Source organism: Furipterus horrens, unplaced genomic scaffold, assembly GCF_987537825.1.
Source record: "Furipterus horrens unplaced genomic scaffold, mFurHor1.1.pri manual_scaffold_10, whole genome shotgun sequence".
NCBI classification, from domain to species: domain Eukaryota; kingdom Metazoa; phylum Chordata; class Mammalia; order Chiroptera; family Furipteridae; genus Furipterus; species Furipterus horrens.
This window is the reverse complement of record NW_028327180.1, coordinates 956,760-1,028,848: the sequence shown is the minus strand read 5'-3', so window position 1 is coordinate 1,028,848 and position 72,089 is coordinate 956,760.

Here is a 72,089-nt window from a genome sequence, read left to right as displayed (position 1 = left end):
AAGCCCTTCTACCATCTCCCCTCCACAGCCTGGCATTCTTAGGGAAGGAGGAACAGGGTACAAATACCTCATTTGTCAGCAAGTCATTTTAACCAGCTTTCCTACTAATGGTCATGAAAAAAAAATCACAGTGGCCAGGAAAGGAAGGCAGAGGACAGATTCTTTTATATAAATAATCATGCAAGCAAAATGAAATTAAGAAATATATATATAATTTAAAAAATCTTACAGTATGAGAACTAAGGGTAGAGGTTTCATGTTTGTATTATGTGAATGCATTTTTTGAGAAAAAAGTACATAAATACAAAATGAAAAACGTCCCCGCAAAGCGTGCGCTCCAGGGGTCACAGAACGCGGTGCCCGTGCTGTGGCTTCTGACACGGAGCCGTTTCTCTGCAGTGACGGTCGCCGACTCAGCTGCCGGCAGCCAGGGCCCACTGGGCTGCAGACAGGACCCAGACCTGCAAGTTCAAATGAGCTGGACTCTGTGCACTGACTTTCTGTGGGGACCCAGCTGCCAGCGTGGTGTCCTGGGGCTCCCCGTGCTATTGGGGGCTCCCCAAGTTAATATCCGTGTGCGTGGCGACCTGAGCTGAGACTTCCTTACCTAACCGACAGGCAGCATGAATGTACGAATGTGAAGCTTCTTAACATGTTTCTGATCAGCAATACCTGCCACAGTTTTCTAGAATGGGAACCAACAGCATTTTTTTTAAGGAAATAACGTTCAATCACTGCCCACACAAAATGACTTTTACAAACAGACCAGCAACGTGGAATTAATTCTGCTAACACTTACCCATCTTCTGCAGACAGTGCGGCCCTCGTTCCTGCCCGGCCGAGCCAGGCTCACCGCCGCCGCCCCCTGCGGAGGAAGACGGGTGAGTCCTCACGCAGAGCGTGGCGCGACCTTGGTCTCACTACACTTAAATGACACCGATGTTGGGTAGGACCCTCTAAATGGTTTGGCAGAAAGTCAGTGCAACTTACTATGAGCAGCAATTTTTTATTCATGCACTGGGTAGCTCGGAGAAGTGGAGTAAAACTTCCCAGATCAAGAGGCTCAGGTAAGCCAGGCTCTGGAACAAGGCATCGGGGTATTTCTGTGGCTCTCCTTTCCGGGACGGTCTTAGGGTCGTACCAAAGACAGAGACACGGAAATACTTTTGGATGTGTGTGACAATCTGAAAAAATAAACTTTATGTCCAAAATATAAATGCAATAAAAGTCACATAACCAACTAAGGATGATAATTTCAGTATATAAAAATTTAAAGAGGCAGAATAACTAATATTTAAAAACAATTCCAAATTAAATTTTGAAAACCAAAAATCCAGTAATTTGAGCAGTTCTACCAAATATTCAAGCTCACTTTTAGTTATTATTTACCCTAAATCTATGTTCCAACCTAACTTTTAATTCTTTGGTATCCTTAATTTTAGGTATGTCATTTGAAATAACCTATTATGGTACTTTTGCCCAGCTTTTTGGTGCTGGGTCTAAGTGTTTATTTTCCAGGTCAAACTATTCTTTGCAAGTTGTAACAATTTACATCATGAACATTTACATTGAGTGTGATTATTGGTGGGACAAGGTTTATAGCTATCACCAGCGGCCCTTCTTGCTTAACAAACAGGTGGCTTCAACCAGAGACAGTAAAATGTTGCTAAGAAGGCAGTAAAGTGTCCCCAAGCTCCTGCCTGACACCTAACATCAGGCCCTCAATAGCACATAAGATAGGCCCTACTTACTCTCCGAGAACTTTAAATTCAAACGGATAGGAATTCCAACTCCCTGCCAATAATAATAGAGTTTTAAAGATATACAGAATAGAGTCACGTCAGGATGTCAGGGTGCCGACGCGCATCAGTAGGATGCAGGTAAACCTTCGAGCACCATTGGTCAGGGTCTCATTAGCCGTCAAAGTACATAACTGACCACCTTCATGAGCACTAAAGTCCTGCACCTGACATCCTGTCACTCATGACGATGGACAGAAAATGCTACCACATCGCCAATCAACAATGAGAAATAATATGTAAAGGCTATTTAAGAAGAGAAAACTATGCACTCATAGCTCGTGTAAATGGGAGACAAACATAGAACCACCAAGCCATGTATAGAATTTGAAGTATTTAAATATACCTTTCATCTTTCAAAAGTATACATTATGCGTCTGTCACTGGTGGGTGATAATAATGTAACATAAAGTGTATCAGTTCTTACTCTGGCCCTGAATTATTCTAAATGCTTTGTGCATCTTGTGTTACATGTGACTCCCTATGAGGTCATACTATTGTCCCCACTTTATTTCTGAGGCCCCAAAGCGTTAGGTCGTTTGCACGGTGTCACACAGCGTGTGAGGGGTGGAACCCTAACCCGCCAAGGCGTCTGGGTCCGCGGGCCGCGCGCTCGGGAACCAGGCTGGCCAGGCCCTGTGCTCACATGGCCGTGCTGCGGCGGAGGGGACGGGAGGGGACCTCGGGAGGACGCCACACGTCCACAGACAAGCAGCCTCAAAGCGCAGGCGCCAGGAAACATGAACCGGAGCCTCGGGAATGCAGGTTCGAGTTCGAATCCTCATTCGAGACAAGAGGAAGCACAATGGGAGCCGTAGGGACCGGATTCAGATCTGGTTCATCGGGGTGGGACCAGGTGGGGTCAACAGCACGCCCCACATTTTAGTTCCTACCGAAAGGTTTCCTTACATTTGTGTGAATCGGGTGCAGGAGCAAAGCCCGTAACTGTTCGCACGTGGGCTGACAGAAGGGGAACATGTCCCCGGAAAAGGGACTCCGTGGGTACTGGAAACCTTTGCTCTCAAGGAACGGCAGAGCGTGCTGCCCTCGGGGCTGGATTTTATGTGCGTCTAAAAAATGAAAAGGAAGGAAGGAAACAGGCACTCCTAGAAAGAAAGGAGAGGTAGAGAGCCAGCCCCGGGGACCAGGACCCTCCTTCCGTCTCGGGGCACCATGTAGGCCACCTTGCTGACAGAGGAGACTCTTGGCCTGCCCTCTTACTCATGCCTGCTCCTTTCTGCATGAGGTCGCTGGCGTCCGAGCTGCTGTCTTTTAGCTCCAACACAAACAGCGTATGTCCTTAAGGCCACGGCTAGTCCGCTCTTACATGAAACCTTGACTCGCTCTGGGCCACATATCAGAAACACAGTGAGTCCCCACATCACCCTTTTCCACGCCGGTTTGGGGACTTCAATGGTCTGGGCCGTGTGTTAGGGTTCACAGACACAAGTGAAGATGGCATTCCTGCAGCTCCGACGTATTCAGGACACTCATGAGTCCGACTGTAAAATAATCAGAGAAATCGCCTCCCAGGCAGAGCGCAGTGGTTTACGGATGCACCGCACGCAGAGAGAAGCGGGCCAGAGATCTCCCCGGTTCGCCACGCGGGGCTCAGGGAGAGCTCTCTAACCTGCCGGTGCGGCGCCCAGAAAGCTGGATGAGCCAGCACGCAGAAGAGCGAACGGCCCTCTCTGGTCTGCACACGACGTGTAAGGCGGCATATGAGGTCGTTCTGAGCAGAAAATCAATCGAGAGAGGAAGTGAGATGAACCCCCGTACTCTAAGCTGTTTGGACCTTATACTGAAAGCCTTTGGAAGATGGGGAGTGTCCTGATCATGCGCTTTTCAGAAAGGTCACTCGAGAATTAGCGTGGGAAATGTCCCCCTGGGGCCACCTGGGGGGGGGAGTCTGAGCGTCTCTTGACATGTCCGCACGTGAGGTGGTGAGCAGGCACTCCAGCGGGGGGCGTGGCAGAGATTTGCACGTGACCGAGCCTCCGGCATCCACGGACATGAGAGACTGTGTCAAGCCAGTGAGACAGGGACTGGCTCCGATATTCTAACTAAGCAATGTGAGAGGGTGGCAGGTTAGTCACTGAGAAAAGCATGTCTCCAAGGATGTGGCAGAGTCTGCTCTGGGGCACAGTGACGCTGAAATATCAACCAGGCACCCAGACTTCTAGAGGGAGGGTGCATGACTCTGTGTCCCCAGGGCCAACTACCCTGCTTGCCGCGTGACAGCGCCTCTTTGAAAATGTATTGCGTCTGATTACCCAGTGGCAGAGGGACTGGCCCGAGGGTCAGGCTCCAAGGATAATGTAACAGAGGTAAGCAGCCGTGGGAAGGCGGCGGCCGAGCAGCCGGAAGCCCCGTCCGCCTGCTCCTGCCCCTGCTCAGGTTCTCAGCCAAAGTGAAGTAACAGGGACCAAATGGGAGAGTCTCCCTGGAAAGAGGAGGAAACACGCACACAGTGGTGTCCCGGGGACTGAGGGAGAAGAGGCGCAGGAAGGGGGGAGTTGCAGTAGCAAGTTTCAGACTGGTTATTTCATGTCGGGACGGAAGGACAAAGCCAAGCAGAGGGGCCTTTTTAGCTGCTGATATGGATGAAACTGGGAATTCAGCAAGACCAGGGCCAGGGATTTGGATGGTTTCTTTTGTGGTTGTTTGTATTACACAATTCAGCATAGTATTATAATGTACGCAGCTTAAGATACAGACTTGGTCTTTAAAGTAATGCTGGGAGGTCCTGCTGGGGAGGGGCAGTACTTGAAGCTGTTCCCCGATTCTCTGCGAGCGTGTGTGTGAGCAGAAGTGACTTTGGAGTTAGAGCAGCCTCAGTTCCAGTCCAGCTGTGTAAACTTGGATAGCTCTGAGCAACGATCCTACTTAATAAAACTGGCAAAATGATACCTGCCAGGGAAGTTTTAAACATTAAATGAAAGAAAAAGCAAATACAAGGCATTCAGAACAGTGTTTAAAATTAAGGGGCGGCTGAGTTTTCGCCAGGGTTTAGTCTGCTCAGTTAAATATATTCAGTGAGAATTAAATCTGAACACAAATCCACACTTTCACAGATTCCAATGACCTGGTTTAATATTCTGAGAAAGAGGAAGGGGAGGAGGAACATGAGCAGCACTAGTTTGTACTGTGAATTCTTTAAAATATGGTGCTGCCTGGGTACCCACAACATGAGCAAAGATCTCATTACGAGAAAGAACACGAGTTTTGCGACAGGCAATTTTGAACTCAGAGTATCAGGTCCAGGCATGACTGGGCCGGTGGGCGCCCCTTCTCCTCTCCTCCAGTCTGTCTCCTTCCTCCTTCAACCCTTCGTTCTCCCCGCCCGAATCGGGGCTCGGAGTCCAGCATCACCTGCCCAACTTGTTACGTCCTCTGCCTTCTCCACAGGGAGGGCGGTGATAGACCCGGCAGGGCTCCATGTAAATCCGGCCGGGCTCCCTCTTTTCTTCAGAATGCGCCTCCTGCCAGACAAAAGCACAATTCTTTGGTCCTTTTATATCTTCAAAAGGTCATTATGTCAAAAGACCCCGCCACAAAGAGAGTCGGGTAAAATCAGCACCACGGACAGAGACATCGACTGGCCCACCTCAGGACAGGGGAGAAACCGGTCTTGCAGAGAACACCGGAAATGTTACTTCGGATATCTCAGTTCTTACTACTCGACAAAACGCAGTCAGTCACATCACACAGTTCATTTAACTGTGATTGTGCCTAACCAGTTAGGATCATCTTTTGCTGACCTTCAACTGAGATCGAACATTAAATATTAAGTCAAAATCCTTATTTCTGTTGGTAAGACTAATCTCTTTATTTGTTGTGCTGTAGATCAAAGTTAATTTTAAGTAGTCTTTTCCAGGTGCCTTCCTAAAACGTTTCGTTTTTCGGACCCATCGTACCCGGGACCGGCTCCCTCCTAGGCCGCGCGGCAGCTCCGCTCTGTGTTCTTCCCTGCGGGCGCTTCGTTGCTTAGCGTATGCCTTCCTCACTGGGAGGGAAGCTAAACGTGGGCTTGGCGTGGGGGCAGGTGTCTACCACACGGCGTTTCCCCACGCGCCTCGGGTCCCCGGGGGAGCGCGCTCCTACTGCGCCATCTGTCACACGGCCCAGAACTGATGTAAAATGGGTAAAGCGTAGAAAATAACCTAAAATTTTAGAGGTACAGAATGTATGTTAAGTGTTTTATGGCTGAAAAAGTGAGGGTTTTTTTTCTTACTGTTGCTTTAAAAGATGTTTCAAAAATGACTTGGACCCTAAGTCACCATCCAACCCAGAATGCATCACTTGGCCCTGTGAAAATCACCGCAAGGACGCATTTGGTGCCAATGCGTCAGCACCAAGAGGGGGACATGCCCAGCCGGTGCCACACCACGGTGTCCCTCTCCGGAGCGTCCTGCCAACCCAGTGTGAGGGTTCCACACTGACCTTGGAGAGTCTCATTCCCTACATCTGTTTTCCCGCTCCGTGACAGTGGCTATATCCTCTGCTTCCGCTTGCTGTCCTGAGCGTTTTAATTGTACACTTTGGCTTTTTCGCAGTTTACAGGTTATTTGGGATAAAACCCAACTTTATCATAATGAACCTGCTAAAACTAGGTGTGTGTAGGTGACGTGAAATCCGACTCTGAACAAAGCAAGGGCATCGCCCGTCACGGCATCCGGGCCCCCGTGATGTCTGCGGGTCGCGCGTCCGACTCAGTGGGAACTCAGCCTAGTGTCTCAGATGTGACCATGACTCGCGTGTTCATGTATGTAGCCGCGTGCAGTCTCCCCGCCTGTGTCACCCACAGGCGCAAACATTCACAAAAATCCTGCCGTGACCCAGAATTGTGAGAAAATCCTGTGTAAAATCACATGTCGTACACGCTGCCTCATTCAGAGCAACAAGTTATAAAAAAATAGATGACGTGATGGGATCTGAGGCATGAGGATAATTTATACTAACATTAGAATGCAGTTTTAAATTCTCCTCAGTGTTGCAAGTGAGGGAAAAACCCGGCCGCCCAGCCTCTCGGTGCTTCGTACGCAAAGTCTCCGTGGGGCAGGTGACAAGCAGAGTTAGAGTCCCAGGTCACTGTGACTTTGAAGCCGACTAAGCAACTCAGCGGCATAAATGAAATCATGAGTTCTGGCAACTGTTGAATGAAGTATCTTCCCTCTAAAATGACGAAGGGAGAAAGGGTGAGGCCCACGCGCGGGTCAGGGCAGCGGCGGGGTGGGGCAGGGGCCAGGAGAAGCCAGCATGTGGCTTCACCAAGGACCGGATGGCAGAGTTGACCAAACGAGGGATGGCGAGATGCTGCGTGGCCGGAGTGGGGACGTGCTGGGGGCCCTGGGCCAGAACCCCAACAACGCTGAGGTGCTCAGCCTCCTGGGGACCCTGGGAGAAGTGAGAGGAACATGAAGCTGCGGCACTTGGAGCCCTTCCTGCCCATGCAGCCGAAGTGGCCCGGGGCCCCTGTGAGGACTGTGTCCGAGGCCCTAGGGAGCCCGACAAGGAAGGGAAGGCCTCCCTCGTGGGCGCGGAGGCCCCGCAGGCTCTGGCCACACGGGGTGAGGACCTGGCAGAGGAAGAAGGGGAGAGGCTGGTGGCGGGTGCGCGGGCGGCAGCGGCCGCATCAGCTCTGCGGGGCCCTGCCACACGGTGCCGCGCGGGGGGAGGCGCAGGGAGCCCCGTCCCCTGCATCTCCCCTGGTAAAATGAATGTAGTAACGGACACATCAAAATTTGAAAACATACATTTTTTTCTACTATCCTAAAAATTTGGGTTCTAAGAGTTTGAGATTTTTAAGAAGGGTGGCACAGAACAAAATGTGTCCTTCAAATGTAATTTGACTTGGAGGAACAAAAATCAGAAGATTCCTGCTTAATAATGTCACCACTCATTGGAATATATTTCAATGAATAAAATTCTCAGCAAAGCAATTATAGCCCTAACACCAAAATTACATTAGACGAAGCGTGTAAATCACCCGGGCTGGGGGCGCTGCTCTGCCCTCTGAGCGGCGCTGCGTCTTCTCTCACGCACGGGCCATGCCCAGTTCCCCATAAAAGCCCGAAACTGACTTGTGGAAATTGCTCAGTAATAAACGCAAGGGGGTGGCTTTCCTTCATAGCAAAGGAGCGCTGAACTATGAATAAGAAATGCCTGCACTAAATTTTTAATTCTGCCACTTACCCATCATGACTGAGATAAGTCATTTAATTTTTTAACTTCTCATTTCCTTTTCTGTCAAGTATAGATAAAGCCAATTTTCAAAAATATTTATCCATGACTTTTAAATTAACATTCCATCTAAAGTGGCTATAAAGTTCCCGTGTAAACCGTGAGCTGCCAGACACAAGGACAGCCCCTGGCTGGGCGCTCATCATTGTCACCTGCCCTCTGGATGGCGGCACATGACTCAGCGATTTCCCCCCTTTCTGCACATATGCTAATTACTAAAATTTTGTGGCACCAAAAAATGTTATGATTTTTGCTGAGCTGACAGGAAAATAGGTGCCATTTTAATTCATTCACACTAGATGGCTATTGTGTTGGCTGCTGTCATGTTTTAAATGTGAATTTAAGGGAAGAGAGGTCAGTGCCTGAATAGTCAGCGCATATTCTGAAAATTCTTGCAGCTCAGCAGTTGAAAATCGCTGCCTCGGCTGGAAGAGCAGAGCTTTTATTCTCAGGTTTTCTTGTTTTTATATGCCGGGCACTTAATATGCATTCTATTTTTTGATCTTTATGTCATTTAAAATCACATTGTGAGCCGTATGTTTTCGGTCCCCACCTCACGCAGGAAGGAAGGAAATGGCTGGAACTCAGGAACGTTAAGCTGCATGTCCAAGCCCAACGGCTGGAGAGAGCCAGTCAGACACAGGCTCGCGTGTGTCTCCCCCGAACCAGGGACGTCGTCACTGACAGGTGGGAACGAATGCCTTGTTTACCCTGCAGTGCGGGGAGTGTCCCTGGGTCTCTGTGGTCATACGTGTGGTCAGGCGTGTCCCTGGTCATGGCGGAAACGACCCTGTGATGACAGTGTATCCTGTTGCTGCCAGTGGTTCTGGGCGCCAAGATCTGAGAAACGCCCGTTCTGGAGGAAACTCTCTTGATGGGACCTTGACATAGTCAGAACTCGCTGGAACAAAGAAAACCCTCTCCGCTGTCCTCGCTCGGCCACTCGGGGAGGAGAGGAAGGGAGGACGGGTGGCAGAGTCCCTGTCCTTTGGACTTCAGAGACCCCTGAGCTCACACGTGAGGGACCTGCTTGTGTGAACTCCGGGACCATGGAAGAGTTTATTTAGCAAGACTCCCCGGGCCAAGGTCAGGGCAAGGCCAGGGTCGGAACGCCAGAGGGAAGCGTGTGCAGGCGTGGGGAGCGGTCCTCTCCAGCCCCCGCTGCCCGGCACCCTGAGCCGGGAGGCACGCCGCAGGAGAGGAAGCATGGAGACACTGGCGAAGACCTTGGCCTCTGCCCTCGAACAAGGTGCCCAGCACCCACCCTGCAGGAACCGGTGCGTGGCAGCTTCCTTCCTCAGCATGGTTCTGTCTGATAAAGCTCATTGCGTGGAACGTAGAGCGAATGCACGTGAATTCATTCCGGGCGGTCTGCTCTCTGCCTGGGCCCCTTCCCGCCTTTCCGGCCCCCACCCTCCGGCTGAAGTTCAGTGAGTGTCCATTATTTGTCCTTGTTTTTTAAGCAACCCACCTGTTTCCTGTCACCTGCCCTAAATCAAAAGCCTGGATGTTTATTTACAGGGAATATACTCAAGACAGTGGGAAGCTAACAGTAAACAACATCCTAACTTTAAACAGTAAACACATGGGCTGTTGTTGAGGGGGGCTGTGGGATGGGAATGATATTGCAGGTAGATACACCCAGATCCTGATTCCAAGTCCTGGGGAGGGAGGGGTCTCCCCGCCGCCAAAAGACAATTCTCAGGCGCCGGCGGGGTGTCCAAGATTCAGCTCAGTTCTGACTATTTCTACCTACAGACAGCATCAGACCCACAGGCTCAGAGCAGCATCATAAAAAAGTATGTGTGATGAAATTTACCTGTGATTGTGTTTCTGTGTGTGTGTGTGTGTGTGTTTATGAGCTAAATCTACCTCCATCAGACTGGGAATCCTAATGTGGATAAATCATATATATCCCCTCTGCAAATAGTAATATATAATTACTTTTTACCCTACAATCAAAATTAATTCTCTCTTAAAAATAGTATCTGATTTTCTTTTAAAGAGTTTCCCTGAGGTTAGCTTATGATAGTTCTTTTCAATCCTTCTGTTTACTTACGGTTTTTTTTAATGCTTTCATCTTTGGCAATATTTTCTTTGAAGTTCTAGTTTTCTAATATTGTTATAATTTTCTCTTTCCCACTTTAAGTTTTAAGTTACAAGCACGCTCGCTGTTACTGACCTGAGGGACGGTGAGGGGTCTCTGTGGACATAGGGCCGGGCCTCGCAGGGTAAGAGCTTCTGATTTTGCTTTACGTCGCTGGGCATCAGAAGCTCACGTAGAAGAAGGCCTGACATTTTGCGACTCCTCCCCGTGGGCGTCCCCACGCGCTGGGGTGGGCTCCTGTCAGTTACTCACTGTGTTCTCTGTCTCGTCTCACTCAACGGTCACTGTCACTCTTTCTCATTGTGTCGTGGCTGCTTTTCTGGGATCTGCAGATGCAATCGTGACGCCTCTTCCTCTTCCTCGACGGAGGGGTGAGGGATGGAGGGAAGGCTGAAAACCTCAGATGGGCCTGGTTCTGTTTATCCGTCGATGACGCGGCCTCGGTGAGGGCGCTCGGCTGTCAGGCGCATGTCCCCACACTCCCGCCCTTGACAGCTGGGGCGGAGGACCCTGCAATGCGGGCCGCCTGGCCTCCTCAGGGCTCACTCGGAATTTGACGGGACAGCCGTCAACCATCGGGTGTGACGTTTATACCCGTTTTACACTATCCGAAGGCCTGACTCACCTGTCGTCAGGCAGTGGCCGCAGCAGAGGCGGAAGGCGTCAGAAATGATGCTGCGCTCTCACGGTTCGAGGCCCCCTCCTGCGGGCAGTCCCTTGTTGCCCGGGTTGTGGGTGTTATTTAGGCCTCTCTTCTAGAACTCTCCATTGCTTTCTCTGCTCCATGTATGGGTTGATTCAATAGGTTGAAATCCATTAAAAGTATGTAATTTTTTTTGAGTTATGTAAACCTGCTTCACTGCAGAGACGCAGTGTGACTCCTCAGGATGCCTGCTTCCTGCTCTCAACTGCTGTCCCCTCCCCGTGAGCACAGGCAGAGTCGGTGACTCAGACCAAACGGACGGGAAGCCATTCCCACAGTTGCGCTTCAGTCTGCAGAACTCCACCCGGCCAGTGGGGTCTCTCTAGCACTCACTTCTGCCTCTGTGATGACGTTTGTGACCATGGCAGGAGCTGTGGTGGCCCCTCTGAGCTGAGGGACCTCCAGCCACCAGCGAGCAAAGAGCCAGGGCCCTCAGTCCTAGCACTGCTAGGATGCCCATCACCAGCCTTCGCCCATGGTCATATTCCGTTTTGTTTCCACACTGAAATTAAGATTATGTGTCTGGTCCAAAGAATGTTTTAACAAGCACTAGCCTTGTTCCTTTGTTTAATTTAATGACGATCCTTCACTAATGAAAATATACATTACACACTAAGTATTAAAACAGGAGCCACATGACTTGACATGAGCTCAGCTAACTGCCCCGCCCCAGCCAAGGTGTCAGGCAGCCCCTCTGGGCTGTACCCCCCGACTGACAGCGTAGCAAGGCTCTGTGCAGTTGGGAACTGTTTGGATGAATGCCAGAGATCACTGCAGAGATTAATCACTTACAGTTTCTGGCACAAGCCTGTCATCAGCACTGAGCGTCCTGCACAGCCATCGTTACAGGGACTGCTTGCCTGACAGGTCTGCAATTAGACAGGACTGGGGCCATCCCTGGGTCCCCGCAGGGAGGGCCTCTGGGTCAAGTTACATGCACAGGCAACCTGACCAGAGGGCTTTAAGAAGAACTGTTTAATATCCTCTCATTTAACTTCTCTATCATTCATTTTATTTCTCCCGTGAGGGACAGGCTGGCAAATAACGAGACATAAATATTTCTGAGCTTAGCTTTCTTTGTGTGCATCTTCACAATATTGTACATGTAATTTAATCATTCCTGGAGTTATGCAAAATTGATTTTTATGAAAATAAGCATCTACTGACATGAATAATGTTTAAAAAACAGAATAATTGATTAACACCTAAGACATTGCGCGTGGAGAACTTTAACTCAAAGAGATCATGGCACATGTCACTCACCCTCCCAAGGTTTCAGGAAAATGCAGATGGATGGCTTGTGTATGGTAACTTAGATTTAAGTCTATGAAATATTAACTTGACTACCTCATTATCCCACATGAACCTTCAATTTATTAACCACCAATCCTGATTATAGAACCAAAAAATAATTGTGCTATGTAAATGTTTTTCAAATAGTAGTATTTACTTAATGTGCGTTCCCACACCCGCCGACACACACACACACACACACACTCTCTCTAATGTTCTGTCTTTGCGCTGATACGCATCGTTGTCCGTCTTTATTTCTCTGTCGTTCAGGCTGGTTTTGTTTGGATTACCTTCCTGTCAACGCAGGAGAAAGTTCATCTTCGTTAACGTGCCACGTGTCTCCTCTGTCCAGGGCTGAGTGGGAATCCTGGGGGACATGACGCGGCCAGTAGTGGGGAGCGCGCAGTCCCCGCGGCACCGCGGCATCGCCCGCCGCCCCCGCCCCCCGTCCACCTTCCGCCTGCAGGTTTGGGGGCCGCTCTCCACCTCCGCGCCTCCCACGGGAGGTTCCAGCCCCTCCGCTCCTTCCCCACCACGCGGGGTGACGAGATCCGAGGGTCTCCTTTCCGCCCAGAGTGACGAGGTTCACGTGGGCGTCCGCTGACGTCTTGCCGACCGCCTGTGGGAAGGCACGCGGGCTTCTCTGCGCTCCCAGTGGCGCAGGCCCGGCTCCTGCTCCGGGACAGTCGCCTCTGCCACTTGCCCTTCCAGGCGACCCTCGGGGACTGCAGGCTGGCCTGGGCCAGGTCTGTCACCTGCGCGAGCCCCCTCTTCACCTCGCCACGTCCATCAAATGCTCTGTCCATGAGCAGAGGCTTTAGAATCGCTTGAGCTCTTGGAAACAGGAACGTTGGTTAAATACTTTTCATTTCTTAAGGCTGGTTTTTGGTTGCCATCCGTCCCCTGGGCAGATGAGCCGTCTGGGGAGAGAACCGCAGAGGAAGGTGTGAAAACAAGGGAAACCACCCATGACCGTGGAAACAAGGAGGAAAAACCGCCCATAGGGGGTTCATGTTCATCAATAACTGTTGACCTGGAAGGTTTGAGTACGTCTCTCTCCACGTGTGATTGTCCTCAATCCATGTCTCGATTGGATCGCCGTCAGCTTCAGCTGGTCCGCCCGACTGTGGAGCATCGTCCGGTGAGAAACCTCCAGCAGGAAACTTCACAAACCATCCGTGACACGTTTGATCAGTCACGGCACCTTTCCCACACACGGCACAGGTCTTTTTTAATGTTTCCGTGTGGCTTTACCTTCCTAGAAGTAATAAAGCTACTATGCGAAAACATTGCGTATCTTCTCCCATCTTTGGTATTAAAATGGCTGCACAAAAATTCACTAATTTTGATGTTTTGTTAATGCACGCTGATGTGACAGCGGTCCCCACGCAATCTAGCAACACTGTTTCTAAGGAAGTCAAGGGCCACTAAACGCTATTAGAGCCATCGTAGGGAAAGAACGAGGGGGCTTTCCTGGCCAACCCAAACACTGGTTTTATTTGCTCATTTTATCTTTGCCCCCGTGCTTCCGGCTGAGGCACTGAAAGGCAAGGCTGTCCCTCGAGGGCGTCCGCGGGCTAACGACACGAGGAAGCCCTCGCCGTCACCTGCCTGCGCGGTGGCGCTGGGCGCGATGGTGTAAGAGAAAGTCGCTGGTTTGAATGGAGAGATTTGTGTGAGCTGGGAACATAAAAGGTGCACGCTCCAGAAAGAAGCCACCACCGCGTCTGGTGGAGACCTCAGTGGTGGGTTGACTATGGCTTCAGGCTCGTCTCTGGGGTGGGGGGCTTATAATGATAGTAACGTGGGCTGCAGTCCAAGGGAAAACACCCCGATGTAAAGGCGCTGGGGGCCTGAGTAGCTTATGTAGCTCAGCAAAACAAGAGAGCCCTTCCAAAAGTCAAAATAAATGATAAAACCAAAAAGAAGTTATGGAACTAAACTATAAAGGTTATGCTTCCTTTAAAGAGGGGCAGTCAGAAATTCAGCTTCAGGGTAAGAAACCAACCCCCGTGTTTGCTTGAGACCAGTAATGATTCAAAAAACACTTAAAACGGAATGGATGAAGAGATGTTTTTTAAAATGGGTGCTCAATAAAACAAAAATAAATAAAACAGCATATAAATAGCGTATAAAACAGAGTCCTCAGTGGCAAATTGAATAGATATTTAAACACATTCCTAATGGAAATAATTTTTACAGAAACCAAGCCGACAGTGAGGAGTGTGAAAGCTGCCCCACACGGGCCTGTGGGGGTTGGGCTGCCGCAGTAACGGGGTGTCAGCCGTGGGGGCTTTGGTATCAGCAGGACGGTGCTTCCCAGGCAAGGACCGCTCCCGTCTGGGCCCGTGTAAACACAGGCAGTCTTGGAGAGCTGTTGGAAATACAAAGGATAATGTTTCTACGGTTTGATGATTTATTTTTCTGTGTTCTAGCTTTCTCTCTTATTGATTTTCATACATCGGACTTCTCAAAAACATAAATCCCTTAAAGACTGTAAAAAGCAAACAGGCAAACAAAAAGAACCCCACACACATTTGAGAGATTAATAAAACGTGGCTCCAAAGCTTAAGAGACTGAGGAAAGAGGCCTCAGTCAGGACTGAAGGCAAAAATCACGGCTTCCTGACGAGCACCTCCCAGTCCTCTGAGCTCTATGTGAATGCATCATGTAACTACAAAGTGCTTCAATATGAGACCATCGCCTTTATTCTGAGTTCTTACATTTCTGATACAGGAAGGAAGAATCGCACGTTAAAATAGGACATTGTTGGTTGCAGCAGATTTCCTCAGTAACCACGGGACTTGGTCTGTGACAAATATCTGCAGAGGGACATTTCAGCTGGGACTCTGTCACTTGGCTGACAGGCTGGCATGGAGCAAGCGTCCTCGCGCAGAGACCTCAAGAGCGGTCCTGAGAAGACAGCTAGTCCTCTGTTTAAACTCACTACAGGGTTTCCAATGTATTGGTCAAGAAATTTGCATTATAATTGACTGATGTCAGGCAAATGGTGATTACTCATATGTTTCTAAAAAAAAGACATTTCTGCAAAATTCGTGAAAAAAGGAGCCTGAAGTGACATTTGGATCACAGAGGGGCAGTTGAATCCACGTGACAGGAGAGACATGATGGTGGCAAGATGAAAATAACCTTTAAAATAGGACAGCAGAGAGGTGAGCGTTTCATTACTCACTCATTTCCCTTCCGTGAGGTAACCCCCTGCCGGCTCCTCTTTGCGTTTTCCCTGGTCAGAGCTTTGGGGAAACACGAGGCTCCCCTCTCATTTTGTGCAGTGTTTTTATTGCTGTCACCGTTTCCCCAAATTAAACCAATAAGGTGTTATTAAATGCTGTCACCTTTTATCTTATAAAACAATATTTTGTGAAGTTTAGATATTTCATTAGCTCCTACAGCTATAATAATGTGGTTTACAATGACAAGGAGATTTTATTTATATCAAACTCTAAGGTAAAAATACTAACATGCATTTTGCACTTTTGTGACCAAAAAAAAAAAAAAAAATCACAAAGCCAAGCAGATGTTTGGACAGACCGAGCCAAGTCAACATTGCGCTCTTACCCGTGGCTGACAACGTGCGTGGCCCCCTCTCCCACAGGGGTGTGTCCTCGCACCCCCAGGACTGGCTGTCCCTGGAGAGCAGCAAACCCTAGATACACCGATTTCCTGCGCACGCCCGCCTGGGATGCGCTTACACCCTAAACGGGGCGGAGGAAGAGATTCACAACCACTAATAAGAGAACAGTTGTGACAGTGTTCTGGGAATGTGCTCCCTCCCGCTCAAACACCTCACTCTTCTGCGCTGGCCTTCTGCGCCTGGTGACGGAGGTGGTACACACCCGAGTGAGGGGCAGAGCGAGGTGGCGACTCGCAGCGGGGCAGAAGGGAGGGGGCAGCGGGGCGTTTCAGCGCGCCGCTCAGGGGGGCATGCAGTGTAAGTCTTGTACCCTATCTCTGGAATTTCTCATTTAATGTTTTCGCGCGTGGTGGGCCACGGACACTGAAAACCTCACCACGGGTGGGGGACCTCTGTTCTGGGGGCAGCAGCTGAGCCCCCGGGAGCTGGAGATGGGGCTGGGCAGGGCCCGGGGCTGGGGGGCCGCCGTGGGCAGCTCCTCCCTCTTACAGCACAGCAGGAAAGGGGCGTGGCCTCTCATGATATAAGAGGGGCTCTTTTGATTGTAAAGTTGATGCTGGGAATTTGGGGTTTTACCTATTTAAGTCCGAGAAGGACTTTTCTTGGTATGTGGTTATGTATTTATACCGACACCACGCAGACGCACGGATCCCCAGCTCTCTGACTCACGCCTCTGAGATCTGGAAGTTCACACCAGAGAGCAAGCCAAGAGAAAGCCTAGAAAATATAATAAAATGTGTTATAAAAATATGTTCAGCTAACGGTTAGAGTTCCATCTTTGTGCAACTGTTTCCATAAAAGAAGTTACATCTTTTTCTCGTTATCAGAGCAAGATGGCTAATGACATATATGATTAAGTGTGGCGGTAAACACAGATTTACAAGCGCAGCGTTTCCTTTGGCTGAGAATTTCTATTTGTATTGGATCTCCTTGGAACAGCTGCTTCACAATATAAAAATGTACCATTTACAAAAAGTAAATGTATGAGAGATTAGGTCTGGGTCCTTTACAACCTCCAGGAGCATCAGGGGTCGTGATGTGTGGCCTCACAGAATGAGTGTTGTTGTTTTTAATGGAAAGTTTAACTGAAGCTATTTTCCTGTCTATACGGGTCACAGAATTAGTGCGCGCGAATGTTGTTTGGAGAGATGATAACACAGAGTGACAACTGATCACTTTTTATTTCATATTCTTTTAAGGTGTTTTGAGCGAAAATGGTAAAAATTAATATTCCTCCGCATTAAGAAACAGCAAACATGGTGATGAGCTTTTGAATCATGAATGCTAATAAGTTGGCGTGAGTGTATGTTTATGTCTCTAAGCCTTTCATGTTCAATGTTGCTCTGTTAGCAATACGATTTTGTCTGGAAAATTATTTTTATGAAAATACGTTTAAATGTCTAATTTCTGTCATAGCACAGAACAGTGGCAAAGGCCTTTCTGTGTATGCACTTCTGGTTAAAAGAAAAAGTTATGGTTCCTTCCTTCCTTCCTTCCTTCCTTCCTTCCTTCCTTCCCTCCCTCCCTCCCTCCTTCCTTCCTTCCTTCCTTCCTTCCTTCCTTCCTTCCCTCCCTCCCTCCCTCCTTCCTTCCTTCCTTCCTTCCTTCCTTCCTTTTCTTTCTTTCACACCGATGAGCTGGTCAGTCACGATGGACCGGAGCCTCGGGCGTGTGAAGAAGCCAGAGGTTTGATGAGAGAGATTTCCTAGGGCCCCCCACGGGTGGGACCCCAGCCCGGGGCCGGTGACGGCTGGGCCTCGTCTTCGGGCAGCTCCGACACCGGGGTTCCCCGCGCGGCGCTTGGCGAGCAGTGTCGCCGTCGCAACCTACGGTTCTGGGGAGAAGGAGGTCTTGCCAGGCAGCGGGGGTGAGAAAAGGCGGGAGAAGAAAGCGCGGGGATGAGCGGACGGCGCCCACGGGAAGATGAGGGTCACGACGGACGGGGGAGGCGCGAGTGCCGCGGGGCGACAGAGTCCCTGCCGCTGGCGCGGGAGCTGCGCGCGCTGGGGAGGGCGGTGCGTCACGGCGCGTCCTGGGGCCGCTGTGTGGCCTGACCCCAGGGACGGCACGAGGCCTCGGGAAAGGAAGAACCCCCCTGGGATGAGGACGTTTTGAGCTGAGTGTGATCCTGAGTGTCTCAGGATTCTTAATGGCTGAGTCCACTCGACCGAAGCCTCCTAAACTGAGCGCGGCATCTGTGATGGCCATAAAACAAGCCCCTCGTGAAAGGAAAGCAGAAAGGAGATTGTTAACGATCCTGAAATGTCACCTCAGATGAATTAGGTAAATTAACAAATATCTGGAGAAACTCCACTTACCACTCAAAACTCAGTAATTCTCTTCTAGAAATATTCTCACGGAAGATTGATCATCTTCCTGCATTCTTCTCCATGCTAAAAAATAGAGGGATTTGGTGATTTTATATTGTGTGTGGGGCTCTCTGAAGAGGCTGTGTGATCGCTCAATGGCTGGGGGTGGGGTGGAGGTGGAAGAGGGCATGGGGGGGGTAACTGGTGGTGGAAAAGATAAAATAATAAAAATGGTTAAGATGATCGTTCTTTTTAAAAACTACATGAACTCTAGAGAAGGAAAAATAACTGGAAAAAAATTTCAGTACATGTGAGGCATAGGGAGAAGACGATGTTCCAAATTTTAAAAAAGAAGGGCTTACTGTTCAAATGTTTAAAACTGGTGTATTTGAAAAACCGTCCTAAGATTGCTCTTGCTAGTAACGGTCCTGACAGGACTTGCCCAAGGTGAGCTAACCCACTGCCTGCGCACAGAGGTTTGCACTTCGGCTTCCAGTGAAGGGTTAAATTCACTGTTAATCTGCATAATGATAAAATCAGCGAGGCCCAAGGGTGCCTTTATGGGGAGCCACTAATGTTTTTAAATTCTACTTGCAGTGGGATTAGATGCTCATAGTTTCCTGGAAAATAGGTCACCATCCTTAGATAAAACTTCCTTACCTTCCCTTCCCTCCAGAAATGCTTTTTCTATTTTTACCAGAAGAGTGTGTGGTAAATAAAGACAGCATAATCATAGGGTTTGGGCAGTAAGTGACACACAGAGGACGCAGAAATAGCTGAGGAGCGTGTCAGGAAGTAGTTTGTAAAAATTGAAGTACTGGATGAAATGCAATTAATTCAAGTGCAATTGAAGGTATTGAGGAATGTATTCATTTACTCGGGGGAAAAAAGGCATTTGCATTCAATCAGCAGCATTCCATTAATCACGTTCTCAGAAGAAACGTAAAGACTCCTTTCCATGTCACTGCTTGTCCTGTTAATGTCTCACTTCCAAGGAGTCTCAGCTTTTCCTTCCCCATTGTTGATCGCAGTGCGAGCCCACTCACCTAAAAGGAGACGTTTTTATGCAGAACAGAAATAAAACCATCGAATGTGACTCGTTTACGCTTTAGGAGCTGTGTCAGCGTGGGGAACATTTTATACAGTCATTCGTGCCAGAAGGTGGCACCACAAGACTCAGCTTCCAATGGCTTTATTAATAAATTCATGAGCTTGGTCTATTTTCGGATTCCCAAGTGCAGGGAGGCAGCCGTGCAAACGTGGGTTTGAATGACGGAGGTGACACTGTCTGAGGCCGCTGCCGCCCTGGGGAGGCTGTGCTGGGTCTCAGACGTGGCACCGCAGAAATCTCAGTGCTGGCTCCTCCTCGGGCGTTCCGTGCATCCCTGGGCTCCTTGAAACACGGTTACTTGTAAATTGTCGAGGAAGAGTCCACGTGCCGAGGAAAAATGTCAGATTTCCTCATTGCGGGGTCTCTTTGACACCACGTGGTTTAATCTCCTGTTATTGAATTTCCGCCATTTCAGTCGGTCTGATCACTTTCAAGGTACAGGCGGTGCTGCAGGAAGGGGAAGGGTTTCCAAGCTCCGTCAGTATTTTCAACAACATTTAAGTTCATTAGCAGCATGAGCGTGAATGGGGCACCGAAGGGGAACCGAGCTCAGGAGGCCCTCAGCGTGCCGACGCTCGCAGGGGATGGCTAGCGCGCACTGTGGACCAGTATTTAGCAATTACTTGTGAAGGCCTTTGTCCTCCTGGCTTACTTTGTTCTTGAACTCCTACAGTCAACTTTTATAAGCATTATAGTCTCAAATGTGTTGGTTCAAGGTCCCAGGAATCATTTTACAGCCTGAAAATTTTTACTCTATAAATTCTTACTGATAAAAATGTCCTCTACCAAGGTTGCTAATTATTTACTACAGCTCGAATATACTCACCAAACTGTATTTAATATAAAGAAGGTGCTTAGCCTAAGTGGAACGGTGGTTATTTTCTGATTTTCCCTGCTAAATAGTGGGTCTCTGAATGTGACCTTTCCTCATTTACAACAGCCTGCGCTGGATTATGGGGCTCACACCACGTGCGTACCCAGCTTCACTGACCAGGGGTTTAATTCAGACGCCTGCTCTGGTTCTCACCGGGAACGCGTTCTGCATATTATGGATCTTTTTTATATACTTATTTGCTAAAAACTCTGATAGAATACCGATTGTGAGCTAAAAGAGTAGCCTTATGAATATTTTAAGAAATCATTCCACATTTAAGACTTCCACTGGCTGCCACTTTTATGGGAATCCATTTCTATGTCCCTAACCCTGAGAGTCCTGGGACAGTGTCTGGCACACAGCCAGCACCCTACCCAAGCAATTCCTTCCTCTTGCACTGAGTTTGGTGGTGGCAATGGCACCTTCGTCATTATTCCCTTCTGCAAGTCTGAGTTGTCACTAAAGGATGAGGTCACCGAGAATCAGCACAGCCTGCCAAGGGCCCCAGGGTTGACAGTCACGGAGTGAGGACTCTGTATAAGACCATCTGATTCCGTATCAGGCCACCGTCATCACAAATGCTCCAACCACAGTTGTTTGCTAATGTGAGCCTGTAAAAACTGCCCCCCCCCAAAAAAATCTAGCCATTTTGGTATCTGATTTTCAAATAAGGAAATGAAGTCCAGAGTGTAAATCAACCAATTAACCATAAAGCATCCATTTTGTCGAAGTGTCTACTTTGCACTCAGATTTCTAGGATTTATGAGGTATGTATGCAAGAGAAGAAAAGCATATACACACACATGTTTATACAAATATATGTGAATATTGACATTCAAAGAAATTATAGTAAAAACAATAAGATGTGAGATAATCGAAGTAATCACAGTAGGCTTTAAAAATGTGGTCTGCTTTCGGGGAAGGCAAGCCCTCGGCCTTAACGGGGCAGGGTCTGTGGGGGAGGAGGAGGGGGAGGGGGTTGATCCTCCGAAAACAGCCGCGGTGAGGCGAGTGGCCGCTCCGTCCTGGGAAAGCCGCCGGAGACGTGGGGTCTCGGGGGCGCTGCCTCGGGCGGCCAGAGCCCCGGGAGACGGCGCTGCTGAAGGACAGCAGAGCCCCGTTATACCAGGTGACCAGAGCCTGGAGAGATGATCTGATTCAATGAATTAAATAACGGTGAACTTGTCTCCAGAGAACAGGAGGCGGAAAGCGGTGCTTTATGAATGTTGTGATGTTGGCAGCCTTCGTTCGGGCTGGAGTGAGAGAGGAAGGACGGCAGAGAATGACCACGCATTCGTTCAGCCAACATTTAAAACCGGCTCGGAGAGGAGCTGTGGTTTCCAGGGAAGGACAGCCGCCGCGGGTGGGAAAGTTTAAGGTCAGGTTCCAGGGCGGAGCGCAGTGAGGTCGGCGCTCCGAGTGCGGCCGCCCCGCCTGGCACCGGGCACCGCTGAGCCCGGCGTTGCGCCCGCCACTGCGTCTCAGCCACGCTGCTGGGGACACAGGGGCCGTGTGCGTGTCCCCTGGCTGGGCGCGAGTCCCCTCCAGGGTCCTCACCCTCCGCTCTCGGGAAGCAGGGACTTGGATTCACAGGGGCCTGGGTGGCGGAAACCTTCTTTCCCAGGGGGTCCCTGGGCGAGACGCACCTTTGGGCGCAGGGCACCCACTGCGCCCACGCCCGGTCTCAGGCCCCTCCGCCCCACGCATGGGAGCGACAGAACCACACGGCGTCCGCTGACCTAAGGGACATCTGCGGCGCGAAGGGAAACACTGCAGCCCGCAGGGGGCGCGCTCCAAGCTGGTTCCGGGCGACGCCGCATCGCCGGGACGCGTGTCTCCATGGCCACGGGACTCTAGGCCCACGGTGGGTCTGTGGGACCGCACTCAGGGCCCCCGAGGGGCAGCCGGGCGAGTCTGTCCGGGAACGCCTGCTCGGCACAGTGGGGGTGGGGGGTGCTGCTGTGGCCACGGCGGGGGCGGGGGCCATCAGGGGCCGCTCAGCATCGGCGACAGGAGGCCGTCGCTGTTGTACGTCCTCAGACAGGCGGCAGGCCCTTTAGTAGAAAAGTTCCAAACGTCAGTTTCAAGAGAATATAGTCCCATGAGTAGTAGAACATAGAAAGTAGGAACATGTGTATACATGTGGATATGTACATACACCCGTATGTAAGTATGCTACATGTATATGTGTATATACACTCTATGTATGTACATAAAGGGAGTCACTTGCTTAGTTAAGGGCCACACAGAAGGTAGGAAAACAGCAGAGAAGTTCATGGAAATTATTTAAACCGTGAGCGCTGGAGGGGGTGGGAAACAAGGCTTGAGCAGAAGCTCCCACATATTGAGAACTGTGTGTAGCATAACATGTGCAATAAGTCTGGGAGTATTTTAGGTTTTTATATGTCATTATACACACCCACATTTATTTATGAAGTGGTTTACAATGTTTAAAGAGATACTGCTTTTATAAGCTGGTAATAATTTGGATAGCTATTTTGCTGGCCAGGTTTTGTCCTTAGTGATCTTGTTATTTTTATCTTTAATGATTGAGCCTATTAGTAATAGTCATGCACTAAATTTAAGTGGAGCTTAACAACTTTATATGTTCACACACAAAACCTGGAAGACACCACAGAAGCCACATGTACTGGATTTTCAGACCTGAAGGAACTAGGAATAATGGAACGTTGTTTGGTTGGGAGTATTAGGATCCAAAACGACCCTCACGGACCGGAACAGTGGGCCACAGCAGACATAACCGAGTGCTGGCTGGACTTAGAGGTCTAGAAATCTAAACATTCCCTGTGGAAGCAGGAACTCCGGCCTCCGGCAGCAGACCATCCCTGTCTGCCATCTCTCTCCCGACGCAGTGACGTGGCCTCCTACCTAACAGAACGTCACTGGTTAAATGGTGACACAAGCTTCTGTAACAGCACAGAGAACAGGATGCTCACGGCCTCATCTCTGGGGGCATCCTTTGCTCATAGTTAATTTTTTTTTTAATTTAAGAAACTATAATGACCTGTGACTCTTAGAATGTATCAGTCTTTCCAGTGAAATCTAATTCTTTAAATAAAAAGAACACCTTTTTCTGTTACATTAAAAAAGAGAACAGTTTCGTAAAAATCCACATGGTTATCGCCTAGATTAAACAAGTAAGGTTTTTCAGATTTATTTATTTATTCGCTACTATTTATGTGACCGATTGAAAGCAAGTATCACTTGTTATATAATTTTATTTCTACACACCTCTATATTCATTTCTGTAAAACCTGGTCATATCCTTGCAATCAACATTTTTATTATTTCAAATTACCACAATAACAGTAATAGATAACAATGTTTGAAAATATGTTTGGGGGAGTAATTTAAAGAGAGAAGAGACCTAAGCTTTAGCGCGTAACGCCCATCAGACGCGGGGTCTGGCCTTTGGCTGGAGAAGGGTGTGTTTCTAAGTCTCCAGACAGCAGGACCAGAGTCTGCGGCTTATAAGACAGACGATCCTACACCAACTGGGTGAGACCCTCATCGTTCCGCAGGCCTGAAACAAATGAGTGTGTTTCTTGATTTTTAATGTGTGTAAACCAAGATTTCACTGATCATAGACTGAAAAGTTGAAAACGTCCCAGGGGATTTATGAGTCAGGACAGCTTAAAATGGAAACTCACATCACCCAATTCAGAAATGTTTGAATATTGTATTTAAACAGGTTGTTTTGATGCATAGATGTTCTCATGTGAGAAACCTGTACTGTATATAAAATAGGAAGATTTAATATCCCTTTTAAAGCTGCAGGGTGAGGAAGTCTCAGAGAACAAAAACGGGCCGTTTCTCAGAAGGCTGTCCCTGGGGACGGTCTGGTCCTCCTCCGCTCGCCACGGCTTCCAGGTTCCCGTGTGTCGTGCGCGCACCAAGGGTCGCCCATACATAGGTCCCTGCACACCGAAAAAGGGCATTTGAAATTGTCAAAATGTAAATGTGACATTTTTCCTTATAAAACTAATAGAAGCTGATGAAACTTCTAGGGGAAAAGCTTACGGTGGACAAGGAAGAACAGTGAAATGTTTAGAAAAAAATAAGTAGCTTACCAGAAAAACCATCCTTTAAAGACGTTAGAAACATCGATAGTCTCAGTGGGATGACTTGTCTGCATGTTAAACTTTTTATTCATTAACGCATATTTTCACTTCAAGCTTAGGTCACTAACCACAAAGACTGACGCCCACGGCCCCGCTCGCCGTCCCCGAAAATCTCGCGCCTGGCAGCCCCGTGCCCTGCGTGGGACGCGGGCAAGACCTAGTTGGTAAGGGAGGGACGGGAGGGCGTCAGTCCACACAACGTGACAGGACGCTGCTGGCCTGCTGGCCCTCGGGCACGGGTGGGAGACCGGGCTGGAAGGTTGCGGTGCGTCCTGCTGAGCAGGGTTGCCCTCTCGGAGCTCGGCCCGACGTTGCGCGCAGGTGGCCCGGGGCTGGCTGTGTGCATCCGCGCCACACACAGACGCCGGGGGCTTCCCCCCGTGTGATGCCGGCGGCAGGCTTCCCGCGGCCTTCCGCTCCGTGACATCCGCACAGGAGTGCCGACCGACCACCGAGTCCGGCCGTCGCGGGGGGAATGCGAGGCGGGGAGGGACGGGGCCGGCCTCCCGACCTCGCACCGCGGGCGACTTTGCGGCGGGCGTCCACTGAGAGTTTGCAGACGGAGGCCAAGAAATCAAGGGGATTTTTTTAATAGCTGAATATATTTTTGCCTCTATCAATACTTCTTGTCACTAATGAAAAAGGAGAGGATGGATTTTTCAATAATCAATTAGCAATCTGTCAGATTTCCCACAAAGAAGTTTAAATGACCATGGGAAAAAAAATGGCTTGAAAATTTGAGGAAACAAGATTTGAATTAATTAATATATTTGAAATATTCTTTTAAAACTTATATTAATATTCCTTGAATGTAAAATTTGAGATTTTAATGATACATCATGTATCATTCTATATATGCCATCATAGGAATGTTCATTTCAATTCAGATTACAGTAATTGGCCTTGAATAATGAGCATGACATATTTGAAATAATCTTTTATAAAAGAGGTCTTATGTAATCAATAGTAATTTTAGGAAAATAATTGCATTTATGCCCCTTACAAGAAAATGTTAAATTTAGCCTTTAATGTTGTGTTTAATTCTGTTACCAAGGAAATAATATGAAAGGAATGTATTTTCCTCTAAAATCACTATATTTATTAAATTGCCACTATGGTGTTCATTTTTATATTTTTATGTTCCGTACCTATGACTGGGAACGCTTGGCTTCCCTGCGTGAGGCTTTTTATGGAACTATTTTATTAGTGAAAGCTTTCATCATCATCACGCCTTTATATTTTCTCTACCCTTTTTCATCGTATTAGCACCTTCTCGTTATAAATTCCGACCTTCCTCTTAAAACATTCAAATATCAAGTCAGTTCTCAGACATGGACCCGCACCAGGACGGCCCGGGCTGACGGTCCCTCCCCGGCTGTCCCTCGCCCGCACCCAGGTCCCAGCCTGTCTGTCTTCTGTGATCCCATCCCCTCATCGCTGTGGCAAAACCAAGCCACTGGAACATGTAGGGGAGCAGGAATTGATAAAGAAATGACGAATAAGCAGTCGAGTAAAAGGAAGAAAAAAGAAAGCGAAAAATGGAAACATCACAAGTAAAAGCCGATGTGCCAGTGGACATTAATTTCTATGATTTTCCCTATAAATCTATTCTGCCACCATAGCACATAATAAAGCCCCAGCAAGACCTGTACATTTAAACCTTGTCGGCATTTAGTTATGGGAGGCGTTTTCCATGAGGGTAGAACACTGTTTTGTTCACTACCCAGTCCTGATCCCCAAGAAGAGCAGATTTCGTGTAAAATCCTCAATAAATACACGTCGATAAAATGAGCAAGTGGATATAGCTTGTCTAACCCTCGCTTCTCCAGTGTTGCCTGGATAACGCGGACCCTCAAGCAATTAAATCCCCACAATGTCCAGCAAATTAAGTTTGGTTAACATTCTGTGTGGGTTACACCAGAAATGCTTTGGAGGACAACATACATCAAATCCAAGGCCCAAAGTCCAGACTTTATTAAAAAGGAAATTACTTTTGTGTAGGATGATATGTTTATTTCAGGATGCACCACAAAAATAATAACATACAACTTAGATTTAATATTGTGCTTATTAATATACTACTAATTTTATCTCTAATCTCATATAAAGAAATATATTGCTAAACAAATACTTCATTACTTTCACTCAGAGAATAGCCAAGAAAAAAAGTCAGCTCTTTAGGTTTGCAGAACACAGTTACCATTATAATTTCAGACTCTTTGGGTGACTAACGCTCATTTGTCTTCCTTATTTCCAGTCTCCACATTCATAACCCCAGGACAAGTCCCAACCAAAACCTCCTTGAATTTAGAAATATTTTTGAATGTATGATATTTTGAATATTAAAAAAGGGGTATCTATTAACAAACACACCATGTTTCATACAAAAATGGGAAGAGCATGTTGAACGAGGTGAAGAACCCTAATTTTGAATCAGAGTTGAATTTACTGCCTAATTTTAATGTTTTTAGTCACTTTTATTTATGACTATCCAGAGGTCATTTATTACTAAAAATATTTATATATTTTCTGATTATTAGTTAAACTTCAAAATTAATGTTGAACCAATCTCAAGGTTCATATGATTGAAATGAATTTAAACTGTGACAAACTACCACCTATTTATGTTCCCGGCAAAGCAAGCAACCTGTCCCAGCTTATAAATGTGTTGGCATTTCTATTCCTGATTAGCTTTATCCTGCTAAGCTTGCATAAAAGCTCAGCCAAGAAAATTTTTTAAATGCTTAAAATAATAATATTGCATTTAAAAGAAAAATAGTATATTAATTTGAAAATTTTACTGATACATACGTTGCTACAAATCTTTAGAAATTGAGAATATAAATTAATACATGTGATTGAATCGCTCTTCATGCCTGCATGTAAGGACATCAGTTTAGCATGACCACTGCAGAAGTGGCAGGACAGCATGTGATTATAATAGGTAGCCATTTGACAACCAATATTATTACTGATACCATAGGACCCTGGGTTGCCTGGTTAGCTTACTTAAAACCGTATATTTTCAATTCCTCCCTTTAATTTTTTGTGCCACTGAATTCGCATATTGAGGTTACTTTTTCTAATGGTATCCAAGCTAAGATGTAACCTAAACAGTGTGGGAACGCCAAGAAGCGGTCTTGAGGGACAGATTCCTGTGGTCAGTGCCCTGGCCGGCGTGGACCCCATACAAAATGCCGCAGGCTTAAGTGTGGCTTAAACAACGGGAATGTATGCTCCCACGGTTCTGGAGGCTGGGAAGTCCAAGGTGAAGGTCCCAGAGGGATCGGTGCCGGGGGAGGCCGTCCTCTCCCCCGTCCTCTCAAGGCTTCCCGTGGTGGGCGAATGAGGAGAGAGAGAAAGCGAGCACCCACGTGTCTCTTCTTAGGACACTGATCCCATCAGAGCAGAGACCGCGTAGGACCTCACTCTGCCTTGATCGTCTCCCCGTAGGTCCTTCCTCCACAGACAGTCACAGGAGGGGTTTGGGCTCAACACAGGGGCCCAGGGACAGGCTTTAGTCCGCTGCCATTACGGAATAACGCTCCTAAAGGCGAGACTGACCCTTGTTTCTGCAACACTGTACGCCTCACCTTCTTCCAAGCGATTGGCGGACATTGGCATCCGACCTCCCAGCCCCGTGGGACAGATGTCATCATCACCATTGTCATTGTCACCATTGTGACATCATCACCATTTCCACGTGTAAATGGGGAAAAAGATCAAAGACACTCATAGAGGTCTGCAGTTATGCTTCCTGGCCACGATGGAATTGGGACCCGAAGCGTCTGTCTGACGGAAGCTCTTTGTGCACTGACTCACCATCTAATAGTCTGCAGGGGAGGCTGTGAAAACTACGGAAAGAAAAGAGAAAATAATCCGTCAGAACGTTAATCAAGAGAGCATCGCTTCTCAGGACAGGGAGCGCCTCCGCGTTTAGTCATAATCAACACATTTTAGCGAGTTCAAAAGTATTCCAATATTAACATTATAATGTGAGTGTTGATTAGCTACATTAACATCAAAAATTTTATGTAAAAAGATTTAAAAAACTTAAAAGTATATAAGACTCCCTAAGTCTTGATTTCACTACTAGTTAATTCTCACTGTTTAGCTAAGTTTATGCTACTTCTGCTTCGTCGACACTGTTCCTTCATCGATCAATTACTCTGTGTATCTGCTTTTCATAATGTCCTGAGGTTTCCCCGCAGCTTATGATGTACATTTTTAAAATAACCTGAGTTTTCTGTCAAATGATATGACAGTATTTCCTGTGCAGTATATAAAGCCTAAAACGGTGTGTTTTCAATCCCTCCGTTTCATGATCTGTGCCATGGAATTCAGATATTTCCCTGTTCTCTGTTATCCTTCAGAGGGATGAAAAATAGAAAGATATGCTGACCTTATTCCATATCTGACACTTCTCATTTCATTGAGCAGGTCTGTCTTTCTGACCACACTGTGTTCTCTCTACCTGAAGAAACTCTTTTAACATTTCTTGTAGAGCAGGTCTTCAGAAGCCCCATTTTGATGACTATTTCCACTGGGTATAGAATTCTCAGCTGACAATGTTTAATTGTTTTTCTTTCAGTGCATTAATGCGTCCATCGTTTCTGATATGGAAGCTTCTGCAGTCCTTCTTGTCCCTTATTCGCTGGCTTTTGACATGTTCTCTCGGCCTTGTGTTTGCATCCGTCGGGATGGTATGCACAAGGTCAGGGTTTTGTCTTGTTCTGTTTCTTGTGCTTATCTTGCTTCATGTTCTCCGAGACTCATGGTTCTGTCCACTGGTGTCTGTCTCTGAAAACTATCAGCCACCATTTCTTCAAATATATTCTCCCCGTTTTTGCCTTTCCTTTGTCTGAGGTTTCAGTTCTGTGTACATTACACCTCTTGCTACGGTCACACAGCTGTTGGGTGTTTTTGTGCCTATTTCCCCCCATTTTTTCTCTTTGCACCTCGGTTTGAGTGATCAGTAGTAATGCATGTCCGAACTTAGCGATTCCTTCCTTGGGTGTCCCAAACCTGCTAACCAGCTCATCAAAGGCATCCTTAATGAGTGCGCCTTTCCCCTCTAACATTTGTGTTTGGCGTTTTCTAACACTTCCCAGCTCTCTGCTGCCCTTGCCTGTCTGACCTTGCGTGTTGTCTGCATTGGCCATTGTACCCTTTACACACTTATTGTACTTAGTTTACATTATTTGCTGCTGGTTCTAACACCTGCGGCACATCTGAGCCTGAGGCTGATTATTCTTTTCTTTTCCTGACTTATTTTTTCCCTTTTGTATGTCTTCTCAATTTCCGTTGAAAGCTAGACAGATTGTACAGAACAGAAAGAAACCGAGAAAAGCCTAAGTTTTGTGCGTAGAGATGAGTGCGTGAGTCCTCTGCTTAGCCCGGGGTGTCCCAGCCCCCCAAGGTCAGGCTGGGCTGGGCGTGGCCGCGGCGCTCCCGTGGCTTCAGCCTTCTCCTTGAACTCCAGCTTTTCCCTCTGTGGTTCCCACCGGAGGTATTCTGATTTCATTCTTACTTGCTATTTGTTAGCATGATGGCCGGTATGCGGGAGGGGGGTCAGTTCTGATGTTCTGATTAAGCCTCACCCCTGAGGAGGCACCGTGGAGCTTGATACTAGAGTTTGGCCTTCGTAAGGGCCCCTGTTCGTGTTCCAGGAGTAATCCTGGGCCTGCAAGACGCACCTGACCCTTTTCCGAGTGGAATGCTTTCCTTCCTGCCTCCTCTCCTCTCTCTCTCTCTCCCCCCCCCCCCCCCGTCTCTCTCTCTCTCCTCCCTCCCCCATATTTGTCTGTTTCCCCCATCTGCTCAGCTACAATGTTTCTACAGCTAGTCCGGCACTTACAAGTTACAACTTGGTTGCCATTCTCCCCACAACAGAAGAGCTTTGCTCCCTAGGATAGGTGGGGACAGATTCAGATAAAGACAGATTTTCAGCGGCAGGTCCCATTCAGCTCCCCAACTCCAGTACGGATTCACCTGTGACCCTAGGCTACCTCTTTTGTTGGCCCTCCTCCCTACAAACAAAGGCCACTGTTTTATGGGAGCCAAAGGTATTTCTAGACTTATTTTGGTGCGACTATTAATATTTCTCTCCGCAGCACCATGGGGAGCATACTTCTCAGGGTTCTCCTATTTCCTGCAAGGCTCTTGGGGTTCTTGAAGAAAAGCTTTCAGGAAGGTGTAAACGCCCGTTTCTGTGCCTCCAAGAGCTTTATGTGCTCAGCAGGCCCCACGCAGGCATCAGCAGTTTTACACACAGGTCCCACTGCGTCTCCCTTGCCAGACACCCGCAGACTCTGCGCAGGTGCGCAGGTCCTCCCTCCTCCCCTCCCTGCAGGTGCCAGCGGCCCTGCAGACTGAGCCGGAGCTCTTTGCCGGGTGACTTCCCTTCCCTAGTAACTGCAGGGACGGCTTGTGTGTTTTTTCCTCTCTGTGTGGAGCGGCCCTCTTCCTAGCTCTCTGTCTCTGCAAGCTAAAACTGCACTCCCTCCTGAGAGTTGCTTCATTTTGTTCAACAGGCACATTAAAAATTAATTTAAGGAGCATTCGGAATACCTTCCTCGTGTTGAAAGACAGCGCGTGTTAGCAAGCGTTTACACGGAGTGTGGGCCGAGGATGCGGAGCGCCACGGCTACAGAGGCTCAGAACGCGTCCTGCTGTCGGGAGAAGCAGCGGGCAGCCTGCTCCCCACGCCCACCATATGTGACAGGTGGGAAAGGGGGGACGGGGTCGTACTGAGGCGAGTGGGAAAGAAGCTGGCGTGTATGAAGGCCTGTTATATTGCAGATATTGACAAACATTAGACGGCATCATCATTGCCATCGCAAATCTCAGCGGTTTTCCGCCAAGGTTTTAAATGAGAACATCTGCAGGAGCCTTCCTAAACATTAACTTCTATGTTGAGAAGATAAGTAGTTACATTTCATGTTGAAGTTCAGCCAGTGATTATTTTGAAAAGGCTTTTAACAGCCATCTACAGCAGGCTATGTGGTGCCTGTTAAATAAATACGTGTGTGTTATGTGCTCACCACTGTGCTGAGCCTTCATGCCACACACACACACCACACACACACACACACACACACACACACACACACACACACACTGTTAGGTGATTCTTGAATTCATGGCCACTTCAAGCGGTGAGATAAAAACTCAACAAAATTAAAGAAAAAAGCCCGCTTTTTCTGTTGCTGCAGATACTAAATCCAGAGCTCACAGGAGAGGCATGTGTGGTCAGTCCTTATCATGAGTGGGTTCCCACCAGATACGATGTGTCTGCGCCCCACAGCTGACGGGGACAGGGAGCCTTCCCAGCGTTGGCAGGCGGTGGGCAGAGGCCGGCAGTGCCCGCCTTCCTGAGTCGCCCCTGCAGGCAGCAGGCTCTGCCAGGGCGGCGTTCACGTCACAGCCTGTGTGAGGGCACTGGGTGCAGACAGAGGTGGGGACGCACGCTCTCCGCCGGGAGCGACGGCTCCCTACCTGGTGACTCGGTGTTCACAGCTGAGCTACAGAACGCGCCTCCTGCACACAGGAGAGTCGGCTGTATGTCACCGCGGACGCAGAAACGGGCGGCTTGGCTGTGGCCGTGGTGAGAAGCCGTCCCGCGTGGGTAAGACTTCCCAGTCAGGACGGGACCATGCACTTAGCAACGGCAGCAGGGTGAGAGGTGAGGCCCCAGGGGACAGGGAGAGACATCAGCTCGTCAGCCGTGTCGGTGCGGCGTGGTGCGCAGGCCGCCATTAGCGCAGGATGAATGGTGGCGACCCACTGCCACGAGCGTCTGGGTGTCAGAGCGGCTGTTTCACCTCGCGTGTTCCAGGGCCGCCCCCTGTTCCTGGCGCTGGAGTCGGGGTGTGGGGGGGTGGCTCGTGGCTAGATGGCAGGGCGCCTCTGCGGTCTGAGGAGCGAGCGCACAGCGCATCAGCAGCGGCCCCGCCCCTGCTCCCACCCATTCCCTCCAGGACGGGGAAGACTTTCCCTTCAGGCCCCGCCCCACGCAGCGTGGGCAGAGCCCGTCTTCACTGGGGTGTGTGTGGGGGCCGAGGGGGGCCCTGTGCTTACAGATGGCCCCGCGCAGCTACAGGAGGAAGCGCGCGCTCTGGAGCCCTCGATCCTCAGGGCCCGCCCTGGCCGGGGCCCCGCGCCCCCCGGGTGTCCTGACCGCCCCTAAGGCTGAAATACTGCCTCTGCCAGCCTGAGTTTTATGACCCGGAGAGGTGAGCTTTCTCTGAATCACTGGTTTTGATCTACTGCGGCTGGGGAAGACGCTGTCCTGGGGAAACGAACGGGGGAAGAAGCGACACCGGAGCGGAACGCCCCTGAGCACGGCTGCGCAGGACCTGCCCACCCAGGGGGCCACTGCGGTCCACACCCTTCACTTGGGAACCAGGAAGCCACGTGCCAGACCATCACCGGGCAAAGGGCAGGACGACGGCCCCGGAGAACCTGGTGCCCAGTTACATAACCACCTTCACGGACCGTCCTGGCGGGAAAGAAAAGCTCATCAGATCTCAAATGTGTTCAGGCTTCAACAGTTCAGCAGAGTTTACGCACAAACAGCGAACCCGTCTGCACTTCCTACAGACCGGCAGCGGGCGACCCCGGCACCTTTCATCGCTCGGCTGACAGGTCCTGATCGCCTGTGATGGGCCAGGGCAGGAGGGACCCGGCTGCAGAAGCGCCTGTCTCCCACCTCTCCTCTGGGCCCCCTCTGGGCCGCAGCAGCTGGTGGTCGGCCCCTACGCTCTACTGATGTACAGTCTACACAAAATAAAGGTCTCCTGTTTAAATATCCAGTTTGATCCATTTGGGCACTGTGGCAGCAATGTAGTCACCTCCACAATCAAAATACAGAGCATCTCCATCAGCTTCAAAATGTTCTCATGCACTTTTCCCACTTGAGCTCTGTCCGCAGCCCCCCAGTGGGCAGCCAGGGCTCTGCTCCGTCACCTTCCCCCTCTTCCCTGCGTCATACGTGTCACGGCACGCAGTCTGCAGGTTTTCGTGCTTCACTTACCATATATTCTTTATCATTATTCATGTTATTTTCATCAATATTCTACTCTGTTCAATCGCGAAGCACAATAGCATAATACAGACGTCACACTTTTTAATTCATCTGCTGAGGGACGTCGGAGTTCTATCAAATTCTATTAAAAACAACACTGCAATAAACTTTTCTTGTTCCTACGTGTTTCTTTGAAAACACGTTTTTACTTACCTTGGGTCAGTTCTGCAGAATGAGGCTGCCCCACGATATGTGCATGTTTAAGCTTATAAAACATCGCCATGCTGTTACAGAGACGGATTATATCAGTTTGTGTCCCACGGGCAGTGCATGCGTTCCCTCTGGTCCCTAAATCGGTCAGCACCCCGTACCCTTGGCCTTCTCACCTTTCGCCGTCCTAGGGAGACTGTAGTAAAATCTTGTTGTGGTTTTACTTTGCATCTTGAAACTCTAAATGTAGGTCTCCCATCAATTTTTTTAAATGTTGATTATTTTTTTGAAATAGTTTTGGCTATATTTTTTTCTCTCCTTTCACATTGGGATTCTAAGTCCTTGATATGTTACTTTAATATTACCTAATAGTCCCCCAAATCGCTGTTCAATCTATTTTTCTATTTTTCCTTTCTGTTCTTCAGTCTATCCATTTTATTTAGCTGTCCTTAACTTCACTTGCTCTTCCCTCTGTTACTTCCGTTGGGCTATTAGGGCTGCTCACTGGTTTGAGTATGTAAGACAAAGAATCCTCAGATCCACAAGCACCACTTCTTCCTTAGCATTCAATTTCTCTGCTGAGATTTATTATTTCACTTATTGCAAACCTCTCGTTTTGTATGTATGAAAGCATTTTAAAGAATCGCCTTAAAACTCTCTCCTGAAACTCCAAGTACTGAGTCCTTTCAGGGCTGAAATCTGTTAATCTTCTTTTGTGTTGCGAATGAACTTTGTTTTGGAGGATTTTCATATTTCAGTTATTTGGGTTTGGATTCGATTGTAAGTAATCAGAGCTTTAGAGTCTGTAGTTTTTTTGTTTTGTTTTTCCCTAATAAGTATTGTTTCTTTTTTTTTTTTTTTTAAAGCAGTTTAGACTTGGTTAGAGTTGATGGCCATTCCTTAATTTTTTGAGGTATATATAATTGACAAATAATTATTTAAGGCATGCAAAGTAATGGTTTTATATACATATACATGAAATGATTACCACAAGCTAATAAAGATCTAACACCTCACAGTTACTTCTCTTTGTTGATGCAAACAACAAGAAAAATCCTTACATACCTGTTGGCCATCTGTGTGTCTTTTTTGAAGCGGGTCTGTTCAGGAGCTGTGCCCACTTTGGGATTGGACTTTTTTTCTTGCTATTGCGTTGTTCAAGGTTTGTATGTTTGTTGGGAGTTTCCCACTTGTCTTTCTGCTTCCGTTGCCTATGCTTTGGATTTTATGACCAAACAAATCATTGTCAAGGCCAGTGTCAAGAAACTTTTGTCTTAATTTTTTCTAGTAGTTCTACAGTTACAGGCCTTGTGTTTTATCAATCTATTTTGAGTTCCCTTTTGTATGTGGGGTGAGAGAAGCGTTTAATTTCAACACTGTTTACAGAAGAGACTGTTTTCCCCATTTTGTTTTCTTCGCATTTCTGCTGGCGATCAGTTGACCATAAACGCCTGACCCATTCCAGGGCTCTCCGCCCTGCTTCCCTGGCGCATGTCTCTGTTTCTATGCCACCAACGTAACGTATGGATTCTGATGCGGCACCTTTTGTGGTATTTTTGGAATCAGGCCGTGTAACACCTCTACGCTCATCTTCTTTCTCAAGAGTGATTGGGTATTTGGGGGGTTTTGAGGCTCCACATGAATTTTAGGATTTTTTTTTTTTTTTTTTGTATTTTTGTGAAAATTGTCATTGGAATTTCTATAGGGATAGCATTGAATTTGTAGACTACTTTTCGTAGAATAGGGATACTAACAATACTGACTCTTCCGATCCATGAACAGGATATTTTCTGCTCTTCGTGTCTTCTTCAGCGTCTTCCCTTAATGTCTTACGTGTTCAGTGTATAGGCTTTTTGCCTCTTAATTAGATTTCTAAGTATTTTATTATTTTTGATGCTGTTGTAAGTGGGATTGTTTAATTTCTTTTTTAGATAGTCTATTGTAAGTGTATAAAACACACCTGACTTTTGCATGCTGATTTGGTGCCTTGAAGCTGCACAGAACGCATTTATTCGTCTAATGACTTTTTGGCAGAGTCTTTAGGGTTTTCTGTCTATAACATTGTGCCATCTACAAGCACAGATAATTTTACTTCTTCTTCTCTGGTCCTGATGCTTTTAATTTCTTTGTCTTGCCTAATTGCCAGGACCAGGACTTCTAGTACTATGCTAAATAGAAGTGGGCATCCTTGTTCCTGATCTTCGAGGAGAAGCTCTCAGTCTTTACTGTCGAGTATTATGGGCTGGCCCTAGTTAGCCTTTCTTACGTTGCAATACATTCTTTCTAGATGTAATCTGGTGACATTCTTTATCACGAAAGGATGTTGTATTTTGCCAATGTTTTTCCTGCATCAGTTGAGACGTACATGTGACTTTTGTCTTTCTGTGAATGTGGTGTGTGACATGCATTGATTTCCATACGTGGACCCGTCCTTGAATCCCAGGAATGAAGCCCCTGATCGTGGTATGTGATCATCGTAACGAGCTGCTGACTTTGCTTTGCTGGGACTTGGCGGAGGGTCCTGGTGTCTGCGTTCATGGTGGCTTCTGGCCGTCAGCTCCCTTCTGTCTTGGTATCAGGTGAGATTGGCTCTGCGAAATGAGTTTAGACGTGTTTCTTCTTTTTCCACTTTTTGGAAGAGTTTATGAACTGGTGATAATTCTTTTCTCAATGTTTGGTAAAATTTGCCAGGGAAGTCATCTGGTTCTGGCTTTTATTTTCGGTGGTTATCGCTCTAACTGCACCAGGTAATTAATTCTTCATCATACCTTAATTCTGTAGCTGTCCTCTGCGGGGAAAATAGTCTTCAGTGGGAGTGAAAGCTGGTTGCTGTGCTTTGCTGTGGGGAGGTTTTACTTTCTCAGCCACACGGACGTCACCCTATTGACTTTTCGGTTCTGAGAAAACATTGAAGAGCTTTATTTATTCAAGAAAAATATTAGTAAGCTCCTTTAGGAAAGAGAGGATATGCTATGTGCTTTTGCATCCCTGGCATTTAGCACGGAGCTTGATAAATTGTATATTTTTGTAGCGCCTTCAGTTAATGAACAGGCTTTTTGATCAATCATTTTATGAATCAGCCAGTTTAATAATATTGCAGCACTAATTCACTGTGACAGTTCATAAGAAATAGGTGTTTTCTCTCACGGAGCATAATGAATCAGGACGACTTTGATGGCAGAGGTGTGTGTCCTGTGAAGTGGCAGTTACTAAATTCCTCCAGGGAAAGACGATCGCAGTGAAATGCTCCATGTGTATATATGTATCTCCTGGTGACTCACAGTCCAATCCAATCCATGTATCTCCCTGTCCGCCCCTTGATGCTGGTTTAATTTCTATTGCTGTGCCAAACTCCCGGGGTGCAGTGTGTGAGAGTCTCTCTGGAATCTGTTTGGTGGCCTGTCTCTTTAAGGAGGCAGGGCCCATGGCTGAAGGATGCCCTGTATTTTTTTGATGGCTCTATGCCTGTCCCCAGAGGGGCACTTGGCATGGAGGAGAAGCAGATGGACGGCAGTGTCCCATGTGCCCTCGCTCAGGAATTGGGTGCGGAGTGCCCGTTAGGGTGAGGTTCGTTCTGAGCGCGGGGTGCAGAGAAAAGAAGAAGAGTCTGTGTCTTCCCAGGTGCAGTTTATACCTTGGATCGCTTCCGAAGAAAAAAGGTAGCCAGCATCATAAATACATGCGCTATAAAGAAAATAAAATTCTAAATCATCGTCATTATACGTGGCTGGATTGAAACCAGAGCTGAACACGGAGCCATGGGCCGGGCAGTAATTTACATGTGCTCGGAAACTAAGCAGAGAAACATGTTTGGCTTGTAAATAAAGTGAGCAGTTTGTGTTTCATGTGTCAGGATATTTTACTACTTTCTTTACACCCCATTAATTATATAAAATATGAAGAAGCAGTGCTTTTCTGCAAAGTAAAGTAAATTAGAAAAGTATGTCTCACTGGTTTGAAAACTGGGCTGTTTTCATAGGCGTTTTGATACAATTCTGTGTCGGCAAGATTACCTCTTACTTATCATCATGAGGAAAAAATATGGGGGCACAGTCACATGACAAGTTCTTCCATGTGTGAACCGCTCTGTGGCATTTGTACGTTTTTATTCATAGAAGATAACCGTGTGTGTATTTTAGTATCAGGTGTGTTACATAATACAGACAGAGCTTAATTATTATCATTAGTTTCATAAGAGAAACAATGGTTAGAGAAAATTCATTGAATGACGTTAAGAAATGAAGACAGAATCTTGAGTCTCCTCGTCTGTTGCTAATGTAGCAAAAAGCCACCGCGTAGGAGTTTAACGAAGAGGCCCCTGGCCCCGCTGACCCATCGTGAGAGCCAGGTGTCCGTTGGCAGCCACGGAGGGGGACAAATTAAGGACGTTTTGGTAACAGTCACGATGTCCTGCGTTGTGTACAGGCAGCCTCTGTTGCGTGCCCTGCGTGGGCATGCCCAGGTGACGAAGCCTGGTGTTCCCTCCGAGATGCTGCGCTCCTGCTGGGACAGCATCTGACATCCTTCCTGCCAGTGGCACCGACGGGAGGTGCGAGAGGCCAAGACTTCTGCACGCCCCGGGGCAGGCAAGTCCCCAAGTCTCCATGTCTTCTGGCTCAAGACTCGAGGAACGCAGGCTCTGAGCGACAAGGGCTTCCGTGGGTGTCAGGGAGCTGAGGTCGGGGACTGGCGTGGGAAGGCCCGCGCTTCCTGCCGTCCCCACAGGAGGGAGCCCCGGCGGGCCGGGGAGTCTTCTGCACCGCGGAGGACGTGGGTAAATGTAACGAGACCAAGGCCAAGCGTTCTTTGTAGGTCTCCTTGGACGCAGAGGTAGGCAGCGGAGACGGTCCCGGGGAAACGGGGTCAGTCAGTGTGAGAGGGTAATGGGAGGTGAGGCCCCTAAAGGGGCCGGAGGGGACGGGATGTCAGGGCGAGATGATGCTGGTGACAATACCAGTCACACCTGCGAAGCGTCAGGACCTTGAAACAGATCTCCCGGGACAGTGCTCCGCACTGCGCCTGGGCTGAACACTGCACCCCTTCCTCTTCCCTCCTGACATTTAGAATCTTCCGACTAGTGGGTTCTGTCGCTCCTGCGTGTCATGTCCCTGCCAGGAGCAGGAAAGCTCACTTGCCAGAAAGCCAATTAAAATTTAAACTTTATGTTAATAACCTGTTACAAAGACTTCCCAACACTTTCAGAAGTGACTTTTCTCCAATCAGGCAGCGCCGCACCCCGCTCGTTAGCGGGCAGGAAGCGCAGTTCCATTAATGAGGCCGCCTTGTCCCTCCGGCCTGGCCCCGGGAGCCCTCACCTACTCATGCCCTGGGCGAGCCAAGAGGAAGGGAATTAAAACCAGGGAAGAAGAGACGGGTTCCATTGTCTCAAAAGGACGTGAACAATGGCCTCAGCATCCGAACGTGTGACCTCTGCCGGTTGTCTGCTCCCGTGAAGCTGTGGCCAGAGAAGCGGACCCTCTAATGAGTGTTTGTAAGGGACCGATCCAATTTCAGTGCCTCTGTGAAATCGCAGAAGAACAGAACAGTAATTATAGGAGAACGTTTCTAAGACACGCGGGCCCTCGGCGGCAGCTGCTCTGGTAAAAGGCACACGCAGGTGTCTTTGAAGCTGGACACAAAGAGCTGTCACCTGAAGGAAGCATATAGAGTGGCCACTGTAAAAAAGGAAGTGTTTCCTGTTAATTTTCAAAGACAAAAGGGCTTTATCCTATTTCTTGATGAGGAGCATGGGCGCTGCCACGTGTTTTGCAGCGTGTAATTTTACCACCACGTAGCTGCTACCTGGGTGAGAGACAGAGTGTTGTCAGCATTCAGAAGCCCCCCCCTCCACCGCGGTTTTGGAGAAATAACGTCTTCACAATTATTTCTACACGTATTAAGTTACAGTAGCAGCTTTGTCCTGGCCTTACATTTTCTAGAAATCATTTCTTCAAAGCGGCAGATTTTAGATCAAACACTGCCCACCGAGGGTGAGAGTCCTTGTTCCTAGTTGAGTCGATTGTAGAGAAAAACGAGAGACTTAGAGCTTTTCAGTGAGGCTGTTTCTTTCCTCACGAGATGTCCCCGGGCTCAGGTGGGACATCACATGGCTCTGGATGGCAGTGCTTCCAAGTCCCCACAAGAGAGTGGCGTGTGCCACCAGCAAACCCCATGTCCAGAGCAGCCACGGGGACAGGCAGGGCCCGGGCTGCTGCTGCCTCAGCCACTGTCTCTACAGCGACACTCATCCTCCTCAGTGTCTGTTGTGAAGTCCCAACCCCACGTGTCAGCCATCCGTCTGACGACAGAGCTACACTCAGCAGCCTTCCTTCTGTCTTTCAGAATGGAACCAAAATATCAACAGGGACTGTTGATGAAATAGAAATCTATTATATTTTAATCTGCAGTTTGGGTTCCTCAATACATATTTGAGATGATTTACCACGCACACACAAATGTACATGCACGCAAGGCACCATGCACACACATGACACAAATGGGCACTCATGCACATACATGCACACACGAATGGGTGCGTGTGCACATACATACACGCTCACACACCTGTACAGGGTGCAGCCCTGGCAGCGGGCAAGGGAACAGGCATAAGCAAGGAACAGGGACGGACACAGCTTCTATATAACCACCGAAGTCATAGAAAATCCTAGTTTTCCACCTTCTGTCCACAAACTTAAAATGGAAACACAGTGCCTCATTGGCGCTTAGTCTTCAAGGTGCAAGTCTGTTTTCTAGGAGGAGAAATAAAATGCCCAGTACTAAGGATAACTGATGCCATGGCTTTCATTATAAGTGATATTAAGAAATTTAAATAATGGCCTGAAGAATGGTTTTGTAAAATCTACAGAAAACTTCTTCAGATGCACCTCCATCCCTGACAGAGGCGACGTGAAAGGGCGCCCCCTGGAAGCGCGTTTTGGGTGCGAAAGGTGCAGAATTCCCGGACAGAAGAACCCGTTAGTCCTCCCGTCGGCTCAGGCAAGGTTTCCTCCCGGCGAGCGGTGAAGTCACACGGCTCTCTGAGTGGCAGACACGTGGCCTCCCCTCCACCCCCAAGGACGGTCACATGGGGAAAAAGAGCCAGAGTCTGCAGCAAACTTGCAGGGGTGGTAATTATTAATTCTCTGCATTTTTATGTCTGCAAATTGACATACTCACAACAATTCTTGTAATTTCTTCTTTCCGTGAAAAACGTGTCTGTATAGAGTTTAAAGTGCTTTCCTCAGGCTGTTTTACCCTAACACGTCTGGACAGTGACAATTATAGTGATTAGCATATTCTGCAATCAGAATCAACTGGCAGAAATGTAAACATTTTCCCCAAGATGAGGAACTCGGCGGTGCTGTGAGTAAACAGGGCCGACTCCCTCGGCCACCTTTGGGGGAAGGTCGCGTGTTAGTTATGAATAACCAAGTTAGAAACGAAACACTTTTCTGTACACCAGAGCTACCATGTCCCTGAGAGGACGGTCTTATCACAAAAGGGCTCTTTTAGGACACTGACGACATCCACGTTACACGGCTCTGTCGCTTCGGGTCACCTCTAAGTCCGTTCGCCAGAACCGTGGAGGGCGGGGAGGGAAGGGCGCTGACTGACAGTGACCGGACAGGTCACCGTGGCACAGGTTGGCAGGTTATGAATATTATTTCCATTCTGAAGAAAGTGAGCCTCGAGGTGACAAAATAACCGTGCCAAAATCGCATTTTAAGGAGAGTAGCGTTTGCCACCCAGCCCTGGGCCCTTCCGATGGTGCCAATGAGACTCAGTCAGGAAGGCGCTCCCAGGAGCAGAGCTGACCATTTTGCCCCCCACCCGGCTCCTCAGATACTGACCCCGCCTCCCGTGTACTGCCCACCGCCAGGACGTGTGGGCTCACTCGTCACCCCTGATGGGGGATTTCAGACTGCTCTTTGCCTAAGACTGGTAGAAAAATTAAAATTGAGCATTGGTGAGCATCAAAGGTGCTGAACTATGAAGGAAGTTGGAGGAGCTCAGACATGGCCAATGTCTCTGACCTGCCTGCTTCCCCGGGACAGCTGTTAGCTCCGAGGCACCTGTTACCAAAGGCCGCCAGAGCCCGTCACAGATATGTGTGCCCCTCCCAGACGTGTGTGCCCTCCCAGGTGTGTGCGCGCCTTCCAGGTGTGTGTGCGCCTCCCAGGTGTGTGCGCGCCTCCCAGGTTTGTGCGCGCCTCCCAGGTTTGTGTGCGCCTCCCAGGTGTGTGCACACCTCCCAGACATGTGCACGCCTCCCAGACATGTGTGCCCCTCCCAGGTGTGTGTGCCCCTCCCAGACGTGTGCGCGCCTCCCAGGTGTGTGCGCGCCTCCCAGATATGTGTGCCCCTCCCAGGTGTGTGTGCCGCACAAGCACAGTGAGTGCAAATGTAACAAATGATGAAAAAGCACTAATCTAGTGTTTCTGACTGTTTCTGACTGTGAAGCTAACCGTTTCCTCCTCCAGATTTTGGAGGCTTGAGCTAACGTCAGAGGTAGATATTTTAGGGAGAGGGTCTCACTGTTCTCCGTCTCCCCACTGCCGGGGGAAAGAACACACAGAAAGCGGCAGCAGCTTTACCTCTGTTTCCCCTTCATTTCTTTTATCTGCGTCCATCGCCGGAGCATCTCGGTGTCGTCTCTCTCCAGACCGTCAGGTGCTCTCGCATGAGGTGCTGTGTTAGCGGTTATCTCGCCTTTTTCAAGCAATGTGTCTAGCAAGTGCTGGGATTCAGTTTAGGGACATCTTCGCAGCAGACGTGGTGCGTGAAAGCACTTCCCAGGTACGGCGTTGGCATCATAGACGCGCTCTTTGTTCACACGCCGGGGGGGGCGGCTGGCACGGCGCGCCCGACTCTAAGCCCTGTTCTCAGTCCCTTTTCAATGCCGTGGAGCACTCAAGGCACAGTAACGTCTCCCTGACGCCACGCTGACGTCTGTGGAAGGCCAGGCAGCGTGATGAACGGCACGGAACTCCAGCTCCGCCGTCCTGTCCCGGCCCCGCGCTGCACGGGCGCCGTGGCGGCCGCAGTGGGAGCTCCTCGGCTTCTGCCTCCGGTTACACGGCCCCCACGTTCAGGCGGTTCCTTAGCCAGTGTCTCTGGCCGTGTCACGGCACTCTGCACACGTGCAAGCTCACACACACATGCGTGCACACACGTGCACACGCACACAGTTGGCGCCTCAGCCACATGTGCACTTGCACACACGCACACGTGCACAGTCTGTGTGTCTGACATGTACATGCATGCAAGTGCGCACGCAGTCTGTGCGTCTGGCACACACATGCACAGTGCTCTTGCACACACACACATTCCGTGCATCTGGCACACATGTGCACATGTGCGCATGCACACGTAGCCTGTGTGTCGGGCACACCGAGGCGAGGTGCCGCCCCGTCCGCACCTCTGGCACTCGGAGGCGGAGCAGCGGTGCGGAAGCGCGGCACCCACAGGGCTGAGAATTACAGCCTCCCCACCCCTGTGTGAGCCTGCGGGTGGAAAAGTTAGGCTCCTAATGTGCAGAATTAAAGGGACAGCGGGAAGGGAAGTCGTGTTTCCAAGAGTCTCAGGCTGCACGTAGGCCTGTCCGAGGGCCCAGGGAAGACCAGTGAGGACCCATGTCGTCAGAAGGAACAAGAAGAGCGTCTGACTGTCGCATCGCCGGGCCGGCGGGAGCACAGAGAGGACAGAGCGCTTCTGTGATGCTCCGAATAGTCTTGATTCCGGGGAAACTGATGGTTACGACCAGCCGTTACTGCGCTGAAGAACCGGAGAAAAGGGGATGAAGATGGTGATTTCCACTTTGGGCCGGAGCGAGGGGCACACAGAGAGAGCCATCCCCGTGTCACGCACATTCTCCTGAGCTGTAGGTGTCAGCGCTTTGGGAGAAAATGGGATGAAGAAAGTGATAGTAGACATCCCAACAGCGTTAGAACCAAAGAGCCTGCCTGTGCGTGTGAGTGCATGTGAGTGCGTGTGTGCGTGGTGTTTAAGCGTGAGTATGGGTATAGGTTGTACGTGGCGTGTGCTGTGTGTGTGGGTGTGAAGGACTAGGAGTGGGTGAGCGGTGACCTTTCAGTTCCCGTGAATAATTAACCGCCAGTCCTATGATTAGGGCATAAATCTAGACAAATCGCTTTTTGTAACTTGCCTCTTCTCAGAATTTCCTTCTGTCCTTTTCCTATTAAAATTGAACTCCTGCAATTGCATTTTCTGCTTTCTGTATTGTGAGTGTATGTGCACACGCCCGGGCGTGTATGTGCAAGGCTAAGTATATCATACACTGCATGTATTACACATATATGTATATGTGTATGTGCATGTGAAATGGAATTATTCCTTTTCTCTTTTAATTTAAGTTTCTGTTTAGGTAATTGTCTCTACAGAGGTTTGGTTCATGCTTTGGGAATATTATGTACAAAAAAACTTATATTCTAACTTCATTTATTAAAAAATGACAGATTTTGAAGGGGACTTCTCGCTTTTGATTAACCTAGAGCTGTCACTACATAACACACTAGCCATATGATGTGAGAATAAATTGTATATTTGTTGTATTTCAGATTTTCCACAAACACCATGTAATTAGTTACATTATTTTATGTCCACAAAGTGTGGGCCCTGACAGAACACAGACCCAAACACAACCCCGTGCACACGCTGAGTTGTGTGATGTACCCTCCCTTACACCAATGAAACATGTTGCTTCCATGGGGGAATAATTCAATAGCTCAAACTTTCTCATAAAAACTTTTAAAAGTATCACCTGTTCCTTGTATTTAAAATGTCTGAATGATCAGTAAAGACAATTATGGGAAGAACCCACTGAAACGATTCCACCCCCTCACAGTTAATAGCATGTACATAAGTGTTGTTCATACTGACACGTTTTTCCCCGTATCTTATACATATATTTGGGAAAGTCTAACTCAAAATAAGGAGAAAATACCTCTCTGGCTTCCTGATATGTCAGAGAGTCAGAAGATTTGTCGAAACTACTTTTAGTGGATAAAATATAGGTTCTCCCAAGAAAGTGGTCGGCGGTAGCTTACGTGGGACCCCAGCTCTCCGCCGCCCTGTCCCCCGGCAGCCGCGCCCCACCCCCCGCATGTGGCCTGACGTCCCAGTGGCCCTACGGACACAGTCACAGGAGGGCATCCGCAGGCTCGAACTGTCACCAGGAAGAGTCAGAACAGCTCGTCACCCACCACGTCGGGAACAGTGCAGCCTTGCGGTTCTCCTAGAATCCAGACTCTGGCGAGCAAGAACTGGAATTTCTAGAACTGGAATTTCTTCGGCCATCTCTGGGAATTTCAGAGGCGTGCCACAGAGCTGGTGTCCAAGGGGGACACCGCTGACTAATGGGTCCACGTGTGCAGAGTCCATAATGGGGCGTCCTGGCAGAGAGCCTTCGACCCACACTCTTCACTTCCGTAATGTGGTCAGTGTATAGGCACGTGAAGTAATTAAAACAACATAAGAAGGAACTGTGTGTGTGAAGAGATCTAGTTTGCTACCTCGCGACCGCTGTATACTGTTCAGTCAACTCTTCCCACCTTGAGTTCCAGGCCAGCTCAGGAGGCGTTAAAGATGATTTTAGGCCCAGCGCCCCCACTCTGAGTAACACGGAAGACGTGGTGACAGAGTCTTCCCCACGCGCGATAGGCACCGCTGGTTAGTTAGGTGGGGCCACACGGACCCTGCCATTGAACCTGTTCGAGGTCACACAAGTCGTTCATCTTTTCCTGCGATATAACTCTATCAGTCATATTTTACTCCTAAATCCTTTCGGAATGACACAAGGAACACATTCATAAAGCCTAAGTAATCATTGTACATGTGAACTCCATACATGTTAGTCATGGCTCACATACATTAGCACCTGGCAAACTGTATGGGAATTTGTGACAAAGGGAATATCAAGAATTATTATTTTTGTCATTTCCCCTTTCCTGATCACGTAACCCTTGCCCGGGGCTCGAGCTGAGATAAGACTGGGGTCACCGACGCGCTGGTAGGGTCTCTTCTGTACGCGCGGCGTTCCAGTCTTCCACCAGTTCCAGGGAGCATTGCGTCTCCTGCTTCTTTCTTTGGACTTGATTCGGTGTGAGTTCTCTTGTATGAATTACCTGGTTAACCTTCATGAGGGCCACTGTAGTGGACCTTTTCCTCACATTTTTACTTCCTGGGGTTCAGTTCCCCTTTTCCTTTCATTCCTGTTTGATGATCCAACATGTCTTTTTACCGCCCCCCACTTGGGTTGCCATGCCAAGTGGTCTCAGGGTTCTCTCTCACATTCAGGGACACCTTGTCAGCCCCCTTCACGCACTTCCTTGGGGACGACTGTTCAGTCTCCTGACTCTGACGTTCTCATCTGGCTCTTTGGGTCTCGTATCGTCCCAGGCGGGGACAGTTTCTGTTCTGTCAACTGCAGCGTCTTCTCTGATTATTCTCAACAAAGCAGAGTCTTTAAATAGAAAAGCCACAGAAGCCACAAGTTCAATCCCAGCTCCTCACTGAAACTAGAACCCTACCCCGTCAGCAGAAGCGTGGAAGGGAACGTCTCAGATCGAACACACTTGTAAATATAATCGGTAGCCTCTCCCTCTGCTCCCCCTTGTGTTGCCCCTGCGAACAGTAGCCGGTCCCTGAGAAGCCAATTCTCTTACAGGAAATACCGCTTCCCTTCATCACAGCTGTCATCTTGACGCTATTTTACAATCTCTTGTCTTTGTTCAACATTAATATTCAGACTCCAAATCTCATTGGTTATTTCATTGTCTTTTCCTCTTTATTATCGCTATGATCACGCTAGTATCATTTAAGAAATACTTGTTAATAAATTATGAATAATGATGTTAGTGTCAAATAGCAGACTGAACTTAAGTCTGAAGTAAAGTACGAACTAGGAAGTGTGTTAAGGCCGTGGGAAATGATTGGCCAAAACTTTATATAAAGCGATCGGTGCCCCCTTAATACAGATATTTTACCAAATTTTCCGTGGTCTTTACATCCTTCCAGCTCAATCTATTTGATAACCCCTTATTTTAAGCACAAGTGAGGACTTCAAAATTATATATAATACAACTGGTTTTTCCTGAAGATTTCAAATGCGCAGTTTTGGGTCCATATGCTTAAAGCCAGAAGAAATGATCTGGACGTTTAGCTTAAATCCTGAATTGGTTGCAGTGAGCTGCTCTGTGATCTGGTCTCTTGGCAATGTTTGTGCAAACATCCCCAGGGCAGGAGCCATGGCCTTTAATCGTTCCGTCTTGTTGACAGAGTTAAGTCTATGACGGATGCAGTTCTCCAGGGGAAAAAATTACCGAACCTGGCATGTATGGAAGGCCCACTTATCAAATAATTTGAGCTGCCAGACCAGAGAAAATATCTATAAACATTCGGGAAACAAAAAAAAAGTTACCCGCTTAAAGAAAAATGAGAAAACAAAAGTAGAACCAACCATTTTTGCAACACAAATATTGTAAAAGCTAGGAAGTTGGGGGAAATTATTTAAACCTAACATCACCTTGTCTCTGCCGTCATTTTTCTGTGAACATATAGAGTTTTAAATAATCTGAAAACACACAGCTCACGTATTCTTCTTGACCAAAAATTGCTTAGAGATGTAACCCAAATGACAGCGGGAAATGAATCAAAACACATAATTAAAAATGAAGACGTGTCTGGCTGAGAGGACCAGTGGGGAGCAGGACACTGTGAAATTTAGAGTTTCCTGAGTCGTTGCAAAGATGATACCAGGGGCACGCGAAGGTCAGAAGCTGCCCTTTAAAGAGTAACCGTATCTTAATTTTAAACCCTAGTACCAAAAACAGATTTTACTTTCAAAGATAAATACGTAGTGATGTGGAGAAAAAATTAAGGAATTCTCGAGTATTAATCTCTTTAGCATTCATCACAGATTACATTAATAAAGAGAATATACATTAAAATATTTCCAGAGGAATATGCTAGAAATATGCTGAATATACATATAAAGAAAACACATTAAATTAAAACAGTTCTCATGCAGGAGGCATTAGAATTGATGTTCTTGCCTTTGTCTTCATATAGTTTTATATTCTGAAATATTTCTAAAATAAACACAGCACCTTTATAATTAGAAAAATACATTTGTAAATTAACCCCCAAATGTAGTCACTGCTAAGAAACAGTCGTTACAGATCTGTGAACGGAAATACGGCCTGTTTATGGTTTGTCTTCTGTACCATCACCTCGGCGCTCACCCGGGCCGAGCGCCGCGAGCCACGGCCCCGCTCGCCTAGAACCGCCCGCAGCGCCCCGACAGGGAGGGCGAGGGGCAGAGACTGGCCGTCAAGGCGGAGGACTGGGCGGTGATTGGGGGGGGGGGGGGGCTGAGCCGGAGCCCGTGTGCCCGCTGCGCGGTGGGGACGCCCCCGGGACCCAGCAGGGCCGCGACCTCCCCAAAGTGCGCGCACGGCGCGAAGTCGCCCTTTGGCGACACGCCGACGAACGTGGGAGTACGGACAAACACGGGGGCGAGAACCCCCGACGACGCCTCTGAAGTGTCCTCAGAACGCAGCCGTCCCATAAACAATCGGGTGGGTCCCCAAAGCCCAACGACTCGCTGGGAGACGACACGGCGGGGAAACGGCCATGGGAGACAGAAGGGCAGTTTTCTGGGAAGAAAGGTCAATACGCGTCTGAGAAAATCGGGCCTGGGGACGGTCCCGCATCCCTCTCACAGACGGTTTGGGAAGAAGGGGAGCCCGGGGACGCAGTGACCGTGGGCGACGTCCTTCCACGCCCCCGAGAGGCCCTGCCCTTCGTCTGACGTCAGAGCGCAGGACGCCCAGACAGACACGCGCCCCTGACATGCGGGGCTCGGAGGGAAGGATGAGGTCACCCAGCCTTGGAGCGCGCAGGGAAGCAGGTGCCCGTGGGCGGGGTGCGGGCCGGCGGGAGGTGGGCAGGCCCCCTGCGCTGCACTCCACGCTATTGAAGATGTTAATGACGTATTGCTTTTTAATAACGAGATAACCATCTGTGGAAAAGTCTTCTGCGAGATTTGGGGAAAGAATATGTACAAGAAAGTGAACATTTTAAGATAAGTTTAAAAAGTCTGGTTGGTTGAAAAGGTGTAAGAAAGCATACTCCATGTGATCATGGTAGCTGAAATAATGTGTTTAGTGACATACAGGAGCATCTGCCTCTCTGTGATCAAACCATGCTACTTGGTTTAGAGGAAATGATGTGTATATCATAGGGAATAATCTCTGAAACTGGGAAGACCCGACCAAGGTCACAGAGGACAACATGAAGGTCAGAGGCCTTGGCCTGCGAGTGCATGGCCGTGAAAGGCGCAGCCTCGGGCGAGGGCTGTTTTCTTGGGCGTGTGCGTGCGTGGGCCAGGAATGATGTCTCGGGTTGGGTGACCAGGGAACAGAGATCTAAACGTAGTCCTTAAAGACCGCGCTGACCAGCAGAAACTACCAACTGGGAAGTTAAGAAGTAGAGAGTACATGTTATGCTTAGATTACAATATTTTACTGAAATCGGTTGCCGGTTTTCCCGAGGGAAGTTCCTCAGAAGCGGCTGGATCTGGACCACAGCACCGAAGGCTGGCATGGCGCTGCCATCAGCACCGGAGCCAGGCCGCCTGTCACTGGGAGGAGGCCTCCCTGCCCTGAGCGGGGCCGGGGCAGGCCCAGGAACCACCACCCTCGTCGGGGCTGCGTGCCCAGCAGCTGATGGTAAATACACGACATCGCGCGTTAGTTCGCAGGGGCTGCTGTCACCAAGTGCCGCAAGCTGAGGGGCTGAAACAGCAGAGACCTGTCCCCCAGTTCCGGAGGCTGGGAGTCGGAGCCCAGGGTGTTGGCGGGGTGCCCCTCCCTCTGAACACGGCCCCGCTGCATCTTGGCCTGCCCCACACCTGCAGTCACGCCAAGTGTCCCCCTGAGGAGACTGGGCCGGAATCACCCCCTTTCCCAGGACGCCTGTCATGGTGGAGGCGCAGCCTGTGCTGTCCCAGTATGGCCTCGTTTTAACTGGTGAAACCAGCAACCGCCCTGTTTCCAAATCAGGCCACACTCTGAGGGGCCGCGGATGAGGACTTCGACGTGCGACTTTGGGGCGGGGACACAGGTCAGTCCCTAAGAACTCACTCTGATAGAGCCACATGACATGTTCCTTAGAAGGGGGGGCTTCCCTGTCACACAAACCGGAAGCAGAACAGGACAACGTGAAGAGAGCTGTGGAGACCACAGGGAAGGCCTCGCATGCAACGGGTTTTCCATTCAGACGCTCTGGCATTTCGTTTCCGTGTACGTGACCTGTACCCCTCCACGACAATAAAAGGGGTGCAATGAACCGCTGTCATTTTCAGCCTCTAGCGATTAAGGGTAATTATGAGACGGTCTTCAGAATTTGTCAGCATTTGTCCAGTAAAGAGGTTCGCGTCTCACTTTGATCCGAAAACCTCGTAAACTAAATCACACGCTACACTCGGTGGCATCGCCAAGGCCCAGCATGATTCCTGTTGTGTTGTAAATTTTGACAAATGGCCCTAACAGAGGCTCCGGGAGGGAAACACCAGCCGTCCCTACCTGGAAATTTGACTGAGCACCTTACTAGCTGAGTCCAATTTATCTCTCAGACGTGATGTATATTTGTAACATCATTTTTGAAATTGCAACATGGCATGTTTGTCGCTGAGGCCGGTCAAAAGCCGTGGCTTCTGTCACCACCATGGGCTGCCCTGACCCTACCTGTCCCCTGATCTGAAACAGTCTCCCAGGTCCACCCAGCATGTCTCTCCATTGTCCTCATATTAGGTCTTACCGTGTTTATTTTTTTACACAGCACTTACCACGGATTTAAATGTCGCGTTTTACTCAAGCGTCACTGTCTGCACTAAAACGTGAACGTCATAAGACAAACTAATTAATCTGTCGTGTTTCTGGGGGTGTCCCCGACCTGACTGACACGTGACACGTACAGGAGGTACCATGGGACACGCTGCCTGGCTGTTTAATAGATGTACGTCACGCAAAAGGAAACGACTATCGTAAGGATAGCTTTAACTATTTTTTAATTTACTATTCCTATTTTAATTTCAATTTTAAAAATAGAAAAAAGAGAATGTAAAAAGAGATAAGAAAATATTGTGCTCAATCTCTAATCATAATGTGGATTATTTAGGTTGTTTCAATGAGAATTTTCAGTAAAACAAAACCTTTTTGTATAAATACAAAAGTCTATGTTGCTTAAATTGATTAATTTTAAGCTGATTTTTAAAACCTTTTAGACTTAAGAAAAACTACCCCAACAGATGAAAACATCTGAGTGACACATCCTGACAATATCAGGGGACAAAGACCCAGGGCAGGGTCCTGCTCTGTCCCCGAGGGCCACTAAGTGAGTGCCTTGCCCAGTGGCTTCTCTTACATTCTTTTATGGAACTGCCCATAAATGCTCCGCTCCTCAAACACCCTTTCAATTGGTCTGAACGTCTTTCTGAGTCTCTCCTTTATTAATGAGTTGAATAAAACTTTTGACACGTTTTCAAATTTTACATGTGCATTAAAGTCAAGACTAGGTTTTCTGAAAATTATGCTTCAACATCAGATATTAAAGATGACATGTAATATTCATATTAATTTTGAAAAAGTCATGAACACCTGGTAAGGCATTCCCCAGTCTAACAACATCACCGATAGCAGGACAGCCTCCCTCCGCTTTGAACAGTGTGCTCCCTCCCTTCCAGAGGCAGACACGCTAGTCTAAATTCTGAATTATTTATTTTCCTTGTCATTTCTGTTACTTAACTTTTAGATTCCGTAAAGTCTATTCAGATGAATAAAAACATTTTGGCCCACCTATTTTTAAAAACACACCCTCAGCAACACAAGTAAGCGCCGTTCCCCCAAGGCCCTTGAAGAACAGAACTGCCGGACACTGCGGGCTTGTGGTGGAAGTCAGAGCCTCTAGGAAACTGCACGGACGCTGCGGCCCACGCTGTAGACCGAGGGGCTGCAGATCAGGCCCGGCGCTGTGCCTGGGTCGTAGACGGCACGCACCACGCGTCACGTCGGGGAAGGAGTAACCTCCCTTGGCCGTTCGGGTATTATCAGTACTCGTGACCAAATCGGGGTCAGCCCCAGAGCAGAGGGAAAGTGTAAGGTACGAATACCTGTCCTTACGCGGGGCCTTGTTCACGCGGTAGCAATGCGCCCACGACGGGGCCTTGGAGGTTCCTGGAGACGCCGGAAATTCGCCGCTAAAACTGGATAGTCTTGTGCAAAATGAGATGGTGAGTCTGCCCATTCAGTCAGTACTGTGTACAAAAGGAGGGAACAGATATTGATCGTTAAAAACAGAACTTATTAGTGTAAAACAGCCCCCCCTCCTTCTTCTTCCCTCCCACCCCCTGTCCTCCTTTCCTTTCCTTCCGTTTTTTAAGCATGGTGTGAAGACCAAGCTCCCAAATTTTTAGCATGTATCAGAATCACCTGGAGGGATTATTAAAATACAGATGATTTGGCTTTCTCCCCAGAGTCTCTGCTTCGGGCTGTAAGGAGCAGAGACAGAGAATTTGCAGCTCTAATGAGCTCGCAGGTGACCCTAATTGCGCGGGACTGAGCCCCCCGCCCGGAGTGGCTCCTTGGGAAGGGATGATCGTTTGTAAAATTCTGTGGGGAAACTTAGCGTGCTTATTGACTAGTTTATCTTCAGTTTTTATGAATATTTTCAGGTCATGTTTTCGTTTGGTTAAAATGCATATTTACATATAAATATATATAATGTTTCATATGTCATAGAATCATATGTATATATTATATTTGAACAAATTATTGGTTTTGCTACTGAAATATCCCTGAACCTTTCAATACTTTGGCTGCGTATAAACCATCTTTTTCTGGGAGAGGTGGGTTCACTTTCCTACCAATACTGTGTTTTTTTCAATTTTATGTTACATTTTCTAGGATGTGATTTATTCCAAAGCTAATTTCAGAGGTTGAAATGTCTAATGATGTTTGCTGAGCAGATTATGTCTTTTCTCCACATAAAATATTAATTGGTCTTTTCTAAGATTTCCCCTTGACTTGTACATTGTCTGGTGTTAGTGTTTACACGCCTGCCATCTATTTCATAATATTTTCCTGGTGGATAGTTTCCTGGTTCTGTATTCTTCACCTTCCCTGTCATTTGGATTCTCTTCTGTTCCTCTGACAGAGCACCTAGCTGGATTTTGTCTATTTAGATTTTTTTTTAGCCTCAGAATGTAATATAACAAATAACCTATCCATGTACATTATGATATTTTCCAGGTGATTTTGATATAATTTTCCTTACTTTTCCATGTAATTCTTCTACCCCTCCCACACTTATTCTTGAATGGGTGAAGCAGTCTCTTGTCTCTCTCTCTCTCTGTTTTAAAACCTGTATAGATCCAGCCCCATCCTTTGAGTTCTCCATTAAAACACATGGGAGCTTATTTCCTACTTCCATGTCAATAAGTACAAACTACAGCACCCCCTCATCCAGGTCCTCTCCCTCCACCACCCGCACCCCAGCATCTCTCCCTAAAGCCTGCCCTGTAGGTGGGTGGGTGCCAGCGGGGGACTGTACCCAAAGCCGTGGCGGCTTCGCATCAGCGTGGGGAGAGAGATCTGGGCGGGGCGGCTCGCGTCCCGAGGCTCACGGGGGTCCTGAGCTGCTGAAGGGCCTGTCCTCACGTCCTGCCTCTGGGCAGGGCGCCCCTGCCTGCACGGCCCCTGCTCTGCGGACAGAACGTGGGCAGTTGCACCGGCTGGGAGCCTCCGTCTTCCTGAGCCTGAAGCTCCTAGTCCCACGTGTGCCCTGAAGCCGCGGGGACCCAACAGACGTCCCCCTGTTGATGCCGACACATTCAGGGTGACCTTGGAGGGAACCTCTTACCTTTGTCTTTCAAACTGTGGCTTGGCTGTGCCGTGCCTGGCCTCAATCTCTCACCTGTTCGACTTGATGGCTCCCCCGTAACCAACCACTCCTGTCTTTGCACTGTTTTTATTGATTACACGCGTGTACGCATATTAAAACGTTAATGGGTCAGTGGGGTGGGAGGTGGCCGGCTGATGCCGACTGTCACCTTAATGCACTTTCGCTTTTCCTGGGCCTGACGCCATAAATTCTGCTGTACGTACACTTCCCACGCGCACGGGGCACGCGGAGCGTCGGGCACCGAGGGCACAGAGGTAGCGGGACAACGCGGTCTGCATGCGCGGTCTGCAGACTGCGCCGCGTGAGCCGGGCTCCTGTGGGGACGAGCGCTTTGGCTGCGCTGGGAGCGAGGACAGAAGCAGACTTGGCAAAGCAAAGCAAGCCTGCGTGGGTGTGCGTTTAGCTGCCGAGGGCTTCGAATGCTTCCAGCTGATTTTTATTCAATAGGCTTTTGAAACTACATCATGATAAAGAGATCGTCTTCTGTTGCATGTGACTTCAGAGCCTAGAAGGGCAGCCAGAAACAGACCAACGGTTGTTCTCACTGCAGAAAAGCTGGGATAATCGGGGCTCCCTGTGGCCCTCGCCCCAGGTTTGGCCGGGGGCCCTGTCAAAGCACTGGGCAGGGCCCTGGTCTGGGTTCCGTCCCGAGCTCAGGTCTGGGAGCTCCAAAGTCGGCTTTTCTGGGAAGCTCCCTGGTGGTCCTGGCGTTGCGTCTGGGGACCTGCTGCTGTGATGTAACCTGGCAAACTATATGTCCTATCCAGTAGGAAGCTCTACCCCAGTCACCACGGAACATGGATATGTGATTAAAGTTCCGTAAGAAGCTAACCCGTCTTAACATCACCCTCACCTCCACACAGACGCTCGTGCCTGTTTGCTGACTCCACGCGCCCGTCCCCTCGGGATGGCTTCATGGTGGCCTTTGTCATCTCAGCCTGCAGCAAGCCTCCAAGGCAGAGCCGGTGGCCTCAGGAGGAGACTGAAGACACAGCGCACACACAAACGCTGGGGACAGGCTAGTGAAGCAGAAAAGAAAAACAGTCATTTCATTTATGCGCAATCATTTTTCCTGCACTTCCCTGTGCCTGGAATCCCCACCGTGTGTCCCTGCCTGGCCCTGCGTGCCCCAGGGCAGGCCCTGCTGGGTGCAGGGGGTGGGGCCACCTTGTCCTCAGTGCCTGCGGTGGGGCTGATGCCCCATAGCTTCATGCTACACACACAGCTTCTCCGTAATGGCCTCTGTCTCGTTTGGAAGTCAACGTGCGTCTGACGTCTTTGTGTGAAAGGTGCCGTGACCGCACATGAACGCTTGGAGGGAGATGTTCTGGGCCGTGTGGGGCAACCAGGCCACATCCTCGCAACTCTCGGGGGCTTCCCGGAGGGCTACGCACAACTGTGGGGCAGGTTGTCTGTGCCTTTTGGGGTTCGGTCACTTGATTATCTAATGACCCGAGAAGGGGGGAGCGCTGGGACAGATAAAAGCTGCATCTGCAGGAGGGAGGAAAGTCGGTGGAGAGGAGCCGACAGGGACTGAAAGCTTGTGACAGTGGCCTGTGGCCACCAGCGGGGAAGGGGCTCACCCAGCGGGGACTGTTGTCTGAGGATAAATCGCGCCTCCCACTCTCTCAGCAAAGAAAAATGGGAAGAAATGAATAGAGACCGTCATCTTTCTCCTAACAAAGACTGTCCCCATCACACCGTGGGAAGCCCTTTGTGTCCCCATCAACCCCAGGCAGTGCCAGAAGGAACGACACCTGCCGGGGAAACAGGTTTGTGCCGCGCCCCGGCAAAGGGAGTCTGGCGTGCAGGGCCGTGGGCCTTCATGGTAGAAACACTGAGAAGTGTCACCAGAGCCTGCACAGGACACTCCTGGCCCCGTGCTGTGCCCTCGTCGCCCCAACACCTGCCCCCCGAGGGGGGCCAGGGGCAGTAATGTGGCTGACGAAGCGCGGAGAGTTCTCCGTGCGCTTCCATACCGGCTCCTTACCGCCGCGTGTCTTACCCGCATCTTCTCCCGCTCACGGCCTGCCTGCCCTTCGCTGCCGCCTCTCGCAGAGGGAAGCGTGTAAGCACAAGGCAGGCTCACCGTCCTCGTCTGTCTCTCAGGGCTGCGTTGTCAGTGTGGGGGCTACGGAGCCGCACCAAGGCCCTGTTCCCCTGGACTTCCCACGTGTACCTCCATGAACGGATCGATAGAGTAAAACCATGACTAAGTCATTTCTATCGATCTTGATTTTTCAGATTTACTTTTATGTGCCATTTCTTCTTAGAGTTTGTATTATATGTGGGTAGATCGAATTGAGAAACTCCTTCCAAAATGTCAGAGAGCGGTGGTTTATATGGAAGGAAGCGAAGCAAACCCCCAGTCAATGGAGAAAGATTCAAAAGCAGCAGCCTCGGTGTCCTGGTCTCGTCCCCTGAGGTACGTTCGGGGTCTGTAGAAACAAGGGCTTTCCTGCTGCACCCCCGCCTGGGGTTTGTTTCAGGAGAAACGTCGCCTTCCCAGAGGCGCCTGGCTTGGTGGCCTCCGTCCGCTGAGTGTCTTTCTGACTCGCACTTGGACGGTCGGTACCACGTGTACGCTGATGCGTTTGGATGCTCACAACTGTCTGTGATGCTCCCCCGATAGAAGGGGGAACGAGTCAAAACTTCAGTTCCCACTACATCTTGGGCGTAGATATTCCACCATCTTCCGCAAAAGATGAACAACCAACTGGCAGTCAAAATATGTTCAAAAAACAGAAGGAGAGGTAATTACTCATAGAGGTGATTACTCCTCAGAGAAATTGGACTTTTCTCATAATGCACGTGATTTATTCAATTACCAAACTGCTCCTTACAAACAGGCGAGAGCCGGGAGGTCATTGCACGCGTGTGTGGTTTGCAGTGTGGTTTGAAGTCATTTCCTCTGTAAGAGGAACCAGACTTACCCACTGAACTAGGGCAAAGCACCCTTCAGATATCACACCCTGTACCATTTAGAGTTTGTGTAACATTCAGGGATCTCACTGAGCTGGAAAATAGATGTGCCTTTTCTTCCCATTTTTCCTTCAGTCGTTTTCCAGTCTAGTAGAAAACACTGCTCAGAAAATGCATTGGTACCAACGCTGCGGCTGGTCCTGGTTTCCATTAGGAAGAGCTGTGGAAATAGTTGATAAAATTCATACAGGGCTGAAGTGAGGGCAGCTCAGTGTCAGAAGTAAAGTATTTCTTAAAGTGCTTTTGCAAAGGAACTGGGAAGATGCCATCTCCAGGCTGAAAACATGTCAGATGCGTCCCGTAAATTGATTGAAAAAGCACACGCTTATGCAAATGGTCCTCGAGGAAGTTCACGTTTCAGTGGTCTGAGCACCTGCTCTGGGGAAGTCCGCTCCTAACGGTTTATGAGCAGTGACTGCCGGACCAGCCCTCGGGCAAGGCAGGCAGTCCCTCTCGGACTGGCGTTTCTTCACAGCCGGGTTTCTCTGTGCAGCACCGCCTTCTGTGCCGATGGAACAGAATTTAATGAACATCTTAGAGGGCAGCTCTGGGGGCTGGGAGAGCCTGCTTCTCGAACAACATGCCCCTTGTTTGTCGGGGTGGGGGGCTGCTGCCCACTCTGCTGCCATCTGCTGCAGAAAGGAGGGGGCAGCCTCCCCACATTCACGACAGCTTCCCTGGTTCCAAGACCCACCATCCAGAACCAGGCAGCACTACATGTGCTGGGAGACTTGGCCACTGTGTGCGTTATTTCTCTGAAAGAGACTATCCTACTCCGAATCTTTGTTGCCACTCCCTGCTGGCCTGCAAAGTCTCTGTGGAGAAATCAGCTGAGAGTCTTACAGGAGCTCTCTTGTAGGTGACTACCTGCTTTTCCCTTGCTGCTTTAAAAATTCTCTCTTTGTCTCTGACCTTTGGCATTTTAATGATGCCATGTCTTGGAGTGGGCCTCTTTGGGTTCCTTTGTGTTCGAGACTCTCCATGTTTCCTGGAACTGTATGTCTATTTCCCTCAGCAGGTTAGGAAGTTCTCTGTCGTTATTTTTGCAAATAGCTTTTCAATTTCTTCCTTGCTCTTTTCCTCCCAGCACCTCCATGATGCGAATGTTTGTGTGCTTGAAGCTGTCCCAGAGGCTCCTTGAACTCGCCTCTCTTTTTGAATTGTTCTTTCCTTTTTATGATGTGTAAAACCATAATAAATGTAAAGTTTTATTTTTTATGGTTGGGAGGTTAATAACATCTCATCCTCCATGCTGTTTGTTGTCTGGCTAAATCACGATAGGACAGTATCGTGACATGCGTTTTCTTAATTCTTAGCAAATCCTGTGATATTGTAACAGATGGCTTCTTTTTCACCAAAACCCTTCCTTTATTCTTTCATTGAAAAGGCAGAGAAGGCAAAAAGCAAAAACCTAATAAAACGTTAGACCTAAATCCAACCGTATTAGCAATTACGTTAAATGGAATTTACCCCTCAGTCTAGCCCCAAAGAGTTCTGCAGTTTCTAATTAAGGAGCAGGTGAACGCGGGCTCACAGTGGTGAGCGCATGAGACGCAGCTTATTCTCGTGTTACAGATTAGTTATTGTGTTATTCTCCATACGAACAGCTGCAGACCTACTTTTGCCCACCCTTCATTTACAGCATGACAGAAATCTTACTCCTAAGGATACTTCACTGAGAGAAATAAAAAGGATGCTCACAAAAACCTGTATGTCACTGCTATGTGTAGCTTTATTCAGAATTGCCCCAAACTGGAAACAATCCAGATGTCATACAACTGGTAAAGAGAGTTTTAAAAATTTGACACCCCGTTCCAAGGAACACGGCTCAGAACTAGAATGCGCCAGCCGCTGACAGAGGCAGCCACGCAGGTGATTACGCTTTAGGGAAAGAAGCTGGACTCAAAATGCTGCTGTTTGATGGCATTTATTTATTTATCTGACCTTCGGGGAGAGCAAAACTGGAACCCCTGGGTGGTCACGATGGGGGAGGAGGGAGTGGACGGGTGGACCGCAGAGCGGGCAGGCGGGCCTTCCGGTGGCCGTGGAAACTGGTCTCTGTCTTGAGTGCAGTGGTTGTTGCCTGACTCTGTGATGTCAATGCTCGATGAACTAATAGTCACCCAGACAAGGGAAGTTTGCAACTTGTAAGGTAAAAACAATAATCGATTAAGAAAAACAGTGCCCTGCAGAGATGTTCAATAAATTTTAGCTATAACTTCTTTTATTATTTCCAAGATAATAATGATGTGCTGATATATTTGAATATGGAATGACGAGTAAGTCCAACTGTATCAATAAATGTGCCTCCATCTAAAATCATCATGTTCTTCTCTTTTTTGTTTGGATTTTCATATTCCATTCCCATCTGTTTGTCCAAATTTTGTGTATATGAAAGTTTCAAAATACTTTTTTGAGTCAGTCCTTTGATGCCTGATTTGACTTATGATTTGCCCACCAGAGTCCTGCAGTTCTGCCTCTGGTTCTCGAGACAGAAGCAAGGAGCGCTGTCGGGAGGGGAGGGTGAGGACGGAGGTTTCTGGAAGGAGTAAAATGGGCCCCTCCCCCCCAGTGTCATTCCCTGACCTTAAATTATTGCACAAACTTCAGCACATGCGGGAGACCCTTCCTGAGTAGGAAGGAAGCAGCTCTTCTGGTGGCGAACCCCCCAGGGGTGGGGGTGGGATTTCCAGGAGCCCCCATTCTGATTTTTAGTGCCCTCCTCTACCTTGTCAATACCCTTAATTTCATTTTTAAACCTTTGAGAGACTGTCAATCCTACTAACATTACAAATTGAAAACCACCTGGGAATCGCAGGGTGTTCGCGGTGATTGTCATAAGGCTTTTAACCTCAATTTTAAAATGTACAGTAATTTAAAATACCTGTTTTCCTGGCATGCAGTTTAAGCATACTACAAAGTGATTCTTGCTTGTATAACCCAGGTGTCTAAGACAGAGGGTACCTTGCAAATCAAAGGCAAAGCCACAAATGAGAGAGTCATAAACTTCTCATTAATATTAAAATCACTAGCTGAGTAGGAAGTAGTCCAGCTTGCTGACCAGACAAAATACCATATAAAAATATATCACCGAAACGCTTCCAATGTGTAGAATCCTAAATTTAAAAGATAGTGTCATTTCAAGGGACATGGAAGACCCAGCCTTTAGGAGGTCCCACATTTATAGGAGTTATTTAGGACAAATATAGAAAAACATTAGAAAATGGTATGATTTTTAACAATAGATCTTCTAAGACTCCCTGATTAAAGCTAAAAGACTGTTTATTTCTTGAATGTCATTGTGAAATGAATAATGGAATGTTTTTCCATATCCTGAAGGTGGACCGGGTCCACATTAACCACAGTCAATAGGAGCATCAATTATTTATTAGGCATATTGGATGTTCCATTACTTGGCAGCCTCCGGGCGTATTTCTAATGGAGAAAAGGATGCTATAGGGTTTCCAAGCCGCCGTCTCCTGCAGATATAAGTAGAGCCATGCAAAGGCTAAGTGGCACCCAAAGACACTCTTTTTACTTATATATTTAGCTAATGCTTCTTAAAGGGGGACTTGCAAAAATACCCTTATTTCTGTGTTATTCTGTTCCTGGGCCCACATTTAACAGTAATGCGAGCTCACAAAATTCAAGGACCAATTACACCCCGAATGCCACTCACCTGGGAGAGCTGAAAGGCAGAGGCCCGCGGGGTGAATGTCAAGTGGCTCTGTTTGGCACGTGGCCACGCCTGATTAGCAGGGCCGTTTCCAGCGTGTTCACCCGCCTGGCTTCAGTAGCTGGCCGTGTGCCCCTGAGAGACGGCGGGAGAAGGTAAGGGACTCTGCAGGGCCTGGACGATGAAGGCCATGGGGGCGGAGACCCCATTCCTGTGGATGAACATGTATTGGCTCTCCAAAACTGCCCAACAATTGCGTCAAATCCTTTTATAAAACGTCACTCCTAGCTGCCTTAGCGCCGTACTTACGTATTGGAATTTTTCACATGTGTTGACTATATTTATGATCAGATACGTGTCATAGTGACTTAGATTACTAAGTTCTTCGTTAATATATGTCTTCGCTCCGAAACTGGATTTTAATTGCGTTTGCCGGGGCGGGGGTGACCCTTTTCTAGGGTCTTTTGTCTTGGGTGTGTAACCTAGAAAGTGGGTACGAAAGGAACACTTAATGGCGTGAGTAATGGACAGAGTAGTAGGCCCCGAATTCTTGCGCGGAAGAACGGAACGCGAGACGGTGAGCTGCCCCCGTGAGAAACGCCGAGGAAGTGGCCGCATGCGGGGCGCGTGGGGCTGGCTGCGGGGGGCGGGGGCCTGCTTCTGGGCTGTCCAAAGGGGCCACGGCGAGGCCTGCGTGGGACTCTGTCGCCCACAGGGGACACGGGTAGGTGGCTGAGAGGGCTCGATGGGCTGGAGCTGGGCACGGAGGGCGGACTCGCGGGGGCGGGGATAGCGAGGCTCCCTGACGCGGGGCGGCTGGACGGACCGACAGCCGTGGCCTGGGCGGCAGGACGGACTGACAGTCGTGGCCTGGGCGGCAGGACGGACCGACAGCCGTGGCCTGGGCGGCAGGACGACCTTGGAGGCGTTCTCCCCGGACGTCGCGGAGGTGGGCAGAGATGGCTGTCACCCCGCGGGAGCCGGGTACCCCAGTGGGATTAGTCTGAGCCGTGATTCCGGAACAGTGATTAATCCCTGACGTTAACCTCTCCAGCGCGCGCCACGCTGTCCTCTCCCTTCCCGCGAAGCCCGTGGGTGTCTAGCCTGATACTGACAGCTTCGGGAAACGTAGAAGGGTGCGCAGACCGGGTTTAGAATGACCGTAGTCTGTTTTTACACCAAAATCTTCTCACTGTTTGTGCGGAACGTACATCGTTCAGACATGTATTGGTCAGGGTGTCTCACAATATATTATTTTTCCCTACAAGGAGGAGGAGGAAGGGGAAAAGAGGAGAAGCGATTTCAGCGACACGGCCAGGACCTCCGTTTCTGGTGTGCGCTGACATGTAGGGTTGGGGCCATGAATGTGGGCGCACCCTGTAACAGAGAGTGTGCCCCAAAATGAAAGTCTCGGTCTGTGAAATACTTTCCTCAGTTTTCCCCTGATTTAGAAAAAGTAAGTTTAATTTAGCTGGCCTTCTATTGACCCCAAAGGAAAGATATTTTTGAAATAAGATGCACCCAATCATTTCTCTCCTCCTCCAGGCGTCTCTCCTCCAGGAATGTCGAGGTTCTAAAGGCCGCACCTCTGACTCCGCCCTTAACACCCCCTGTGACCGCAGGGGCCGCGTCCCTAATGCACAACATGACACAGCACGTTTGCTGGACCTGCTGATGTAATCAACACAGATCCCTAAATTTTACATGTATCTAGAAAACAGTGTTCATAGAATCATGCCAACCTAATTATTGGGCTGGCCAAAAAGTTCGTTTGGTTTTTCCACACGGCGGCTCTTGTAGCGCTTAGTTCTCTTTAACTGCATTCAAAACAATGTCGTTAGGTTGTGCTGTGACAGCTGTCATATCAGTGTGCATTTTTTTAAAAAAACATCACAATTGGTGAATTTTAGTGTGGCCATTTTAATATTGAAAATTGAAGAAGATAAGCAACATTTCCAGCATATTTTACTTTATTACTTCAAGGAAGGTAAAGACACAACTGAAAGGCAAAAACTAACCTGCGCCGTGTGTGGGGAAGACGCCGTGACTGACTGATTGGGTCAGAAGTGGTTCGTGAGGTTCCGTGCTGGAGATTCCTCGCTGGAGGGTCAGGCGGACCAGCTGAGGTTGATAGAGATCCAGTCGAGACATTCACTGAGAACAGTCCGTGTTCTGCTGTGCGGGAGAGAGCCGACACACTCACACCATCCAAATCAAGCAAGATACTGGTAAAAATGAAAGGGGGGAGGGCAATGGGGAAAAAGTCAGGACAACTGTAATAACGTAATCAATAAAATATAATTTTTCAAAAAAATTGTGTCTTACTTTACAGGAAAACACTAAACACATCTTTTGACTGACCCAATATAATGAGCAAGGTCAGTGGGTGAGTCAGGAAAAATCTCTGTCACCCTTAGCCACTGTGACACCTCTCAGACCTCCGAGATAAGGTTTGTAAATTAATCCTGCCAAGATGCTCACACTCGATAATCAGCTTTACCTCAGGAAGCTGGAGAGGAACATGAATTTTTAAAAAGGATGAAGAAAAACAGATTAAGACTGAATAACCATATTATAGTCATATTCTTTAAATAGAAAAATGAGTCTTAAAAATCAGGAAGGAACCTCAAACATTGTCTGGTCTTTTCCTCTCTCGGTAAAGCCTCACATTGTTACAACAAGCCGTGTTTTAGGAAGTGAAAGTGGCCTAATTTCTCAGCTGAAGAGAAGTACGAAAATTCAGAGAAATCTCATCTATCCAGTCAATCTTCTCATGCTATCAGGGTCTGCTTTCTTATAACAAGAAATCATATTTATGATTTCATCAAAAATACAGTGAAAGAAATGTACACCTCTCTCTTTTTCTATTTTTTTCTGCATGGAGGTCAGTGATCGGTCTGTCATTTGCATTGACTGAATTCAGTTTAATTCCTACACAGCATACACTCACACACACACACATATATGTACATGTACATGTGTGTGTATATATGTTTTCAGTGATCCCTTGAAATTTCTGCGCCCTGACTGGTAATAAAGGGGGTTTTCTAGAGCTGTGATAGCCTAACTTTATAACATTACTGGCTAAAAAATAACTTACATTTAAACGCACATTTATTTATAAATTATATACCAATATTTAACATGTATGATACACTTATCATACGTAAGTGATAATGAAAAGAATAATAGAATGAGACTAAATTAATGTGGTGAAGTTCTAATTTTTTGTCCTATCAAGATTAAAACTGCTCCCGGGCACACATGTCTGAGAGTCGGCAGGTCACGAGTATTCGTCTGGGTGGGGAGGCCCTCAGGTCCTTTCCGTCTTCCCCTTGGATTATTTTTTAGTCACTGATGATGCCACCCATTCAGAAATTAAATTTCAGAATTAAGATATCATATAACTCTCCTTTGAATGTGATCAGTTTTCTATGTATCTTCTGTTGCCCAGTGCCAGACCTGGGAGTGATATTTTAAATAGTACTTTGTCAGTGGTCAGAGGAACCTAAAAATTTTTTAAATCTTAACTTTATTTTGGGAATCAAGTTTCTTAATTTTTTAACAGAAATACATACCTAAGTTATAGGTAACACAAAATGTTTTTAACAGCTAATTTTTTCTTTTAATTCACACATCTTCCTCCATTAACAATCATATTATGACAGAACTGATGTTACTGTCCTTTTTATATGCACAATGAACTTTTATTTTTTGGAACTTATGATACATACATATTGCAGTGGTTAAGGAATGAATAAAATACAGAACATGTGTTTAGCTTTGGCCAACAGCGTGTCAGTCTAGGGGCCATCGTTACTGAGCATCATGTTGGAAGGATCCTCGGAACTGGGATAAGTGTGTGAATAAGTGTGCAAATAAGTGTGTGTGGAGGCGAGGAAACCGTGCGGCGGCAACTGTTCCTTTTCACTGTAAACCTGAACTTATCAAATAATGCCCCTTCAAATATGTAAGTGCTTGTGTGCGTATGTGCCTGGGTGCACATGTGCGTGTGTGCACCTGTGTGCACATGTGCGTGTGTGTGCATGTGTGTGAAATGTAGGACAGTGGATGACTGCAAGGTGAGTAAGAAGAAAGAAGGCACAGTTAGGTCTTTATTTCATTTCAACTTAATGAAATGTAAATTTGGGACCTTAATTATAAGAGAGAACCTCGCCTACGTGAGAAGCACTTTTCTGTGCACTTCTGCCGTCTCCTTTCCGTTGTGGCCCTGGACGGAGCAGGTGGAAGGGTCGTTATATTTATACTGACGTACCTGTAACGATGGCCTCCCGTCGGCTCCCTGTGAGCTCTCACCCCGCCGTGTCCTGCCTCAGCGCCAGGCAGCCATGAAAACACTAGTGTGCTTCCGGGTCCCGCCCCGAGCCCACAGGACGCTCGTCTTCCTTGGAACCTCTGTAGGTCTTATTTCTGTACCAGAAGAAGAGCACCACAATGCCTCAGATCCTTGTTTCAGTGTTTGTATTAGTGTTTTTTTCTTTTTTTCTTTTAAGTGAAATTAAAGTTATTTTAAGGTAAAAACACTGTCTTATAAATGTATGTATACATATATACACATATACACACATATACATATACATACACACACACACACCCCCGGTTTTCCAGAAAAAGTCCAGCCATTGTTAATATAACAAGAACGGTTTGCGTGACACTGATGTAACCTGGCAGCCAAGGAGAGGGGACTGGACCGCGCACGCGTGAACAATGACGACCTCACTGTACTAGTCAGAGGGGGCGGTAGACACTGCTGAGTGAGCATGTGCACTGTGTGGCCATCACGTTCACAATGACCAAGCGAGTAGAGCAATGAGTCTGCATCAGATTCTGCCTTAAGCTGGGACACCCGCGGAAACTATGTGGATGCCTCAGAAGGCCGCAGCCATGGGCCACGGGTGATTGGCGGCTTCATCACGACCATGCACCTGCTCATTGGTGTCCCCCATCCTGAGCTGTCCTTTGCATCTCACGGGGACCTCCACAGGCTGTGCTGCATCGACTGTGGCCGAGTCCTTTCTCACACCCTGTGCAGCGCCCGGGCCGTTTGGAGCTGGACAATAACTTCGCACTCCCTCCTGGTCCTGCGTGCGCGTTAGCTGACGCTCCCGAGAACGATGTTTTCTCCACGGGAAGATGATCTTGGAAACATCTTTCTTCCGTCTGTTTAAAGGCATTACCACCGCTGCGGCACCTGCTCCGTCAGCGGGCACCGCTTCTTCTTAGTATCCGCGCTTGGGAGGGAGCCTCCAGCAAAGTCTGCTTACGGCAGGCGGACCCACCTTCTCCTCCGGGTCAACCCCATGCCTGCTCGGGGCACAGACGCCTGACCGGCACTGCAGGCCACTCCGCAGGGGCCCTGGCGTGGCTAATGGACCCCAAACAGCATCTCTGCTGTGCCGTCCCTCTGCGCACCGGCTGGTTGCTCACACGAGCGCTGCAGGGCCCCACGCGCATTGACCAAAGCAAATACAGCTGCATGTGCACAGCGTCCCCTTGCGATGTCACACTGGCTTCATGCGCGATGGGACCCCTCTTCTCACAGATCAAGCGAAGGCGGTTCTTTAAAGAATTGCACCAAGTGCTTGGGATACCTATCCCTGCGTGCCTTCTCGTCGTGAACCAGGGGTGTCGTGGGATGGCCGGGGCTGGCAGGCTCTCAGGTGGACTCCCATCTGTGCTGAAATTATCTCTGAACTCTGCGTGAAACGTCTTTTTGCCCATCGCAAATGTGCTTCTGTCTTCATTTCAAATAAAAACTCCTCCAATAGGCCTTTCTTGACAGACCCAGGACACGGTCCTTTCTCCTCCGCTGAGTTCCGACGACAGGGCCCTTGGCCCGGTCAGCACAACAGGAGCCGTTCAGAGCACCTGCTCTTGCCAGACCCAGTGCCAGGCACTGCGTCACCGCAGAGAGGGACACAGGTCACTGGCCCCTCACACTGTTGCTGCCATGAGCTTTTTTTTTTTGCTTATTCAGCCATAAAGTTTAACTTCTTTTTGTTGGAATATCCGTCTCCCCTAGAGAGACCCTATGACCGTCCATTCGTCTTGCCTTGATGTTAAGAAAGGCGATTACTAGACGCCGGGCCACCGTGGACCCCACAGCAGACAGTATCTATTCTTCTTCATTCCCTAACACCGAGCACAGTGCTTAGCGCAGAGAGAAACACTCAGCAAATGCGGGTAACGTGAATGACCGTGGCTTTGCTTGTCTGCTGTAAATGCGCCCCCCTGAGCCGTGGGAAAGAACAGCAGTCGGCGCGTGACCTCGGAGCTCCTTCCCCTAAAGCTGCAGCGGGTTTGCGGCTGGAGGACGTGCTGACGCTGGTGAGCAGGTTGTCAGGGCTGTAAGAGAGGGACCGGCCAACACAGGGCGGAAGTCAGCAGCCGAAGAGGTCAAACCACAGAGCCGAGAACACAGGGTACGGAGCACAGAGGCTCACCTGGGGTGGCAGCGGCGGCACCGGGTCCTCACAGGGACCGAAGTCCCCAGGGATGATGAACACCAGTGGGGCTTGGTTCTCCTGCCTTAACCTGACCCGGCTGCCTCTCCTACTGCCTTCAAGTTCCTGTTTACTCAGAGAAATCAAACAGAGCAGGGGAGGCACATTCGGGGAGACTTAATTAAACTGGGATTTGCATGACAATTTCTTCCCGAGTTCAAGGAACTCGGCTCAGGAAAACAGACTTTGTTTCTCTACAGTCCCTGCTCCGTCCTGCCTCTCAGTGCAGGCTCTGGCCTCTCACCTGCGGTGACAGGCTCGGTACGTGAGAAGTGACTAGGGAACGCTGAAGGGGGCAGGGACAGGCGGACGGGTCGGCCACCCCCACACCGTCAGCAGACGGGAGCCGGGCCCTCGCTCCAGCCTGTCCGCCCGCGGCCGCCTGCCCTGGTGCAGGACACAGGCCTGGCTGCTCCTCGCCGCGTGAGTCCCTTCCTGGGAGAACCGGGGTCTATCACGAAGATTTACGGCGACGGTTCACATGCGGAGCTCGCTGAAATGTTCTCTCTGCCTCCAGCTCCAAAAAGCAATTAGTGGTCTTAAAGCCTCCAGTAGGCTCGGCGGGCGGCCACGGTATCGATTTCAACAGAAAGGAGAAAAATGAACCTGCCAGCGTGCAGGAAGGGTTATCTATGGGAATCTCTGTATTAATGTTTTCCAGCCTAAGCCAGAGGACATGCGTGGGAGCAGGCGTGCTCCCGGCACGCAGCACAGGCGCAGTCGACGAGGGCCGTGGGCAGGCTCCCTCCACCTTCCCTCTGTTGGAGAATACGAACTATCGCCTTAGTTATTGGGTAGCAATCTTTCGGCATCTTTCCTCTAAGGAGCCACTAATAATGACATCTGAGTAAATATTGATAAAATAGTAACCTCTTAGCATAAAGTTATGTCAACCTAAAGAATAAAACTAGAGCTTGTCATGCTAAACAAACGAGTCATTTAAATAGGGCCAGATGGTTTAATTCAACGACATGAAAACTATGGCCTCCATTGGCACCCGGGAGCCCGACCTGTTAGGCAAGGTGTCTGGTCACTCTGGCCTCACCGCAGTCCACTCGTGGGAAAGGGAAGCCTTGCGGCAGGTTTTCTCAGAGACCCCCAGCCCCACAGTCCTGGGTTCTGCAGTCCTCCCGCTCTTGTCCCCACTGGGCGGGGCCGTGGTCCGGGCCAGGCCATCCTGGGCAGAGGTGAGGGGCAGGCGGGCTCAGCCCTGCCATCAGAGACCGTGGCACTGGGTCCCCACCTCAACTTTACACGCCTGCTTGAAAAACATGGGAACAGCAGGATACCTTATTCCGTGTGGGAACAAGTTAAAGAATACACACAAATTACACAGGAGAAGGGCTGTTACTCATGTGTGTGGTGTGTGTTAGCTGTAACGCTTCTGTGAATATTGTGGGGCTTCCCATGGAGATAGTAACGCGTTTGAGTTTCAAATTCAAATCAAAATTTTAAAGCATCATTTATTTTATGTAAACTACAGCAGCAAATGTTCATAAGCTCATGGACTGATAGACGACTACACACACACACACACCTTACACAGCTCCTGTTAAGAGAAGCAAAAGGCGGGTGACGTCAAGACAAGTAAAATAACAAACTATAGAAACCAGGAGCACGGCATGCTGCGGAGGAAGGGTTAATGGGCCAGTAACAACCGCGCACGCGCGTCTAGCAGAAACCTCCATAAAGACAAGCAGCCTGCAGGAGATGTGTTCACCGTAAACACTTTAAAGATGAAAATTAAGACAAGACTGACATGTCATTTGTACATCAAACTGAGGTCGATCATGAGATTATATAACACGTGCCCCTTAGCACAGGTGTAGAGAAAAGACAGAAACTATCCAACAAAGACAATCCTATATACTGCTTGTTGTAAAAGAGATAAAACGGGTAACACAAAGACTTAAGTTAGAAACTGAGCTGTATTCTGTGCTGTGAACATGAGTCTCATAACTTCTGAACTAAATGTTGACGATTGGCACGTCCCCTTTGATCCTACCCTCTGGGCCTGGGAAGGGAACTCATCTCATTGTTGGGTGGCTGCCTGGCTGGCGGGGTGGGTGGGAGGGCCGGCAGGTGGAGAATCTCTGTGCTTCCCACAGCACAGGCCGGGCAGTGTCTTGAGCGGTGTCAAAGATTCTAAAAATGACGCATCTTCTCTGACTCGGACAGTCTACTTTTTGGGACGTTCTGCATCGTCATTATTGCCTTTGAAACACAATTTTTACTGAGCAGTTGCGTGTGGTAGTAACGGTGCTCGAGAAGGACTGGCTGCCCCGATCCCCACCACGTGTCCAGGGAAACGAGGGCTTTCCCCTGCCATTTCAGCGGCCGGCGCTGGGGCGCAGTGGACAGGTGCGCGCTGACCCACGGCCTGGGCCCGGCGCCCTGTGATGCGCCTGAGCTGACCCACACCTGGCTGATGAGACTTGATTACCTTTAAAGTCTCATTTGGGAACAGCAGAGCGCCATTAAGAGCAGTTACACAAGACCATTTCCTGACGGGGTGAGTAACAGGCGGAGTGTGAAGTGAGGGGTCCCCCTGATCGGCTCCCGGGCCACGTGCGGCCCCGGCCCAGGGAGGGGGCGGGAGGCCACACGGCGGATGGTGATGGCCTGTCCGCGCGGCAGGCGGCAGGGGACGCTTCCATGCGTCCTTCGTGCTGACATGGGCGGTTTTACATATTCCGCAGCGAGCCTCTCTGTTCTCGGTACGTAAAAGCCTGTCCGTCTGGGTGGTGGCCAGCCCTTCCTGAAGGCCCTGAGGCGGGGGCCAGACGGGTCCGACCTGAGGAGCTTGTTTGCCGCAGCCGAAGCTTCCAGACAGTGGCCGCTTGTGCCGCCGCAGGTGGTAGGTCAGGAGCAGCGTTTTATCCTAAGTATCAGTCGCGTGGCCAAAATTATTATTTTCGTCCTCACCGGATTCTTTGGATTTTGCATCTGTTTTGTTTTCACAGAGAAATGTTCACTTTTAGAAAAGCCGTTAATACCGAAGCTACCAGAAATTACCCAATAGTGTGTTACTTACAATGTGAATATTTTCTCAGGATTCCAATAAGCCAAAATTCGACTTATGACTGAAGCCATTTAAAACCCTTAAACACATTGGATATTTCTTTCATCCATATTTCAAACACTCAGCTTCAAAATTCCTGCTTTGATATTCTCAGATTCTAATTTATTTTCATATTAAGCCCCAGTAAATCAGTTTTCTGGCTTTGTTTTTAATACCAAATGGTGAACAAAATTTTCTTTCATTGAAATATCAAAGACTTTGAATAGACATATTTGTTTCCCCTATTATAGGTGTTAAAGCCCCAGGAAAGCAGCGCTGATATTAAAGACGTTATAACTATGACGGCCTGCTCTCCGGGCTGTGTTCATTGGGAAGCAGGGGGTGCCCACCGAGCCCCTCGATGCAAACCAAAGCAATGCCCACCATGCCCAGGGGCCGAGTGGGCTTTACCACCCACTCTGTGATGCCAACAGCCCTCCAGCCCAGATGGTGGAAGGAGGGATGAGGGAGAGACCAGCACCCAGATACACATTTAAGGGTGCAGAGAACTCACTCAGAACCAGGAGAGGCCGGCCCAACCACAGTGCGGTCAGAAAGCCCCCCCGCCTCACGCGTGGCTGAAAGCAGGCCGTTCCCACGGAGGCAGGCCGCGTGTCCCCTCTCTGCTCCTGGGCGGCCTGCAGTCCGTCCGTCAGTGCGCCGATCGGATCGGAGTTGATTATGCAGCGGGACTTCTCGTCTCCTGCAGGCTGCCCTCTGTAAGAAGTGTGCCCGTCAGAGCAGATGCCAGCAGGCAGGCCACCCTGTGCACGGCAGAGATTCTGGGTCAGGGGCCGGTGACAGATGGTGACAGGAAAGCCTCAGAGAAGCTGCGCCGGGTGTGAAGCCACAAGGGGCCACGTGGGCTCCCTAGCGAGCGCGGCCCTGACCTAGTTCCTCCCTCGCTCTGCACCCTGACCTTCTCACTTTCCAGGGGGTGTGCGGATGGGAGCCTCTCCTCTGCAGCTGCAGGGGGCGGGCGATTTTACCGCGCACAGCAGAGTTGTTCAAACGTGTCTCGTCCTGACCCTTGTTACTGCTGTGGCTCAAGACCGGTGAAATCTTTGTCATTCACTTTGTCAGGTTCTGACTGTAGTTTGTTTTACTTTATTCTAAGTTCCAGGTTAAATGCTGAGGCAGGTATGATGGGGGAAAAAAGCAGATTTTACGTCTGGCCCCGTAACGCATTTTATTTTCGTCTTGATGTGCCACAGGAGTCGGAGGCAGGGACCGCTGTGCTCTGCACTCTCTGGAGCATTTTAACTTAGTCTGATAAGTAAATTAACACAACTAGGAAAGTCTGATTATCTGAAAGACAACCCAGCGTTGCCGTGTGAGTTGGAAGAAAGATAACAAAACGCGCATTTAAAAATAGCTTGCATGTGAAATGGCACTGCTCCGGACATGCTGGGCAAAACTGACCTTATTATCGACCAAAGACTGACGTTGTCACTGCCTGGGAGAAAGGCGTCCTGCGTGCCAGTGATGCGAGGTCCATAAAGCGAGGGCAGAATCAACCGAGCAGAATGGCAGGGAGAAAGATCATCATCCTGGCCCATCACTGGTTGTGGTTTCTCATTATACAGATGGGCCTGGCATTTCCCCGTTCCCAGAGCGTGATTACACCCAATAACTGCCGCCCTGAAGGTCACAAATTAAAACCAACCAGCTCTCCAGCCCCACTGAATTAGATGCTCATCTCACTTCCTGGCCGTTCTCGTCGTGAGGGTCCGAATTACAGCCTGGCCACCGCGCACACTGGAAGCTCTTGGATTGATTTTAAATTTAAAAAACAGCTTCTGGTATATTCCATCAACAAATAGAAAATGGTTTATAACACATTTAAAAGAATCAAGTTGAAGTATTTATTTACCTAGTCTTAAAAGACTGCAAAGTACATATTTAAATTAATAACATGATGTCTTTTCAGTTGAAAATTGGTAGAAAACAAGTATTGTGATGAGTACAATTCACCTTCACTTTTCCATAGACTTCTAACTAAAATGCGGTAGTCATAATAGTCCTACTTTCTACATAATCTGTCTTCGGCCACAAGGAAATACATAGGCCAGGACAATTTTTATTAAATAAGAATAATCACCAGTGAGGCCTTATTGCATCCCTCCTCACTAATGACTGTCCGTGTAAATACCTTTCTTTAATAAAGACATCTCATTTAAATCTAAAATAGTTACTTCTCATAACTAATCAAATGCAAGAATGAGGCTCACGGCCGTAGGCAGACTCAGCGTGGTGCTCGCCTGTGACAAGTGCGCGCGGTGACAAGAAGAGTAGGGTGATGGTTGTCACTAAGAGCTGTGTGTCAGCTGCTTTTCTCCTCTCCACACATTTTTCATGACAATCTGTCCTTTTCAAGCATCGTTCCTAAGGTAGT